Genomic DNA, 71,508 nt, shown 5'->3' with positions numbered 1-71,508 from the left:
TCAGATAGAAACCACTCTCGCCTCCTATACGCTCCCATTCGTGTCATGGATGGGTAGGAAAAACCTACTCAAAGCTTTCATGATGCCCAAGATTTTGTACCTGCTGCAAATGATTCCGATGGCACTTCCCAGTGCGTTTTCCACAAAACTAAGATCAATCCTTAGCAAATTCCTGTTGGGAGATTGGAAAGAGCAAATAGCACACGATAGACCGATCCTCAAAAAAAAGAAGGAGGATTCGGCTTACCAAACGCAAGAACATATCAGAAAGCCACACATCCTAAGAGGTGGACACAACTAAACAATGACAACTTCTCCAACTTAGCTATAGAACTAGAAAAAATTATAATGTGACCCAAACAAGCAGCTAAAGTGTGGAATATAAAGACGAATGGGCAGAGCACAAACCCAATCACTATAAAGCAGTTTCATACTAAGTCATACGAGGAGCTGGGGGAAAACTTAAAAGTCAAAAGGAGGCAATAACTTTCCTGCAATTAGCGGAACTTAAAATTACTCCGGAAGCACTTCATAAAAATTTCTCTCCTGGTCCTGGAATCCTGGCTAAAAAAGATGTAATACCTGAAGGCGCAATCTCGATCTTTTACAACTTCATCATCAAACACTAAACCAGGAAAAAGATCTTAACACTAACTATTGCCCAAAACTATTCATAAAAGCTCACACGGCTTCTCAAGATGAGAGAGGATTCAAGAGGATTCTAAGACGGTACCGAGATGGTACAACACGCCGGCAGGGCCTACACAGCTCGGAGACACCCCGGAGATGTAGCACAGAGAGAGGGACACGGGGACACATAATGTGGGGCTGTCCACTTATCCAGCAGTTCTGGAAGGAGATTGAGAAAAACATCACACAAGTCACAGGAGTAACCATGACCCTCACACCAGACTCAGTCCTCTTATGGCTACCACATAAAACCTGGACACCTAGTAAGAAAACCTAACTACCCCACTAATCCAAGCAGCTAGATTAGTAATACCACCAAAATCGCTGCAAAGGACCCCCCGACAGTGGAAGAGTGGGTCGCGAGGGTGCATACTACATGCAGAATGGAGGAAATGGTCAGCTGGGACAGGACACACCATAAATTCTCACTCTTATGGGAACCGTGGAGGAAGTTCAAGCATAAGAAAGTGACACTCCCTTAGATAACAAGATGGTAGAGGGTACTATGCATGGGAGGTGATACCTAAAGAGGAGAACAGGCCAAACCTTATCATATAATAACTCCTACAATCCAACTAGAGATGACTAAACTCTGTGGTTGGACCTCAGGCTCACGGCAGGACACTCAAGGTTTTATCTTCTTAAGTTTATTTGTTCATAGGAATATAAAGTTCCTGAAGAAGGTCATTAACTGTAGAAGTCTCCAAGATATATAACTGAAGGCTAGTAATTGTCGGTTTCCCAAATTTTCCTGTTTTGCGCCAAATTCAGCTGGGATTTTGGTGCACACGATCAGATTTTGGCACCGGCTTTCACGCGACAGAAATGGGGGGGGGGGGGGATTCAGAAAAAACTTGGAATTTAAAAGACGAAATGTGTCGCAAGGATATCGGGCCCACAACCTTAGTGAATCCTGACAGACCCGAATCCTCGTCGGACAAAGCACTGCGGGATCGCGACTGGACCGGGTAAGTAAATGTGCCCCATTGCCCCTGCGAGGGATGTAGCAAGTTGTAAGCATACTCCTTCTGTCAGACTGATACTGGCGATGACTTGTATCTTACTGTCTAGAAAAAAAAAATATAAAGATTAAAACAAAAAATGACGGGTTGTCCTGATCAACCAATATGATAAACAACGAAAGTCTAGAAAGGCGACTTACCACACTCCGTACAATAACCCAGCAGACTGATGGCGGCTAAAGTCAGACAAAAACGAGTAAAAACCGACATCCCCTCCTATATAAGACGAGCGACCACGTAGCTGAGGAATCTCACTCTGGAAAAATTGCTAATTTATTTAAAAACTTTTATTGGGAACTTTATAACTTGAGAGACATTGGGGCTCATTTACTTACCCGGTCCATTCGTGATCCCGCGGCGCGTTGTCCGACGAGGATTCGGGTTCTGCCGGGAGTCACTAGGGTCGTGCGTCCAACTTCCATGTGTCACTGCTGCGCTGAGGTCCGCCGGAGTTCACCTTCTTCTTCCCGGTGCATGTGAGTGCTGATCTTGTGACACAAATTCTTTTTTAAATTCCGCATTTGTTCCGAATCCGTCAGGTTTTCCGAAGGCCACGCCCCCCGATTTCTGTCACGTGAAAGCCGGCGCCGATGTGCCAAAATCCGATCACGTGCGCCAAAATCTTGGGGCAATTCAGCGCAAATCGAAAATTGTCGGGAAACCCAACGAAAGTGCGCAATTTGGATCCTTAGTAAATGAGCCCCAACATCTCTACTACCCAACCCTACCCATCTCTACTGCCGCAGCTAATGGCATTTGGAGGGGAAGAAGGAGGATGGTCCGGTGTGACCCGGCAGGATCCTTCCAGATGCTTCTGTTTTATGGATATCGTGCGGCGGCTCTGTGTCTGTGTGATGAGTCAGTGACCGGTGACACGATGTGAAGCCGCACAGATCAGTCACAAGGAGCAGCAGACCAGAACACAAACATCACAGGGCACCCAGACACCCGGCTGTGTACTCAGCTGCCCGGCCCACAGAGCTCACAATCTAATCCTCTCACCACAAGAGATAGCAGAGCAGTCCTAGTGCAAGTATCACTCCCATCATCCCTGCTACCCGATCTCAACTGTACACCATGTATCACTCCCATCATCCCGAAACCAGATCTCACCTGTACACTGTGTATCACTCCCATCATCCCTGTAAAGGAGGGCTCTGCTGGAGGACATTTCTGTACAGGGGGCTCTGCTGGAGGACATTTCTGTACAGGGGGACTCTGCTGGAGGACATTTCTGTACAGGGGGGCTCTGCTGTGGACATTTCTGTAGAGGGGGGCTCTGCTGTGGACATTTCTGTACAGGGGGCTCTGCTGTGGACATTTCTGTACAGGGGGGCTCTGCTGTAGGACATTTCTGTACAGGGGGACTCTGCTGGAGGACATTTCTGTACAGGGGGGCTCTGCTGTGGACATTTCTGTAGAGGGGGGCTCTGCTGTGGACATTTCTGTACAGGGGGGATCTACTGTGGACATTTCTGTAGAGGGGGGGGCTCTGCTGGAGGACATTTCTGTACAGGGGGCTCTGCTGTGGACATTTCTGTACAGGGGGCTCTGCTGGAGGACATTCCTGTACAGGGGGACTCTGCTGGAGGACATTTCTGTACAGGGGGACTCTGCTGGAGGACATTTCTGTACAGGGGGGCTCTGCTGTGGACATTTCTGTACAGGGGGGATCTGCTGTGGACATTTCTGTAGAGGGGGGCTCTGCTGTGGACATTTCTGTACAGGGGGGATCTGCTGTGGACATTTCTGTAGAGGGGGGGCTCTGCTGGAGGACATTTCTGTACAGGGGGGCTCTGCTGTGGACATTTCTGTACAGGGGGCTCTGCTGGAGGACATTTCTGTACAGGGGGCTCTGCTGTGGACATTTCTGTACAGGGGGCTCTGCTGGGGACATTTCTGTACAGGGGGCTCTGCTGGGGACATTTCTGTACAGAGGGCTCTGCTGTGGACATTTCTGTACAGGGGGCTCTGCTGGAGGACATTTCTGTACAGGGGGGCTCTGCTGTGGACATTTCTGTACAGGGGGCTCTGCTGTGGACATTTCTGTACAGGGGGACTCTGCTGGGGACATTTCTGTACAGAGGGCTCTGCTGTGGACATTTCTGTACAGGGGGCTCTGCTGGAGGACATTTCTGTACAGGGGGGCTCTGCTGTGGACATTTCTGTACAGGGGGGCTCTGCTGTGGACATTTCTGTACAGGGGGCTCTTCTGTGGACATTCCTGTACAGGGGGCTCTGCTGGAGAACATTTCTGTACAGGGGGGCTCTGCTGTGGACATTTCTGTACAGGGGGGCTCTGCTGTGGACATTTCTGTACAGGGGGGATCTGCTGTGGACATTTTTGTACAGGGGGGCTCTGCTGTGGACATTTCTGTACAGGGGGGATCTGCTGGGGACATTTCTGTACAGGGGGGGTCTGCTGGGGACATTTCTGTACAGGGGGGATCTGCTGGGGACATTTCTGTACAGGGGGATCTGCTGGAGGACATTTCTGTACAGGGGGGCTCTGCTGTGGACATTTCTGTACAGGGGGCTCTGCTGGAGGACATTTCTGTACAGGGGGGATCTGCTGTGGACATTTCTGTACAGGGGCTCTGCTGGAGGACATTTCTGTACAGGGGGCTCTGCTGTGGACATTTCTGTACAGGGGGGGGCTCTGCTGTGGACATTTCTGTACAGGGGGGCTCTGCTGTGGACACTTCTGTACAGGGGGGATCTGCTGGGGACATTTCTGTACAGGGGGGATCTGCTGGGGACATTTCTGTACAGGGGGGCTCTGCTGTGGACATTTCTGTACAGGGGGGGGCTCTGCTGTGGACATTTCTGTACAGGGGGCTCTGCTGTGGACATTTCTGTACAGGGGGCTCTGCTGTGGACATTTCTGTACAGGGGGCTCTGCTGTGGACATTTCTGTACAGGGGGCTCTGCTGTGGACATTTCTGTACAGGGGGCTCTGCTGTGGACATTTCTGTACAGGGGGGCTCTGCTGGAGGACATTTCTGTACAGGGGGGGCTCTGCTGTGGACATTTCTGTACAGGGGGGGCTCTGCTGTGGACATTTCTGTACAGGGGGCTCTGCTGTGGACATTTCTGTACAGGGGGCTCTGCTGTGGACATTTCTGTACAGGGGGCTCTGCTGTGGACATTTCTGTACAGGGGGGGCTCTACTGTGGACATTTCTGTACAGGGGGGGGCTCTGCTGTGGACATTTCTGTACAGGGGGCTCTGCTGTGGACATTTCTGTACAGGGGGCTCTGCTGTGGACATTTCTGTACAGGGGGCTCTGCTGTGGACATTTCTGTACAGGGGGCTCTGCTGTGGACATTTCTGTACAGGGGGCTCTGCTGTGGACATTTCTGTACAGGGGGCTCTGCTGTGGACATTTCTGTACAGGGGGGCTCTGCTGGAGGACATTTCTGTACAGGGGGGGCTCTGCTGTGGACATTTCTGTACAGGGGGGGCTCTGCTGTGGACATTTCTGTACAGGGGGCTCTGCTGTGGACATTTCTGTACAGGGGGCTCTGCTGTGGACATTTCTGTACAGGGGGCTCTGCTGTGGACATTTCTGTACAGGGGGGGCTCTACTGTGGACATTTCTGTACAGGGGGGGGGCTCTGCTGTGGACATTTCTGTACAGGGGGCTCTGCTGTGGACATTTCTGTACAGGGGGCTCTGCTGTGGACATTTCTGTACAGGGGGCTCTGCTGTGGACATTTCTGTACAGGGGGGCTCTGCTGTGGACATTTCTGTACAGGGGGGCTCTGCTGTGGACATTTCTGTACAGGGGGCTCTGCTGTGGACATTTCTGTACAGGGGGGGCTCTGCTGTGGAAATTTCTGTACAGGGGGGGCTCTGCTGTGGACATTTCTGTACAGGGGGCTTTGCTGTGGACATTTCTGTACAGGGGGCTCTGCTGGAGGACATTTCTGTAAAGGGGGCTCTGCTGGAGGACATTTCTGTACAGGGGGCTCTGCTGGAGGACATTTCTGTACAGGGGGCTCTGCTGGAGGACATTTCTGTACAGGGGGCTCTGCTGTGGACATTTCTGTACAGGGGGCTCTGCTGGAGGACATTTCTGTAAAGGGGGCTCTGCTGGAGGATATTTCTGTACAGGGGGCTCTGCTGGAGGACATTTCTGTACAGGGGGGCTCTGCTGTGGACATTTCTGTAAAGGGGGCTCTGCTGGAGGACATTTCTGTACAGGGGGCTCTGCTGTGGACATTTCTGTACAGGGGACTCTGCTGTGGACATTTCTGTACAGGGGGGCTCTGCTGTGGACATTTCTGTACAGGGGGCTCTGCTGTGGACATTTCTGTAAAGGGGGGGGGCTGCTGCTGTGGACATTTCTGTACAGGGGGATCTGCTGTGGACATTTCTGTACAGGGGGGGCTCTGCTGTGGACATTTCTGTACAGGGGGGCACTGCTGTGGTCATTTCTGTAGAGGGGGCTCTGCTGTGGTCATTTCTGTACAGGGGGATCTGCTGTGGACATTTCTGTACAGGGGGCTCTGCTGGAGGACATTTCTGTACAGGGGGCTCTGCTGGAGGACATTTCTGTACAGGGGGGGTGCTGCTGTGGACATTTCTGTACAGGGGGCTCTGCTGTGGACATTTCTGTACAGGGGGCTCTGCTGTGGACATTTCAGTACAGGGGGGGCTCTGCTGTGGACATTTCTGTATAGGGGGCTCTGCTGTGGACATTTCTGTAGAGGGGGGGGGGGCTCTGCTGTGGACATTTCTGTAGAGGGGGGGGGCTCTGCTGTGGACATTTCTGTACAGGGGGCTCTGCTGTGGACATTTCTGTACAGGGGGCTCTGCTGTGGACATTTCTGTACAGGGGGCTCTGCTGTGGACATTTCTGTACAGGGGGGGCTCTGCTGTGGACATTTCTGTACAGGGGGGGCTCTGCTGTGGACATTTCTGTACAGGGGGCTCTGCTGTGGACATTTCTGTACAGGGGGCTCTGCTGTGGACATTTCTGTACAGGGGGGCTCTGCTGTGGACATTTCTGTACAGGGGGGCTCTGCTGTGGACATTTCTGTACAGGGGGCTCTGCTGTGGACATTTCTGTACAGGGGGGCTCTGCTGTGGACATTTCTGTACAGGGGGCTCCGCTGTGGACATTTCTGTACAGGGGGCTCTGCTGTGGACATTTCTGTACAGGGGGCTCTGCTGGGGACATTTCTGTACAGGGGGGGCTCTGCTGTGGACATTTCTGTACAGGGGGGGCTTTGCTGTGGACATTTCTGTACAGGGGGACTCTGCTGTGGACATTTCTGTACAGGGGGCTCTGCTGGAGGACATTTCTGTACAGGGGGCTCTGCTGTGGACATTTCTGTACAGGGAGCTCTGCTGGAGGACATTTCTGTACAGGGGGCTCTGCTGGAGGACATTTCTGTAAAGGGGGGCCCTGCTGTTGACATTTCTGTACATGGGACTCTGCTGGAGGACATTTCTGTACAGGGGGCTCTGCTGTGGACATTTCTGTACAGGGGGGGCTCTGCTGTGGACATTTCTGTACAGGGGGGGGCTCTGCTGTGGACATTTCTGTACAGGGGGCTCTGCTGGAGGACATTTCTGTAAAGGGGGCTCTGCTGGAGGACATTTCTGTACAGGGGGGGCTCTGCTGTGGACATTTCTGTACAGGGGGCTCTGCTGGAGGACATTTCTGTACAGGGGGCTCTGCTGGAGGACATTTCTGTACAGGGGGCTCTGCTGGAGGACATTTCTGTACAGGGGGCTCTGCTGGAGGACATTTCTGTACAGGGGGGCTCTGCTGTGGACATTTCTGTACAGGGGGCTCTGCTGTGGATATTTCTGTAGAGGGGGGGCTCTGCTGTGGTCATTTCTGTAGAGGGGGGATCTGCTGTGGACATTTCTGTACAGGGGGCTCTGCTGTGGACATTTCTGTACAGGGGGCTCTGCTGTGGACATTTCTGTACAGGGGGGATCTGCTGTGGATATTTCTGTAAAGGGGGCTCTGCTGTGGACATTTCTGTGCAGGGGGCTCTGCTGTGGACATTTCTGTACAGGGGGCTCTGCTGTGGACATTTCTGTACAGGGGGGCTCTGCTGTGGTCATTTCTGTACAGGGGGGATCTGCTGTGGACATTTCTGTACAGGGGCTCTGCTGGAGGACATTTCTGTACAGGGGGCTCTGCTGTGGTCATTTCTGTAGAGGGGGGATCTGCTGTGGACATTTCTGTACAGGGGGCTCTGCTGTGGACATTTCTGTACAGGGGCTCTGCTGTGGTCATTTCTGTACAGGGGGGATCTGCTGTGGACATTTCTGTACAGGGGCTCTGCTGGAGGACATTTCTGTACAGGGGGCTCTGCTGGAGGACATTTCTGTACAGGGGGGGGCTGCTGCTGTGGACATTACTGTACAAGGGGGATCTGCTGTTGACATTTCTGTACAGGGGGGATCTGCTGGGGACATTTCTGTACAGGGGGGCTCTGCTGTGGACATTTCTGTACAGGGGGCTCTGCTGTGGACATTTCTGTACAGGGGGCTCTGCTGTGGACATTTCTGTACAGGGGGGCTCTGCTGTGGACATTTCTGTACAGAGGACTCTGCTGTGGACATTTCTGTACAGGGGGCTCTGCTGTGGACATTTCTGTACAGGGGGCTCTGCTGTGGACATTTCTGTACAGGGGGCTCTACTGTGGACATTTCTGTACAGGGGGCTCTGCTGTGGACATTTCTGTACAGGGGGCTCTGCTGTGGACATTTCTGTACAGGGGGGCTCTGCTGTGGACATTTCTGTACAGAGGACTCTGCTGTGGACATTTCTGTACAGAGGACTCTGCTGTGGACATTTCTGTACAGGGGGCTCTGCTGTGGACATTTCTGTACAGGGGGCTCTGCTGTGGACATTTCTGTACAGGGGGCTCTGCTGTGGACATTTCTGTACAGAGGACTCTGCTGTGGACATTTCTGTACAGGGGGACTCTGCTGGAGGACATTTCTGTACAGGGGGCTCTGCTGTGGACATTTCTGTACAGGGGGCTCTGCTGGAGGACATTTCTGTACAGGGGGCTCTGCTGGGACATTTCTGTACAGGGGGCTCTGCTGGAGGACATTTCTGTACAGGGGGCTCTGCTGGAGGACATTTCTGTACAGGGGGCTCTGCTGGGACATTTCTGTACAGGGGGCTCTGCTGGGACATTTCAGTACAGGGGGGCTCTGCTGTGGACATTTCTGTACAGCTGGGCTCTGCTGTGGACATTTCTGTACAGGGGGCTCTGCTGTGGACATTTCTGTACAGGGGGCTCTGCTGTGGACATTTCTGTACAGGGGGCTCTGCTGTGGACATTTCTGTACAGGGGGCTGTGCTGTGGACATTTCTGTACAGGGGGCTGTGCTGTGGACATTTTAGTAAAGGGGGCTCTGCTGTGGACCGATGACTGCCCCCCATGACCCAGGCCGCATGTACAGAAGACTGCGCCCCATGACCCCGGCTGCATGTACAGATGACTGCGCCCCATGACCCAGGCCGCATGTCCTGATGGTTGCGCCCCATGACCCATGCCGCATGTACAGATGACTGCGCCCCATGACCCAGGCCACATGTACAGATGACTGCGCCCCATGACCCAGGCCACATGTACAGATGACTGCGCCCCATGACCCAGACCGCATGTACAGATGACTGCGCCCCATGACCGAGGCCGCATGTCCCGATGACTGTGCACCATGACCCAGGCCACATGTACTGATGACTGCACCACATGACCAAGGCTGCATGTACAGATGACTGCGCCCGATTGTCCCGATGACTGTGCCCAATGACCCCGGCTGCATGTACAGATGACTGCGCCCCATGACCCCGGCTGCATGTACAGATGACTGCGCCCCATGACCGAGGCCGCATGTCTCGTTGACTGCACCCCTTTATCTAGGCCGCATGTACAGATGACTGCGCCCCATGACCGAGGCCGCATGTCCCGATGACTGTGCACCATGACCCAGGCCACATGTACTGATGACTGCACCACATGACCCAGGCCGCATGTACAGATGACTGCGCCCGCATGTCCCGATGACTGCGCCCAATGACCCCGGCTGCACGTACAGATGACTGCGCCCCATGACCCCGGCTGCATGTACAGATGACTGCGCCCCATGACCGAGGCCGCATGTACAGATGACTGCGCCCCATGACCCAGGCCACATGTAGAGATGACTGCGCCCCATGACCCAGGCCACATGTACAGATGACTGCGCCCCATGACCCAGGCCACATGTACAGATGACAGCGCCCCATGACCCCGGCCGCATGTACAAATGACTGCGCCCCATGACCCAGGCCGCATGTACAGAAGACTGCGCCCCATGACCCCGGCTGCATGTACAGATGACTGCGCCCCGTGACCCAGGCCGCATGTCCTGATGGCTGCGCCCCATGACCCATGCCGCATGTACAGATGACTGCGCCCCATGACCCAGGCCACATGTCCAGATGACTGCGCCCCATGACCCAGGCCACATGTACAGATGACTGCGCCCCATGACCCAGGCCACATGTACAGATGACTGCGCCCCATGACCCAGACCGCATGTACAGATGACTGCGCCCCATGACCGAGGCCGCATGTCCCGATGACTGTGCACCATGACCCAGGCCACATGTACTGATGACTGCACCCCATGACCAAGGCTGCATGTACAGATGACTGCGCCCGTTTGTCCCGATGACTGCGCCCAATTACCCCGGCTGCATGTCCTGATGGCTGCGCCCCATGACCCATGCCGCATGTACAGATGACTGCGCCCCATGACCCAGGCCACATGTCCAGATGACTGCGCCCCATGACCCAGGCCGCATGTACAGATGACTGCACCCCATGACCCAGGCCACATGTACAGATGACTGCGCCCCATGACCCAGGCCACATGTACAGATGACTGCACCACATGACCCAGGCCGCATGTACAGATGACTGCGCCCAATGACCCCGGCTGCATGTACAGATGAATGCGCCCCATGACCGACGCCGCATGTCCCGATGACTGCGCCCCATGACCCCGGCTGCATGTACAGATGACTGCCCCCCATGACCCAGGCCACATGTACAGATGACTGCCCCCCATGACCCAGGCCGCATGTACAGAAGACTGCGCCCCATGACCCAGACCGCATGTACAGATGACTGCGCCCCATGACCCCGGCTGCATGTACAGATGACTGCGCCCCATGACCCAGGCCGCATGTCCTGATGGTTGCGCCCCATGACCCAGGCCACATGTACAGATGACTGCGCCCCATGACCCAGGCCACATGTACAGATGACTGCGCCCCATGACCCAGACCGCATGTACAGATGACTGCGCCCCATGACCCAGGCCACATGTACAGATGACTGCGCCCCATGACCGAGGCCGCATGTACAGATGACTGCGCCCCATGACCGAGGCCGCATGTCCCGATGACTGTGCACCATGACCCAGGCCACATGTACTGATGACTGCACCACATGACCAAGGCTGCATGTACAGATGACTGCGCCCGATTGTCCCGATGACTGCGCCCAATGACCCAGGCCACATGTACTGATGACTGCACCACATGACCAAGGCTGCATGTACAGATGACTGCGCCCGATTGTCCCGATGACTGCGCCCAATGACCCCGGCTGCATGTACAGATGACTGCGCCCCATGACCCCGGCTGCATGTACAGATGACTGCGCCCCATGACCGAGGCCGCATGTCTCGTTGACTGCACCCCTTTATCTAGGCCGCATGTACAGATGACTGCGCCCCATGACCGAGGCCGCATGTCCCGATGACTGTGCACCATGACCCAGGCCACATGTACTGATGACTGCACCACATGACCCAGGCCGCATGTACAGATGACTGCGCCCGCATGTCCCGATGACTGCGCCCAATGACCCCGGCTGCACGTACAGATGACTGCGCCCCATGACCCCGGCTGCATGTACAGATGACTGCGCCCCATGACCGAGGCCGCATGTACAGATGACTGCGCCCCATGACCCAGGCCACATGTAGAGATGACTGCGCCCCATGACCCAGGCCACATGTACAGATGACTGCGCCCCATGACCCAGGCCACATGTACAGATGACAGCGCCCCATGACCCCGGCCGCATGTACAAATGACTGCGCCCCATGACCCAGGCCGCATGTACAGAAGACTGCGCCCCATGACCCCGGCTGCATGTACAGATGACTGCGCCCCGTGACCCAGGCCGCATGTCCTGATGGCTGCGCCCCATGACCCATGCCGCATGTACAGATGACTGCGCCCCATGACCCAGGCCACATGTCCAGATGACTGCGCCCCATGACCCAGGCCACATGTACAGATGACTGCGCCCCATGACCCAGGCCACATGTACAGATGACTGCGCCCCATGACCCAGACCGCATGTACAGATGACTGCGCCCCATGACCTAGGCCACATGTACAGATGACTGCGCCCCATGACCCAGACCGCATGTACAGATGACTGCGCCCCATGACCGAGGCCGCATGTCCCGATGACTGTGCACCATGACCCAGGCCACATGTACTGATGACTGCACCCCATGACCAAGGCTGCATGTACAGATGACTGCGCCCGTTTGTCCCGATGACTGCGCCCAATTACCCCGGCTGCATGTACAGATGACTGCGCCCCATGACCCCGGCTGCATGTACAGATGACTGCGCCCCATGACCGAGGCCGCATGTCTCGTTGACTGCACCCCATTATCTAGGCCGCATGTACAGATGACTGCACCCCATGACCCAGGCCACATGTACAGATGACTGCACCCCATGACCCAGGCCACATGTACAGATGACTGCGCCCCATGACCCAGGCCACATGTACAGATGACTGCACCACATGACCCAGGCCGCATGTACAGATGACTGCGCCCAATGACCCCGGCTGCATGTACAGATGAATGCGCCCCATGACCGACGCCGCATGTCCCGATGACTGCGCCCCATGACCCCGGCTGCATGTACAGATGACTGCCCCCCATGACCCAGGCCACATGTACAGATGACTGCGCCCCATGACCCAGTCCGCATGTACAGAAGACTGCGCCCCATGACCCCGGCTGCATGTACAGATGACTGCGCCCCATGACCCAGGCCGCATGTCCTGATGGTTGCGCCCCATGACCCAGGCCAGATGTACAGATGACTGCGCCCCATGACCCAGGCCACATGTACAGATGACTGCGCCCCATGACCCAGACCGCATGTACAGATGACTGCGCCCCATGACCCAGGCCACATGTACAGATGACTGCGCCCCATGACCGAGGCCGCATGTCCCGATGACTGTGCACCATGACCCAGGCCACATGTACTGATGACTGCACCACATGACCAAGGCTGCATGTACAGATGACTGCGCCCGATTGTCCCGATGACTGCGCCCAATGACCCAGGCCACATGTACTGATGACTGCACCACATGACCAAGGCTGCATGTACAGATGACTGCGCCCGATTGTCCCGATGACTGCGCCCAATGACCCCGGCTGCATGTACAGATGACTGCGCCCCATGACCCCGGCTGCATGTACAGATGACTGCGCCCCATGACCGAGGCCGCATGTCTCGTTGACTGCACCCCTTTATCTAGGCCGCATGTACAGATGACTGCGCCCCATGACCGAGGCCGCATGTCCCGATGACTGTGCACCATGACCCAGGCCACATGTACTGATGACTGCACCACATGACCCAGGCCGCATGTACAGATGACTGCGCCCGCATGTCCCGATGACTGCGCCCAATGACCCCGGCTGCACGTACAGATGACTGCGCCCCATGACCCCGGCTGCATGTACAGATGACTGCGCCCCATGACCGAGGCCGCATGTACAGATGACTGCGCCCCATGACCCAGGCCACATGTAGAGATGACTGCGCCCCATGACCCAGGCCACATGTACAGATGACTGCGCCCCATGACCCAGGCCACATGTACAGATGACAGCGCCCCATGACCCCGGCCGCATGTACAAATGACTGCGCCCCATGACCCAGGCCGCATGTACAGAAGACTGCGCCCCATGACCCCGGCTGCATGTACAGATGACTGCGCCCCGTGACCCAGGCCGCATGTCCTGATGGCTGCGCCCCATGACCCATGCCGCATGTACAGATGACTGCGCCCCATGACCCAGGCCACATGTCCAGATGACTGCGCCCCATGACCCAGGCCACATGTACAGATGACTGCGCCCCATGACCCAGGCCACATGTACAGATGACTGCGCCCCATGACCCAGACCGCATGTACAGATGACTGCGCCCCATGACCCAGACCGCATGTACAGATGACTGTGCACCATGACCCAGGCCACATGTACTGATGACTGCACCACATGACCAAGGCTGCATGTACAGATGACTGCGCCCGTTTGTCCCGATGACTGCGCCCAATTACCCCGGCTGCATGTACAGATGACTGCGCCCCATGACCCCGGCTGCATGTACAGATGACTGCGCCCCATGACCTAGGCCACATGTACAGATGACTGCGCCCCATGACCCAGGCCACATGTACAGATGACTGCGCCCCATGACCCAGGCCACATGTACAGATGACTGCACCACATGACCCAGGCCGCATGTACAGATGACTGCGCCCAATGACCCCGGCTGCATGTACAGATGAATGCGCCCCATGACCGACGCCGCATGTCCCGATGACTGCGCCCCATGACCCCGGCTGCATGTACAGATGACTGCCCCCCATGACCCAGGCCACATGTACAGATGACTGCCCCCCATGACCCAGGCCGCATGTACAGAAGACTGCGCCCCATGACCCCGGCTGCATGTACAGATGACTGCGCCCCATGACCCAGGCCGCATGTCCTGATGGTTGCGCCCCATGACCCAGGCCACATGTACAGATGACTGCGCCCCATGACCCAGGCCACATGTACAGATGACTGCGCCCCATGACCCAGACCGCATGTACAGATGACTGCGCCCCATGACCCAGGCCACATGTACAGATGACTGCGCCCCATGACCGAGGCCGCATGTCCCGATGACTGTGCACCATGACCCAGGCCACATGTACTGATGACTGCACCACATGACCAAGGCTGCATGTACAGATGACTGCGCCCGATTGTCCCGATGACTGCGCCCAATGACCCCGGCTGCATGTACAGATGACTGCGCCCCATGACCCCGGCTGCATGTACAGATGACTGCGCCCCATGACCGAGGCCGCATGTCTCGTTGACTGCACCCCATTATCTAGGCCGCATGTACAGATGACTGCGCCCCATGACCGAGGCCGCATGTCCCGATGACTGTGCCCCATGACCCAGGCCACATGTACTGATGACTGCACCACATGACCCAGGCCGCATGTACAGATGACTGCGCCCGCATGTCCCGATGACTGCGCCCAATGACCCCGGCCGCACGTACAGATGACTGCGCCCAATGACCCCGGCTGCATGTACAGATGACTGCGCCCCATGACCGAGGCCGCATGTACAGATGACTGCGCCCCATGACCCAGGCCACATGTAGAGATGACTGCGCCCCATGACCCAGGCCACATGTACAGATGACTGCGCCCCATGACCCAGGCCACATGTACAGATGACAGCGCCCCATGACCCTGGCCGCATGTACAAATGACTTCGCCCCATGACCCAGGCCGCATGTACAGAAGACTGCGCCCCATGACCCCGGCTGCATGTACAGATGACTGCGCCCCGTGACCCAGGCCGCATGTCCTGATGGCTGCGCCCCATGACCCATGCCGCATGTACAGATGACTGCGCCCCATGACCCAGGCCACATGTACAGATGACTGCGCCCCATGACCCAGGCCACATGTACAGATGACTGCGCCCCATGACCTAGGCCACATGTACAGATGACTGCTCCCCATGACCCAGACCGCATGTACAGATGACTGCGCCCCATGACCGAGGCCGCATGTCCCGATGACTGTGCACCATGACCCAGGCCACATGTACTGATGACTGCACCACATGACCAAGGCTGCATGTACAGATGACTGCGCCCGTTTGTCCCGATGACTGCGCCCAATTACCCCTGCTGCATGTACAGATGACTGCGCCCCATGACCCCGGCTGCATGTACAGATGACTGCGCCCCATGACCGAGGCCGCATGTCTCGTTGACTGCACCCCATTATCTAGGCCGCATGTACAGATGACTGCGCCCCATGACCCAGGCCACATGTACAGATGACTGCGCCCCATGACCCAGGCCACATGTACAGATGACTGCGCCCCATGACCCAGGCCGCATGTACAGATGACTGCGCCCCATGACCCAGGCCACATGTACAGATGACTGTACCGGATGAGGGAGCAAGGTGTGAACAATTGAATCATTTTACAGAGGGCTGTATAGAGCTATTACAGAGGGACTGTTTATAGTTATTATAGGGGGCTGTATATAGTTATTATAAGGGGATGTATATGGTTATTATAGGGGGGCTGTATATAGTTATTATAGGGGGCTGTATATAGTTATTATAAGGGAATGTATATGGTTATTATAGGGGGACTGTATATAGTTATATGGGCTGTATATAGTTATTATAGGGGGCTGTATATAGTTAATATAGGGAGGATGTATATAGTTATTATAGGGGAGCGGTATATAGTTATTATATGTGGTCTGTTTATGGTTATTATAGGGGGCTGTATATAGTTATAAGGGGATGTATATGGTTATTATATGGGGCTGTATATAGTTATTATAGGTGCTGTATATAGTTATTATAGGGGCTGTATATAGTTGTTATAAAGGGACTGTATAAAGTTGATAAAGGGAGGATGTATATAGTTATTATAGGGGGACGGTATATAGTTATTATAGGGGTTGTATATAGTTATTATAGGGGGGCTGTATATAGTTATTATAGGGGTCTGTATATAGTTATTATAGGAGGGTGTATATAGTTATTATAGAGGGGCTGTATATAGTTATTATAGGGAGGCTGTATATAGTTATTATAGAGGGGCTGTATATAGTTATTATAGGGGGGCTGTATATAGTTATTATAGAGGGTGTATATAGTTATTATAGAGGGGCTGTATATAGTTATTATAGGGGGGCTGTATATAGTTATTATAGAGGGGCTGTATATAGTTATTATAGGGGGGCTGTATATAGTTATTATAGGGGGCTGTATATAGTTATTTCAGAAGGCTGTATATAGTTATTATAGGGGTAATGTTTATGGAGGCATTATATAGTAGAGAGTAAGGGGATGAGTAGAGGCTGCAGGGATGAGTAGAGGATGCAGGGATGAGTGCAGGGTGCAGGTTGGGGTAGAGGGTGCAGGAAGGGGTGGAGGTTGCAGGGAGGGGTGGAGGGTGGAGGGAGGGGTGGAGGGTGCAGGAAGGGGTGGAGGGTGGAGGGAGGGGTGGAGGGAGGGGTGGAGGGTGGAGGGAGGGGTGGAGGGTGCAGGCATGAGTAGTGGGTGCAGGGAGGGGTGGAGGGTGCAGGGATGAGTAGAGGGTGGAGGGAGGGGTAGACGGTGCAGGGAGGGGTAGAGGGATGAGTAGAGGGTGCAGGGAGGGGTAGAGGGTGCAGGGATGAGTAGAGGGTGCAGGGATGAGTAGAGGGTGCAGGGATGAGTAGAGGGTGCAGGGATGAGTAGAGGGTGCAGGGAGGGGTAGAGGGTGCAGGGATGAGTAGAGGGGGCAGGGATGAGTAGAGGGTGCAGGGAGGGGTAGAGGGTGCAGGGATGAGTAGAGGGTGCAGGGATGAGTAGAGGGTGCAGGGATGAGTAGAGGGTGCAGGGATGAGTAGATGGTGCAGGGATGAGTAGAGGGTGCAGGGAGGGGTAGAGGGTGCAGGGATGAGTAGAGGGTGCAGGGATGAGTAGAGGGTGCAGGGAGGGGTAGAGGGTGCAGGGATGAGTAGAGGGTGCAGGGATGAGTAGAGGGTGCAGGGAGGGGTAGAGGGTGCAGGGATGAGTAGAGGGTGCAGGGATGAGTAGAGGGGGCAGGGATGAGTAGAGGGTGCAGGGATGAGTAGAGGGTGCAGGGAGGGGTAGAGGGTGCAGGGATGAGTAGAGGGTGCAGGGAGGGGTAGAGGGTGCAGGGATGAGTAGAGGGTGGAGGGAGGGGTAGACGGTGCAGGGAGGGGTAGAGGGATGAGTAGAGGGTGCAGGGAGGGGTAGAGGGTGCAGGCATGAGTAGTGGGTGCAGGGAGGGGTAGAGGGTGCAGGGATGAGTAGAGGGTGGAGGGAGGGGTGGAGGGTGCAGGCATGAGTAGTGGGTGCAGGGAGGGGTAGAGGGTGCAGGGATGAGTAGAGGGTGGAGGGAGGGGTAGAGGTTGCAGGGAGGGGTAGAGGGTGCAGGGAGGGGTAGAGGGTGCAGGGATGAGTAGAGGGTGCAGGGATGAGTAGAGGATGCAGGGAGGGGTAGAGGGTGCAGGGAGGGGTAGAGGGTGCAGGGATGAGTAGATGGTGCAGGGATGAGTAGAGGGGGCAGGGATGAGTAGAGGGTGCAGGGAGGGGTAGAGGGTGCAGGGATGAGTAGAGGGTGCAGGGATGAGTAGAGGGTGCAGGGATGAGTAGAGGGTGCAGGGAGGGGTAGAGGGTGCAGGGAGGGGTAGAGGGTGCAGGGATGAGTAGATGGTGCAGGGATGAGTAGAGGGGGCAGGGATGAGTAGAAGGGGCAGGGATGAGTAGAGGGTGCAGGGATGAGTAGATGGTGCAGGGATGAGTAGAGGGTGGAGGGAGGGGTAGAGGGTGCAGGGATGAGTAGAGGGGACAGGGATGAGTAGAGGGTGCAGGGATGAGTAGAGGGGACAGGGATGAGTAGAGGGGGCAGGGGGGTAGTAGGGTGCAGTGTTGAGTAGAGGGTGCAGGGATGAGTAGAGGGTGCAGGGATGAGTAGAGGGGGCAGGGATGAGTAGAGGGGGCAGGGATGAGTAGAGGGGGCAGGGATGAGTAGAGGGGGCAGGGATGAGTAGAGGGGGCAGGGATGAGTAGAGGGGGCAGGGATGAGTAGAGGGGGCAGGGATGAGTAGAGGGTGCAGGGATGAGTAGAGGGTGCAGGGAGGGGTAGAGGGTGCAGTGTTGAGTAGAGGGTGCAGGGATGAGTAGAGGGTGCAGGGATGAGTAGAGGGTGCAGGGATGAGTAGAGGGTGCAGGGATGAGTAGAGGGGGCAGGGATGAGTAGAGGGGGCAGGGGGGTAGTAGGGTGCAGTGTTGAGTAGAGGGTGCAGGGATGAGTAGAGGGTGCAGGGATGAGTAGAGGGTGCAGGGATGAGTAGAGGGTGCAGGGATGAGTAGAGGGGGCAGGGATGAGTAGAGGGTGCAGGGAGGGGTAGAGGGTGCAGGGAGGGGTAGAGGGTGCAGGGATGAGTGGAGGGTGCAGGGATGAGTAGAGGGGGCAGGGCGGTTGTAGGGTGCAGGTTGAGTAGAGGGTGCAGGGAGGGGTAGAGGGTGCAGGTAGGGGTAGAGGGGGCAGGGATGAGTGGAGGGTGCAGGGATGAGTGGAGGGTGCAGGGCGGGTGTAGGGTGCAGGTTGAGTAGAGGGTGCAGGGAGGGGTAGAGGGTGCAGGGAGGGGTAGAGGGGGCAGGGATGAGTGGAGGGTGCAGGGATGAATGGAGGGTGCAGGGGGGGGGTAGTAGGGTGCAGTGATGAGTAGAGGGTGCAGGGGGGGTGTAGGGTGCAGGGGGGGGTAGAGGGGGCAGGGATGAGTGGAGGGTGCAGGGATGAGTAGAGGGCACTGGGAGGGGTAGAGGGTGCAGGTTGAGTAGAGGGTGCAGGGATGAGTAGAGGGTGCAGGGATGAGTAGAGGGTGCAGGGATGAGTAGAGGGTGCAGGGATGGGTAGATGGTGCAGGGAGGGGTAGAGGGTGCAGGGAGGTGTAGAGGGTGCAGGGATGAGTAGAGGGTGCAGGGATGAGTAGAGGGTGCAGGGATGAGTAGAGGGTGCAGGGATGGGTAGATGGTGCAGGGAGGGGTAGAGGGTGCAGGGAGGTGTAGAGGGTGCAGGGATGAGTAGAGGGTGCAGGGATAAGTAGAGGGTACAGGGATGAGTGCAGGGTGCAGGTTGGGGTAGAGGGTGCAGGAAGGGGTGGAGGGTGCAGGGAGGGGTAGAGGGTGCAGGGAGGGCTGGAGGGTGCAGGCATGAGTAGTGGGTGCAGGGAGGGGTGGAGGGTGCAGGGATGAGTAGAGGGTGCTGGGAGGGGTAGAGGGTGCAGGGATGAGTAGAGGGTGCAGGGAGGGGTAGAGGGTGCAGGGAGGGGTAGAGGGTGCAGGGAGGGGTAGAGGGTGCAGGGAGGGGTGGAGGGTGCAGGCATGAGTAGTGGGTGCAGGGAGGGGTGGAGGGTGCAGGGATGAGTAGAGGGTGCTGGGAGGGGTAGAGGGTGCAGGGATGAGTAGAGGGTGCTGGGAGGGGTAGAGGGTGCAGGGATGAGTAGAGGGTGCTGGGAGGGGTAGAGGGGGCAGGGATGAGTAGAGGGTGCAGGGAGGGGTAGAGGGTGCAGGGAGGGGTAGAGGGTGCAGGGATGAGTGGAGGGTGCAGGGATGAGTAGAGGGGGCAGGGCGGGTGTAGGGTGCAGGTTGAGTAGAGGGTGCAGGGAGGGGTAGAGGGTGCAGGTAGGGGTAGAGGGGGCAGGGATGATTGGAGGGTGCAGGGATGAGTGGAGGGTGCAGGGCGGGTGTAGGGTGCAGGTTGAGTAGAGGGTGCAGGGAGGGGTAGAGGGTGCAGGGAGGGGTAGAGGGGGCAGGGATGAGTGGAGGGTGCAGGGATGAGTAGAGGGCACTGGGAGGGGTAGAGGGTGCAGGGATGAGTGGAGGGTGCAGGGGGGGTGTAGGGTGCAGGTTGAGTAGAGGGTGCAGGGAGGGGTAGAGGGGGCAGGGATGAATAGAGGGCGCAGGGATGAATAGAGGGCGCAGGGATGAATAGAGGGCGCAGGGATGAGTGGAGGGTGCAGGGATGGGTAGAGGGTGCAGGGAGGGGTAGAGGGTGCAGGGATGAGTAGAGGGTGCAGGGATGAGTAGAGGGGGCAGGGATGAGTAGAGGGGGCAGGGATGAGTAGAGGGTGCAGGGATGAGTAGAGGGTGCAGGGATGAGTAGAGGGGGCAGGGATGAGTAGAGGGTGCAGGGATGAGTAGAGGGTGCAGGGATGAGTAGAGGGTGCAGGGATGAGTAGAGGGCGCAGGGATGAGTGGAGGGTGCAGGGATGGGTAGAGGGTGCAGGGATGAGTGGAGGGTGCAGGGAGGGGTAGAGGGTGCAGGGATGAGTAGAGGGTGCAGGGATGAGTAGAGGGTGCAGGGATGAGTAGAGGGGGCAGGGATGAGTAGAGGGTGCAGGGATGAGTAGAGGGGGCAGGGATGAGTAGAGGGGGCAGGGATGAGTAGAGGGGGCAGGGATGAGTAGAGGGTGCAGGGATGAGTAGAGGGGGCAGGGATGAGTAGAGGGTGCAGGGATGAATAGAGGGCGCAGGGATGAATAGAGGGCGCAGGGATGAGTAGAGGGGGCAGGGATGAGTAGAGGGTGCAGGGATGAGTAGTGGGTGCAGGGAGGGGTGGAGGGTGCAGGGATGAGTGGAGGGTGCAGGGATGGGTAGAGGGTGCAGGGATGGGTAGAGGGTGCAGGGATGAGTGGAGGGTGCAGCATCTGCCTAGGGGCTGTTAATGGTTAATGTTGCCCCTGTGAGGAGGTGGGGAGGGGGAGGGATGAGTAGAGGGTGCAGGGGGGGTTGGGGTGTAGGGTGCAGGGATGAGTGGAGAGTGCAGGGGGGGGTGTAGGGGTCAGGGTGGGGGTGTAGGGTGCAGGGATGAGTGGAGGGTGCAGTAATGAATAGAGGGTACAGGGAGGGGAGAGGGTGCAGGGGGGCAGTAGGGTGCAGGGATGAGTAGAGGGTGCAGGGAGGGGTAGTAGGGTGCAGGGAGGGGTAGTAGGGTGCAAGGTGGTAGTAGGGTGCAGTGTTGAGTAGAGGGTGCAGGGATGAGTAGAGGGTGCAGGGATGAGTAGAGGGTGCAGTCATGAGTAGAGGGTGCAGGGATGAGTAGAGGGTGCAGGGATGAATGGTGGGTGCAGTGTTGAGTAGAGGGTGCAGGGATGAGTAGAGGGTGCAGGGATGAGTAGAGGGTGCAGGGATGAGTAGAGGGTGCAGTGTTGAGTAGAGGGTGCAGGGATGAGTAGAGGGTGCAGGGGGGGTTGGGGTGTAGGGTGCAGGGATGAGTAGAGGGTGCAGGGGGGGTTGGGGTGTAGGGTGCAGGGATGAGTAGAGGGTGCAGGGGGGGTTGGGGTGTAGGGTGCAGGGATGAGTGGAGGGTGGAGCATGTGCCTAGGGACTGTTAATGGTTAATGTTGCCCCTGTGAGGAGGTGGGGGGGGGTGCAGTGATGAGTAGAGGGTGCAGGGATGAGTAGAGGGTGCAGTGATGAGTAGAGGGTGCAGTGATGAGTAGAGTGTGCAGGGGGGGTGTAGGGTGCAGGGGGGGTGTAGGGTGCAGGTGTGGGTAGTAGGGTGCAGTGATGAGTAGAGGGTGCAGGGGAGGTGTAGGGTGCAGGTGGGGTGTAGGGTGCAGGGGGGGGTAGTAGGGTGCAGTGATGAGTAGAGGGTGCAGGGGAGGTGTAGGGTGCAGGGGGGGGGGTAGTAGGGTGCAGTGATGAGTAGAGGGTGCAGGGGGGGTGTAGGGTGCAGGGGGGGGGTAGTAGGGTGCAGTGATGAGTAGAGGGTGCAGGGGGGGTGTAGGGTGCAGTGATGAGTAGAGGGTGCAGGGGGGAGTGTAGAGTGCAGGGGGGGTGTAGGGTGCAGTGATGAGTAGAGGGTGCAGGGGGGGGGGTGTAGGGTGCAGGGATGAGTGTAGGGTGCAGGGGGGGGTGTAGGGTGCAGGGGGGGTGTTGGGTGCAGGGGGGGTAGTAGGGTGCAGTGATGAGTAGAGGGTGCAGGGGGGGTGTAGGGTGCAGGGGGGTGTAGGGTGCAGGGGGGGTAGTAGGGTGCAGTGATGAGTAGAGGGTGCAGGGGGGGTGTAGGGTGCAGGGGGGGTAGTAGTGTGCAGTGATGAGTGGAGGGTGCAGGGGGGGTGTAGGGTGCAGGGGGGGTAGTAGGGTGCAGTGATGAGTGGAGGGTGCAGGGGGGGTGTAGGGTGCAGGGGGGGTAGTAGGGTGCAGTGATGAGTGGAGGGTGCAGGGGGGGTGTAGGGTGCAGGGGGGGTAGTAGTGTGCAGTGATGAGTGGAGGGTGCAGGGGGGGTGTAGGGTGCAGGGGGGTGTAGGGTGCAGGGGGGGGGTAGTAGGGTGCAGTGATGAGTAGAGGGTGCAGGGGGGAGTGTGTAGGGTGCAGTGATGAGTAGAGGGTGCAGGGGGGAGTGTGTAGGGTGTAGGGATGAGTGGAGGGTGCAGGGGGGGGAGGGTTGTGTAGGGTGCAGGGATGAGTAGAGGGTGCAGCATGTTCCAATGGACTGTTAAGGGTTAATGTTGCTCCTGTCAGGAGGTGTTGCTGCCTCCTCCCTGTATAAAGCGCACCTGGTGCAGCAGTGATCACAGGTACAGATGGTGCGAGTGCTGCTGCTGGCCACCTACCTGCTGCTGAGTGTGAGTACTGACCCCGGTGAGGGGCACTTATCTCCTTTCCTCCTCTGTGCTCTTATATTTGTCCTCTGGTTTTTACATTTTTGGGCAGAATTTTGGACACTTTTCCTGCGCCCCCTGCCCCCCTGCCTCCTGCCCTCCTGCCCCCCTGCCTCCTGCCCCCCCTGCATTTGGCGCAGACTTGGAGCAGAATAAATCGGGTCCAGGTGATGCATTTCATTTGCTCCAATGTGGAGCCGCTTAACCCTTTCCTGTCATTAACCCCTTGCACCACAATCTAACTGATCCCAGGAATCGTGCGCCCACAAGGTTTCCCCCATCTGGCTCAGGGGTGACCCCAGTAATCCTGTGTGACCCTGGACCCCTCCATCCATGTACCGGAGATTACACTGGACCATCCGGTAATTACCCCGAGGATACTGCACTTATTACCCCCGACACATGGGAATCCCTGGACCTCCTGGTGTCCTGTGTGGACAGAGATTCCGCTATTCCCCGGATTGTGACTCTCCAGTAACACTAAAGATTCTAGTAATTCCCCGGATGAAAGGCGTGTGTAACGCTGATAATATCCCGGATCTGTGGGAATTATCTCCGGACGCTCCGGTCATTTCTCCTGCTCCAGGTCAGTGACCTCAGAAACTCTGGGAATTTTCCTGGATCTACGGAAATCTGCCTCCGACATTCCAGTGTTTTCTCTGGATGAATTTGCATTTACCTGAGACATCAGCCTCTCGTCTTGGGGGGGCGCATCAGCCTCTCGCCTTGGGGGGGCGCATCAGCCTCTCGCCTTGGGGGGGCGCATCAGCCTCTCGCCTTGGGGGGGCGCATCAGCCTCTCGCCTTGGGGGGGCGCATCAGCCTCTCGCCTTGGGGGGGCGCATCAGCCTCTCGCCTTGGGGGGGGCGCGTCAGCCTCTCGCCTTGGGGGGGCGCGTCAGCCTCTCGCCTTGGGGGGGCGCGTCAGCCTCTCGCCTTGGGGGGGCGCATCAGCCTCTCGCCTTGGGGGGGCGCATCAGCCTCTCGCCTTGGGGGGGCGCATCAGCCTCTCGTCTTGGGGGGGCGCATCAGCCTCTCGTCTTGGGGGGGCGCATCAGCCTCTCGTCTTGTACTTTTTGGGGGGCAGCATCAGCCTCTCGTCTTGTACTTTTTGGGGGGCAGCATCAGCCTCTCGTCTTGGGGGGGGCGCATCAGCCTCTCGCCTTGTACTTTTTGGGGGGCGCATCCGCCTCTCGTCTTGTACTTTTTGGGGGGCAGCATCAGCCTCTCGTCTTGTACTTTTTGGGGGGCAGCATCAGCCTCTCGTCTTGGGGGGGGCGCATCAGCCTCTCGCCTTGTACTTTTTGGGGGGCGCATCAGCCTCTCGTCTTGTACTTTTTGGGGGGCAGCATCTTGCCGCTGCTTGTGATTCCACCATTTTTCTGACGCTTCTATTTTTTTATTTTCATGACACATTTTTTGGCGCAAGTTGTGGTGCAAAAGTGTCCCCACTAAAAGCGAGGTGTAAACCGCACAGTCCATGCGCCAAGTCATGAATCCCCCCCCCCCCCCCCCGCACCACAGACCCACCGCCCAATGAGGAACACAGCGGCTCCAGAGCCAGAAATCATAAATGACCCTCCGTCCCGGGATCTATCAGAAGCCCCCCAGGCGCTCGTAACTCCTGGAGGAAGGAACATTCACCCAAATCTTCTCCTCATTTCCCTAAATAAATGTCATTTCCCAGAATCCATGAGAATTTAGGAATCACACTGGAAATACAACAACGGATCCATGAGAAGTAGAATCAGTATTAGTGGGGGGGTCACAGCTATGGACATAGTATTAGTGGGGGGGGTCACAGCTATGGGCGTAGTATTAGTGGGGGGGTCACAGCTATGGGCATAGTATTAGTGTTGGGGGGTCACAGCTATGGACATAGTATTAGTGTTGGGGGGTCACAGCTATGGACATAGTATTAGTGTTGGGGGGTCACAGCTATGGACATAGTATTAGTGTTGGGGGGTCACAGCTATGGGCATAGTATTAGTGTTGGGGGGTCACAGCTATGGACATAGTATTAGTGTTGGGGGGTCACAGCTATGGACATAGTATTAGTGTTGGGGGGTCACAGCTATGGACATAGTATTAGTGTTGGGGGGTCACAGCTATGGGCATAGTATTAGTGTTGGGGGGTCACAGCTATGGACATAGTATTAGTGTTGGGGGGTCACAGCTATGGGCATAGTATTAGTGTTGGGGGGTCACAGCTATGGGCATAGTATTAGTGTTGGGGGGTCACAGCTATAGACATAGTATTAGTGTTGGGGGGTCACAGCTATGGGCATAGTATTAGTGTTGGGGGGTCACAGCTATGGGCATAGTATTAGTGTTGGGGGGTCACAGCTATAGACATAGTATTAGTGTTGGGGGGTCACAGCTATGGGCATAGTATTAGTGTTGGGGGGTCACAGCTATGGACATAGTATTAGTGTTGGGGGGTCACAGCTATGGGCATAGTATTAGTGTTGGGGTCACAGCTATGGACATAGTATTAGTGTTGGGGGGTCACAGCTATGGACATAGTATTAGTGTTGGGGGGTCACAGCTATGGGCATAGTATTAGTGTTGGGGGGTCACAGCTATGGACATAGTATTAGTGTTGGGGGGTCACAGCTATGGACATAGTATTAGTGTTGGGGGGTCACAGCTATGGACATAGTATTAGTGTTGGGGGGTCACAGCTATGGACATAGTATTAGTGTTGGGGGGTCACAGCTATGGACATAGTATTAGTGTTGGGGGGTCACAGCTATGGGCATAGTATTAGTGTTGGGGGGTCACAGCTATGGGCATAGTATTAGTGTTGGGGGGTCACAGCTATGGGCATAGTATTAGTGTTGGGGGGGTCACAGCTATGGACATAGTATTAGTGTTGGGGGGTCACAGCTATGGACATAGTATTAGTGTTGGGGGGGTCACAGCTATGGACATAGTATTAGTGTTGGGGGGGTCACAGCTATGGGCATAGTATTAGTGTTGGGGGGGTCACAGCTATGGGCATAGTATTAGTGTTGGGGGGTCACAGCTATGGACATAGTATTAGTGTTGGGGGGTCACAGCTATGGACATAGTATTAGTGTTGGGGGGTCACAGCTATGGTAGATATTGGGGCAGATTTACTTACCCGGTCCATTCGCGATCCAGCGGCGCCTTCTCTGCGGTGGATTCGGGTCTTCCGGCGATTCACTAAGGTAGTTCCTCCGCCGTCCACCAGATGTCGCTGCTGCGCTGAAGTCCACCGGAGTTCACGATCCTATCCCTGGTGAAGGTAAGCGCGGGTCCCGGAACACTTTAAAAAAAAAATGTGACGTTTTTTCCGAATACGTCGGGTCTTCGTTTGGCCACGCCCCCCGATTTCCGTCACGCGCATGCCAGCGTCGATGCGCCACAATCCGATCGTGTGCGCCAAAATCCCGGGGCAATTCAGGGGAAATCGGCGCAAATCGGAAATATTCGGGTAACACGTCGGGAAAACGCGAACCGGGCCCTTAGTAAATGACCCCCCATTGTGTAGAATGACCCCCATCTGGATCAGATCTTTGCTCCCGTTGTGCGGGATTGTCCAGGGTGTCCGGTGTTTGTCCGGAGCTCCTCGCATTTCCTGACGTCTCGCCCTCAGGTAGGTTTTTTTGGGTGTCACTGAGGAGGTGATTCTGGTCACTATGACTATATTTTTTAGATTTTTCTCGCCTGTACACGTTTTTAGTAATGTCGTGTAAGGACCCTGAGCCCCCCCAGTGCAGCGAGGGCCACAGTCACTTCTATAAATCCTTCAGGAAAGTTGGAAATTTCCCAATAAGTTTGGGAAAGTTGGTCGAGGTGGTTGTAGATGTGAGAGCGCCGGGGATTGGGGGCAGTGGAGGAGGAGCTGCAGCGGCAGTGTTTGTATGTTTTTGTGTCCGGTTTATGTTGGTCATGGTGGTATACGCCCCCTCTCCCCATGGCGGTGTAGGCGGCCTCTCCCCATGGCGGTGTAGGCGGCCTCTCCCCATGGCGGTGTAGGCGGCCTCTCCCCATGGCGGTGTAGGCGGCCTCTCCCCATGGCGGTGTAGGCGGCCTCTCCCCATGGCGGTGTAGGCGGCCTCTCCCCATGGCGGTGTAGGCGGCCTCTCCCCATGGCGGTGTAGGCGGCCTCTCCCCATGGCGGTGTAGGCGGCCTCTCCCCATGGCGGTGTAGGCGGCCTCTCCCCATGGCGGTGTAGGCGGCCTCTCCCCATGGCGGTGTAGGCGGCCTCTCCCCATGGCGGTGTAGGCGGCCTCTCCCCATGGCGGTGTAGGCGGCCTCTCCCCATGGCGGTGTAGGCGGCCTCTCCCCAAGGCGGTGTAGGCGGCCTCTCCCCAAGGCGGTGTAGGCGGCCTCTCCCCATGGCGGTGTAGGCGGCCTCTCCCCATGGCGGTGTAGGCGGCCTCTCCCCATGGCGGTGTAGGCGGCCTCTCCCCATGGCGGTGTAGGCGGCCTCTCCCCATGGCGGTGTAGGCGGCCTCTCCCCATGGCGGTGTAGGCGGCCTCTCCCCATGGCGGTGTAGGCGGCCTCTCCCCATGGCGGTGTAGGCGGCCTCTCCCCATGGCGGTGTAGGCGGCCTCTCCCCATGGCGGTGTAGGCGGCCTCTCCCCATGGCGGTGTAGGCGGCCTCTCCCCATGGCGGTGTAGGCGGCCTCTCCCCATGGCGGTGTAGGCGGCCTCTCCCCATGGCGGTGTAGGCGGCCTCTCCCCATGGCGGTGTACGCGGCCTCTCCTCACAGGCTCACAATCTCATCACCTGGCAGTATGCTTGGGAGGAAACCAGAGGACCGGAGGAAACCAGCGCAAACACAACTCTTTGCAGATGTTGATCCTGGGGCATGAATCCAGGTCCCCAGCGCTGCAAGGCTGTAATGCTCACCACTGAGCCACCGTGCTGCAAGGCTGTAATGCTCACCACTGAGCCACCGTGCTGCAAGGCTGTAATGCTCACCACTGAGCCACCGTGCTGCAAGGCTGTAATGCTCACCACTGAGCCACCGTGCTGCAAGGCTGTAATGCTAACCACTGAGCCACCGTGCTGCAAGGCTGTAATGCTAACCACTGAGCCACCGTGCTGCAAGGCTGTAATGCTCACCACTGAGCCACTGTGCTGCAAGGCTGTAATGCTCACCACTGAGCCACTGTGCTGCAAGGCTGTAATGCTCACCACTGAGCCACTGTGCTGCAAGGCTGTAATGCTCACCACTGAGCCACTGTGCTGCAAGGCTGTAATGCTCACCACTGAGCCACTGTGCTGCAAGGCTGTAATGCTCACCACTGAGCCACCGTGCTGTACTAACAAAAACCGAATGGCAAGGACCTCAAACGCCTGTCTGAATGAGCACTTATAGGGTCTGGTTTTGGGGGTCCTCACAGCTCCAGGGATGTGTTGGGGCCCTCACACCTATAGGGACCGCAGGGATCTGCTTATAGTTCTCAGTGAGAGCCACATGGACACGTGGTGACAGTAAGTGGTCACCAATACATCTGGTCATCACTAGGGGTAGGTCCATGGTGAGAGTGACCTGACACTGCTCTCCATCCCCCAGTGCTGTCCCGGGTCACACACCTTCCCTGGCGCGGTCCATAGAAGCTGTAGAACCGTGGCCCCACCAGCAGACGTCACATCCTGGAGACAGCACCAGGTGAGGCCACCATGAGGTCTGGGATCACTGATGGGGACTGGTCCTGGTCCTCGGCTTCTCCTACTCATTACCCCCCCATTCTTCTTTCAGAAACATGCTGGTGGTGATCCTGACCCTACAGCTCAGCCTCGTCCTGGCCTGCCCCCCCGAGAGCCCCTCAGGTAGGTCACATGGACCCCAATAACATACAAGTATATGGGGAGCAGCCAAAGCCAAGGACCGTGATATGTGATCCCCCTGGTCAGTGATGTGGAGGCAGTGTGTAGGATTGGTGTGATGCGGAGGCAGTGTGTAGGATTGGTGTGATGCGCAGGCAGTGTGTAGGATTGGTGCGATGCGCAGGCAGTGTGTAGGATTGGTGTGATGCGGAGGCAGTGTGTAGGATTGGTGCGATGCGCAGGCAGTGTGTAGGATTGGTGTGATGCGCAGGCAGTGTGTAGGATTGGTGCGATGCGCAGGCAGTGTGTAGGATTGGTGCGATGCGCAGGCAGTGTGTAGGATTGGTGCGATGCGCAGGCAGTGTGTAGGATTGGTGCGATGCGCAGGCAGTGTGTAGGATTGGTGCGATGCGCAGGCAGTGTGTAGGATTGGTGCGATGCGCAGGCAGTGTGTAGGATTGGTGCGATGCGCAGGCAGTGTGTAGGATTGGTGCGATGCGCAGGCAGTGTGTAGGATTGGTGCGATGCGCAGGCAGTGTGTAGGATTGGTGCGATGCGCAGGCAGTGTGTAGGATTGGTGCGATGCGCAGGCAGTGTGTAGGATTGGTGCGATGCGCAGGCAGTGTGTAGGATTGGTGCGATGCGCAGGCAGTGTGTAGGATTGGTGCGATGCGCAGGCAGTGTGTAGGATTGGTGCGATGCGCAGGCAGTGTGTAGGATTGGTGCGATGCGCAGGCAGTGTGTAGGATTGGTGCGATGCGCAGGCAGTGTGTAGGATTGGTGCGATGCGCAGGCAGTGCGTAGGATTGGTGCGATGCGCAGGCAGTGCGTAGGATTGGTGCGATGCGCAGGCAGTGCGTAGGATTGGTGCGATGCGCAGGCAGTGTGTAGGATTGGTGCGATGCGGAGTCTGAGGTTTCTGATAATCTTGTAGGTGGAGATCCTCCTCTTCAGCCGTCCGTGGACTTTCCTGGTGGAGACCTCCTGGTTACTCCTTCTCCTGATGAAGCCTCCTGCCAGATACTGTGCACCAATCACCCGGACTGTGACTTCTTCTCTTATCACTCTGTGGACCCCGGCACAGGGCAGAGGAGGTAAGTTGTCATCTACATGATGGTGGTCATGTCCTTCTACTGCCTCTAGGTGACCCTGGTTCTACACAACGGGTGGAGAATTGGAGAGATTAATCTTCTGTACTTTTCAGGTTTGATTGCCACCTGAAGACCTCAGAGCCGGGGGTCCCGGAGACTCGGAAGCCCAATTCTGGGGTGACATCTGGGTTTTCTCTGCCCAAGACCCCGGAATACCTGACCCGTAAGAAGCTCATAGACCTTTAGATGGAGGTGGGGACCCTGCCGGAAGCGCGGGCTCATCTTAGTAGGACACAGAATACATGGCTGTCCTGCAGCTGGAGATTTGTTACTGTGTGATGATGTGTGAGGTCACCAGGGTCATGTGTGGTGACCCTCGGGGCTGGATGATGTCACACATCACATTGTGGATAACGCCTCCCTCCCTCTCTCATCAGGGTGTCTCGCCCCGTCCTATGATGGGGTGGAGTTTGTGGGCAATGTCCTCTCTTTCGGCTTTGTGACAAGTCGTGAAGAATGTGAAGCGTCTTGTACAAGGAACCCAGGATGTCAGTTCTACACATATTACCCAGCGGGCAGCACGGGGTGAGCACCAGCATGATCATGACCCTCCCGTGTGTGACCCCTCCCACGTGTGACCCCTCATGACCCTCCCGTGTGTGACCCCTCCCACGTGTGACCCCTCATGACCCTCCCGTGTGTGACCCCTCCCGTGTGTGACCCCTCCCGCGTGTGACCCTGTATGACCCTCCCGCGTGTGACCCCTCCCACGTGTGACCCCTCATGACCCTCCCGCGTGTGACCCCTCATGACCCTCCCGCGTGTGACCCCTCCCACGTGTGACCCCTCATGACCCTCCCGTGTGTGACCCCTCCCACGTGTGACCCCTCATGACCCTCCCGTGTGTGACCCCTCCCATGTGTGACCCCTCATGACCCTCCCGTGTGTGACCCCTCCCACGTGTGACCCCTCATGACCCTCCCGTGTGTGACCCCTCCCGTGTGTGACCCCTCCCGCGTGTGACCCTGTATGACCCTCCCGCGTGTGACCCCTCCCACGTGTGACCCCTCATGACCCTCCCGCGTGTGACCCCTCCCACGTGTGACCCCTCATGACCCTCCCGTGTGTGACCCCTCCCACGTGTGACCCTGTATGACCCTCCCGCGTGTGACCCCTCCCACGTGTGACCCCTCATGACCCTCCCGTGTGTGACCCCTCCCACGTGTGACCCCTCATGACCCTCCCGTGTGTGACCCCTCCCACGTGTGACCCCTCATGACCCTCCCGTGTGTGACGCTCGCATGGTTTTAGATCTGGCTATGTTCTGGTTTTGGTTTTGGTTCTGGCAAAGGTTTTGGTTCTGCCTGTGTTCTAGTACTGGTTCTGGCTGTGTTCTGGTTTTGGTTCTGCCGGTGTTCTGGTACTGGTATTGGTTCTGGTACTGGTTTTGGTTGCGGTCTTGGTTTGGTTCTGGATGAGTTTTGGTGCTGGTTCTTGCTGTGTTCTGGTACTGAATTGGGTTGTGGTCTGGTATTGCTTCTGGCTGTGTTCTGGTACTGGTTTTGGTTGTGGTTCTGGTACTGGTTTTGGTTGCTGTCTGGCATGGGTACTGGTTTTGGTTGCGGTCTTGGTTTGGTTATGGTACTGGTGCTGGCTGTGTTCCGGTACTGGTTTTGGTTCTGGCTGTGTTCTGGTACTGGTTTTGGTTCTGGTACTGGTTTTGGTACTGGTTTTGGTTGGGGTCTGGTATTGGTTCTGGTACTGGTTTTGGTTCTTGTTGTGTTCTGGTACTGATTTTGGTTGCGGTCTTGGTTTGGTTCTGGTACTGGTTTTGGTTGCGGTCTTGGTTTGGTACTGGTTTTGGTTGCGGTCTTGGTTTGGTTCTGGCTGTGTTCTGGTACTGGTTTTGGTTGTGGTCTGGTATTGGTTCTGGCTGTGTTCTGGTACTGGTTTTGGTTGCGGTCTTGGTTTGGTTCTGGCTGTGTTCTGGTACTGGTTTTGGTTGTGGTCTGGTATTGGTTCTGGCTGTGTTCTGGTACTGGTTTTGGTTGCGGTCTTGGTTTGGTTTTGGTTGTGGTCTGGTATTGGTTCTGGTACTGGTTTTGGTTGCGGTTTGGTTCTGGCTGTGTTCTGGTACTGGTTTTGGTTGTGGTCTGGTATTGGTTCTGGTACTGGTTTTGGTTGCGGTCTTGGTTTGGTTCTGGCTGTGTTCTGGTACTGGTTTTGGTTACGGTCTTGGTTTGGTTCTGGCTGTGTTCTGGTACTGGTTTTGGTTGCGGTCTTGGTTTGGTTCTGGCTGTGTTCTGGTACTGGTTTTGGTTGCGGTCTTGGTTTGGTTCTGGCTGTGTTCTGGTACTGGTTGTGGTCTGGTATTGGTTCTGGCTGTGTTCTGGTACTGGTTTTGGTTGCGGTCTTGGTTTGGTTCTGGCTGTGTTCTGGTACTGATTGTGGTCTGGTATTGGTTCTGGCTGTGTTCTGGTACTGGTTTTGGTTGCGGTCTTGGTTTGGTTCTGGCTTTGTAGTCTTATCCTTGTGTCTCCCCCTACAGGCAGCGATGCTACTTGCAGTTCTCCACCAACTTCCCCTCTCCCCCAAATATCACGGTCACCCCCGGGGCACAGTCCGGCTTCAGTCAGAGAGGATGTTGTACAGGAGACCAATGTAAGTAGAAGTCTCTAGTCTGGTCACATCCAGAGCTGCATCATACCCTCTGCTCTGGTCACCCCCAGAGCTGCATCATACCCTGTACTCTGGTCACCTCCAGAGCTGCATCATACCCTGTACTCTGGTCACCTCCAGAGCTGCACCATACCCTCTGCTCTGGTCACCTCCAGAGCTGCATCATACCCTCTGCTCTGGTCACCTCCAGAGCTGCATCATACCCTCTGCTCTGGTCACCTCCAGAGCTGCATCATACCCTCTGCTCTGGTCACCTCCAGAGCTGCATCATACCCTCTGCTCTGGTCACCTCCAGAGCTGCATCATACCCTCTGCTCTGGTCACCTCCAGAGCTGCATCATACCCTCTGCTCTGGTCACCTCCAGAGCTGCATCATACCCTCTGCTCTGGTCACCTCCAGAGCTGCATCATACCCTCTGCTCTGGTCACCTCCAGAGCTGCATCATACCCTCTGCTCTGGTCACCTCCAGAGCTGCATCATACCCTCTGCTCTGGTCACCTCCAGAGCTGCATCATACCCTCTGCTCTGGTCACCTCCAGAGCTGCATCATACCCTCTGCTCTGGTCACCTCCAGAGCTGTATCATACCCTCTGCTCTGGTCACCTCCAGAGCTGCATCATACCCTCTGCTCTGGTCACCTCCAGAGCTGCATCATACCCTGTACTCTGGTCACCCCCAGAGCTGCATCATACCCTCTGCTCTGGTCACCTCCAGAGCTGCACCATACCCTCTGCTCTGGTCACCTCCAGAGCTGCATCGTCACCTCCAGAGCTGCATCATACCCTCTGCTCTGGTCACCCCCAGAGCTGCATCATACCCTCTGCTCTGGTCACCTCCAGAGCTGCATCATACCCTGTACTCTGGTCACCCCCAGAGCTGCATCATACCCTCTGCTCTGGTCACCTCCAGAGCTGCACCATACCCTCTGCTCTGGTCACCTCCAGAGCTGCATCGTCACCTCCAGAGCTGCATCATACCCTCTGCTCTGGTCACCCCCAGAGCTGCATCATACCCTCTGCTCTGGTCACCCCCAGAGCTGCATCATACCCTCTGCTTTGGTCACCTCCAGAGCTGCATCATACCCTCTGCTCTGGTCACCCCCAGAGCTGCATCATACCCTCTGCTTTGGTCACCCCCAGAGCTGCACCATACCCTCTGCTTTGGTCACCCCCAGAGCTGCATCATACCCTGTACTCTGGTCACCCCCAGAGCTGCATCATACCCTCTGCTCTGGTCACCCCCAGAGCTGCACCATACCCTGTACTCTGGTCACCCCCAGAGCTGCATCATACCCTGTACTCTGGTCACCCCCAGAGCTGCATCATACCCTCTGCTCTGGTCACCCCCAGAGCTGCATCATACCCTCTGCTTTGGTCACCCCCAGAGCTGCATCATACCCTCTGCTTTGGTCACCCCCAGAGCTGCATCATACCCTGTACTCTGGTCACCCCCAGAGCTGCATCATACCCTCTGCTCTGGTCACATCCAGAGCTGCATCATACCCTCTGCTCTGGTCACCCCCAGAGCTGCATCATACCCTGTACTCTGGTCACCCCCAGAGCTGCATCATACCCTGTACTCTGGTCACCCCCAGAGCTGCATCATACCCTGTACTCTGGTCACCCCCAGAGCTGCATCATACCCTGTACTCTGGTCACCCCCAGAGCTGCATCATACCCTGTACTCTGGTCACCCCCAGAGCTGCATCATACCCTGTACTCTGGTCACCCCCAGAGCTGCACCATACCCTCTGCTCTGGTCACCTCCAGAGCTGCATCATACCCTCTGCTCTGGTCACCTCCAGAGCTGCATCATACCCTCTGCTCTGGTCACCCCCAGAGCTGCATCATACCCTCTGCTCTGGTCCCCCCCAGAGCTGCATCATACCCTCTGCTTTGGTCACCCCCAGAGCTGCATCATACCCTCTGCTCTGGTCACCTCCAGAGCTGCACCATACCCTCTGCTCTGGTCACCTCCAGAGCTGCATCGTCACCTCCAGAGCTGCATCATACCCTCTGCTCTGGTCACCCCCAGAGCTGCATCATACCCTCTGCTCTGGTCACCCCCAGAGCTGCATCATACCCTCTGCTTTGGTCACCTCCAGAGCTGCATCATACCCTCTGCTCTGGTCACCCCCAGAGCTGCATCATACCCTGTACTCTGGTCACCTCCAGAGCTGCATCATACCCTCTGCTCTGGTCACCCCCAGAGCTGCATCATACCCTCTGCTCTGGTCCCCCCCAGAGCTGCATCATACCCTCTGCTCTGGTCCCCCCCAGAGCTGCATCATACCCTCTGCTCTGGTCACCCCCAGAGCTGCATCCTGCCCTCTGGTCACATGACTGAGGTCCATCCTGTCTGCCCCAGGTGTGAGCGGCTGCGCTGACCTCCTCTTCCCGCACACTCTCTTCTCCGGGCGACTCATCAGCACCTGCAGGACCCCGGACACCCAGTCCTGCCAGCAGCGCTGCACCCAGCACCCGCTCTGCCACTTCTTTACCTTCTCCCTGCACCAAAGTCTCTGGTAAGGCCAAGGGGGGGGGGCAGCCGGGAGAACCCACCGGGGGGGGGGGAGCCGGGAGAACCCACCGGGGGGGGGGGAGCCGGGAGAACCCACCGGGGGGTGACTAGCTCTACGGTCAGTGATGTGGAAGGGCATCTGTGACTTTCTTTCTCCTCCGTTCCTTTTGCCTCCCACACAGGTGCGAGTGTTACCTGAAGAGCTCGGAGTCCGGACTCCCGGAAAATGTCACCTCCGAGGAGAACATGTATTCCGGATTCACAAAGACGCCCACACAACCAGGTATCCATCAATAAGACCGCAGAGGAGGAGGAATGTGTGAGGACTCGTTGTGCGGGACCCCCTCGTTGTGCGGGACCCCCTCGTTGTGCGGGACCCCTTCGTTGTGCGGGACCCCTTCGTTGTGCGGGACCCCTTCGTTGTGCGGGACCCCTTCGTTGTGCGGGAGCCCTTCGTTGTGCGGGACCCCCTCGTTGTGCGGGACCCCCTCGTTGTGCGGGACCCCCTCGTTGTGCGGGACCCCTTCGTTGTGCGGGACCTCTTTGTTGTGCGGGACCTCTTTGTTGTGCGGGACCCCTTCGTTGTGCGGGACCCCTTCGTTGTGCGGGACCCCTTCGTTGTGCGGGAGCCCTTCGTTGTGCGGGACCCCTTCGTTGTGCGGGACCCCCTCTTCGTTGTGCGGGACCCCCTCTTCGTTGTGCGGGACCCCCTCTTCGTTGTGCGGGACCCCGTCGTCGTTGTGCGGGACCCCGTCGTCGTTGTGCGGGACCCCGTCGTCGTTGTGCGGGACCCCGTCGTCGTTGTGCGGGACCCCGTCGTCGTTGTGCGGGACCCCGTCGTCGTTGTGCGGGACCCCGTCGTCGTTGTACGGGACCCCGTCGTCGTTGTACGGGACCTCTTTGTACGGGACCTCGTCGTCGTTGTACGGGACCTCGTCGTCGTTGTACGGGACCTCGTCGTCGTTGTGCGGGACCCCGTCGTCGTTGTGCGGGACCCCGTCGTCGTTGTACGGGACCCCGTCGTCGTTGTACGGGACCCCGTCGTCGTTGTACGGGACCCCGTCGTCGTTGTACGGGACCCCGTCGTCGTTGTACGGGACCCCGTCGTCGTTGTACGGGACCCCGTCGTCGTTGTGCGGGACCCCGTCGTCGTTGTACGGGACCTCGTCGTCGTTGTACGTGACCTTGCTATTATGTGTCCTGCAGGGTTCCTTGGCTGTGCGGACCTGCTGGTGCCTGGTCTGGATTACTCTGGTCTGCTGGTGGTGGACGTTGAGGTGGACGATGTTGAGCAGTGCCGGCAGCTCTGCACCAGTTATGACCGCTGCCAGTTCTTCACCCTGCGGCCCGGAGACTCCCATACGGCCAGCGGCATGTAAGTCTCTCTATGGGGAGGATGGTATTACACGTCCGGGTGGTCCCCGGAGACCCCATTCTCCTGCCACCTCCTCCATAATTCCATGGTGGTCTCCACCCAAGTAATCAGACTGTCTTCATAGGAGCATCTGTTCTCTGAGACGCTCTCCAGGAAACATTCCCACCGCAGTGAGACCTCTGGAGGCCGCCGTATCGGGGTTCTCCCTACAATATAACACCCTCCAGAAAGGTAGGTGACACCTGAGAAGGTAGGTGACACAGACCTCTAAGCAGAGGACTGTGGACAGCTGCTTGGTGACCCCTACTGCTCCCCCCTGCACTGCTCGGGAGGTGTGCCGCTTTATTACCAGAAAGGCTTTAACGCTCATGCAAATTAGCCTGAGGGGCTCCAGGCTCCGTTAACATCTAAGACGCTTGGAGCCCCCGAGACTCATTTGCCCAATTTTCTTGCCTTATTTTGAAAAATCAAGAACAAGAGTGGAGCCTGGCCGAGGGGGCGCAGGTAAGTGCCGGTGTGGGTGGGCTTTCCCTACAATCCTTCATCCTGATGGTAGAAGTCCTTTACCAAACATCATGTGACGCAATACTGTCGCTCTATTAAAGGGGTCGCACACTCAGAAGTAACAGCCGCAAAACTAAACTGCCGCAGACACTTTATAACTACAAGTACAAGAGCGACAGTTCTAGAGCGAAACCGGGCAGAGAACTGGCGCAGCCACAATAATGGACCTGGGCCAAAGAATGAAATGGAAGTGTATTCACCCCCTGAGACTGCGCTTAGTCGGACCTCCTTTATCTGCAGTCACAGGTCTACTTGCGGACTACCTCCATTCCTCTTTGTACATCTAGAGGCTTTGTATGGCTGTGTACTGTGGCTGTAGCTCCATGTATGGCTGTGTACTGTGGCTGTAGCTCCATGTATGGCTGTGTACTGCGGCTGTAGCTTCATGTATGGCTCTGTACTGTGGCTGTAGCTCCATGTATGGCTGTGTACTGTGGCTGTAGCTCCATGTATGGCTGTGTACTGTGGCTGTAGCTCCATGTATGGCTGTGTACTGCGGCTGTAGCTCCATGTATGGCTGTGTACTGTGGCTGTAGCTCCATGTATGGCTGTGTACTGTGGCTGTAGCTCCATGTATGGCTGTGTACTGCGGCTGTAGCTCCATGTATGGCTGTGTACTGTGGCTGTAGCTCCATGTATGGCTGTGTACTGCGGCTGTAGCTCCATGTATGGCTGTGTACTGCGGCTGTAGCTCCATGTATGGCTGTGTAGTGTGGCTGTAGCTCCATGTATGGCTGTGTACTGCGGCTGTAGCTCCATGTATGGCTGTGTACTGCGTCTGTAGCTCCATGTATGGCTGTGTACTGCGGCAGTAGCTCCATGTATGGCTGTATGCTGTAGCTGTAGCTCCATGTATGGCTGTGTACTGTGGCTGTAGCTCCATGTATGGCTGTGTACTGTGGCTGTAGCTCCATGTATGGCTGTGTACTGTGGCTGTAGCCCCATGTATGGCTGTGTACTGGTGCTGTAGCTCCATGTATGGCTGTGTACTGGTGCTGTAGCTCCATGTATGGCTGTGTACTGCGGCTATAGCTCCATGTATGGCTGTGTACTGTGGCTGTAGCTCCATGTATGGCTGTGTACTGTGGCTGTAGCCCCATGTATGGCTGTGTACTGTGGCTGTAGCCCCATGTATGGCTGTGTACTGTGGCTGTAGCTCCATGTATGGCTGTGTACTGGGGCTGTAGCTCCATGTATGGCTGTGTACTGTGGCTGTAGCTCCATGTATGGCTGTGTACTGTGGCTGTAGCCCCATGTATGGCTGTGTACTGTGGCTGTAGCCCCATGTATGGCTGTGTACTGTGGCTGTAGCCCCATGTATGGCTGTGTACTGTGGCTGTAGCTCCATGTATGGCTGTGTACTGGGGCTGTAGCTCCATGTATGGCTGTGTACTGTGGCTGTAGCTCCATGTATGGCTGTGTACTGTGGCTGTAGCTCCATGTATGGCTGTGTACTGCGGCTGTAGCTCCATGTATGGCTGTGTACTGTGTCTGTAGCTCCATGTATGGCTGTGTACTGGGGCTGTAGCTCCATGTATGGCTGTGTACTGGGGCTGTAGCTCCATGTATGGCTGTGTACTGGGGCTGTAGCTCCATGTATGGCTGTGTACTGGGGCTGTAGCTCCATGTATGGCTGTGTACTGTGGCTGTAGCTCCATGTATGGCTGTGTACTGTGGCTGTAGCTCCATGTATGGCTGTGTACTGTGGCTGTAGCTCCATGTATGGCTGTGTACTGCGGCTATAGCTCCATGTATGGCTGTGTACTGCGGCTGTAGCTCCATGTATGGCTGTGTACTGTGGCTGTAGCTCCATGTATGGCTGTGTACTCCGGCTATAGCTCCATGTATGGCTGTGTACTGCGGCTATAGCTCCATGTATGGCTGTGTACTGCGGCTGTAGCTCCATGTATGGCTGTGTACTGCGGCTGTAGCTCCATGTATGGCTGTGTACTGTGGCTGTAGCTCCATGTATGGCTGTGTACTGTGGCTGTAGCTCCATGTATGGCTGTGTACTGTGGCTGTAGCTCCATGTATGGCTGTGTACTGTGGCTGTAGCTCCATGTATGGCTGTGTACTGTGGCTGTAGCTCCATGTATGGCTGTGTACTGTGGCTGTAGCTCCATGTATGGCTGTGTACTGCGGCTGTAGCTCCATGTATGGCTGTGTACTGCGGCTGTAGCTCCATGTATGGCTGTGTACTGTGGCTGTAGCTCCATGTATGGCTGTGCACTGTGGCTGTAGCTCCATGTATGGCTGTGTACTGTGGCTGTAGCTCCATGTATGGCTGTGTACTGTGGCTGTAGCTCCATGTATGGCTGTGTACTGTGGCTGTAGCTCCATGTATGGCTGTGTACTGTGGCTGTAGCTCCTTGTATGGCTGTGTACTGTGGCTGTAGCTCCATGTATGGCTGTGTACTGCGGCTGTAGCTTCATGTATGGCTGTGTACTGCTCCTGTAGCTTCATGTATGGCTTTGTACTGCGGCTGTAGCTCCATGTATGGCTGTGTACTGCTCCTGTAGCTTCATGTATGGCTTTGTACTGCGGCTGTAGCTCCAAGTATGGCTGTGTACTGTGGCTGTGTACTGCGGCTGTAGCTCCATGTATGGCTGTGTACTGTGGCTGTAGTCCCATGTATGTCTGTGTACTGCGGCTGTAGCTCCATGTATGGCTGTGTGCTGCGGCTGTAGCTCCATGTATGGCTGTGTACTGTGGCTGTAGCTCCATGTATGGCTGTGTACTGTGGCTGTGTACTGCGGCTGTAGCTTCATGTATGGCTGTGTACTGTGGCTGTAGTCCCATGTATGTCTGTGTACTGCGGCTGTAGCTCCATGTATGGCTGTGTACTGCGGCTGTAGCTCCATGTATGGCTGTGTACTGTGGCTGTAGCTCCATGTATGGCTGTGTACTGGTGCTGTAGCTCCATGTATGGCTGTGTACTGGTGCTGTAGCTCCATGTATGGCTGTGTACTGTGGCTGTAGTTCCATGTATGGCTGTGTACTGCGGCTGTAGCTCCATGTATGGCTGTGTACTGCGGCTGTAGCTCCATGTATGGCTGTGTACTGCGGCTGTAGCTCCATGTATGGCTGTGTACTGTGGCTGTAGCTCCATGTATGGCTGTGTACTGTGGCTGTGTACTGCGGCTGTAGCTTCATGTATGGCTGTGTACTGTGGCTGTAGTCCCATGTATGTCTGTGTACTGCGGCTGTAGCTCCATGTATGGCTGTGTACTGCGGCTGTAGCTCCATGTATGGCTGTGTACTGTGGCTGTAGCTCCATGTATGGCTGTGTACTGGTGCTGTAGCTCCATGTATGGCTGTGTACTGGTGCTGTAGCTCCATGTATGGCTGTGTACTGTGGCTGTAGTTCCATGTATGGCTGTGTACTGCGGCTGTAGCTCCATGTATGGCTGTGTACTGCGGCTGTAGCTCCATGTATGGCTGTGTACTGTGGCTGTAGCTCCATGTATGGCTGTGTACTGCGGCTGTAGCTCCATGTATGGCTGTGTACTGTGGCTGTAGCTCCATGTATGGCTGTGTACTGTGGCTGTAGCTCCATGTATGGCTGTGTACTGTGGCTGTGTACTGCGGCTGTAGTTCCATGTATGGCTGTGTACTGTGGCTGTGTACTGCGGCTGTAGCTTCATGTATGGCTGTGTACTGTGGCTGTAGTCCCATGTATGTCTGTGTACTGCGGCTGTAGCTCCATGTATGGCTGTGTACTGCGGCTGTAGCTCCATGTATGGCTGTGTACTGTGGCTGTAGCTCCATGTATGGCTGTGTACTGTGGCTGTGTACTGCGGCTGTAGCTCCATGTATGGCTGTGTACTGGGGCTGTAGCTCCATGTATGGCTGTGTACTGGGGCTGTAGCTCCATGTATGGCTGTGTACTGGGGCTGTAGCTCCATGTATGGCTGTGTACTGGGGCTGTAGCTCCATGTATGGCTGTGTACTGGGGCTGTAGCTCCATGTATGGCTGTGTACTGGGGCTGTAGCTCCATGTATGGCTGTGTACTGTGGCTGTAGCTCCATGTATGGCTGTGTACTGTGGCTGTAGCTCCATGTATGGCTGTGTACTGTGGCTGTAGCTCCATGTATGGCTGTGTACTGTGGCTGTAGCTCCATGTATGGCTGTGTACTGTGGCTGTAGCTCCATGTATGGCTGTGTACTGTGGCTGTAGCTCCATGTATGGCTGTGTACTGTGGCTGTAGCTCCATGTATGGCTGTGTACTGTGGCTGTAGCTCCATGTATGGCTGTGTACTGTGGCTGTAGCTCCATGTATGGCTGTGTACTGCGGCTGTAGCTCCATGTATGGCTGTGTACTGCGGCTGTAGCTCCATGTATGGCTGTGTACTGCGGCTGTAGCTCCATGTATGGCTGTGTACTGTGGCTGTAGTTCCTTGTATGGCTGTGTACTGCGGCTGTAGCTCCATGTATGGCTGTGTACTGCGGCTGTAGCTCCATGTATGGCTGTGTACTGTGGCTGTAGCTCCATGTATGGCTGTGTACTGTGGCTGTAGTTCCTTGTATGGCTGTGTACTGTGGCTGTAGTTCCTTGTATGGCTGTGTACTGCGGCTGTAGCTCCATGTATGGCTGTGTACTGTGGCTGTAGCTCCATGTATGGCTGTGTACTGTGGCTGTAGCTCCATGTATGGCTGTGTACTGGGGCTGTAGCTCCATGTAAGGCTGTGTACTGGGGCTGTAGCTCCATGTATGGCTGTGTACTGGGGCTGTAGCTCCATGTATGGCTGTGTACTGGGGCTGTAGCTCCATGTATGGCTGTGTACTGGGGCTGTAGCTCCATGTATGGCTGTGTACTGGGGCTGTAGCTCCATGTATGGCTGTGTACTGGGGCTGTAGCTCCATGTATGGCTGTGTACTGGGGCTGTAGCTCCATGTATGGCTGTGTACTGGGGCTGTAGCTCCATGTATGGCTGTGTACTGGGGCTGTAGCTCCATGTATGGCTGTGTACTGGGGCTGTAGCTCCATGTATGGCTGTGTACTGGGGCTGTAGCTCCATGTATGGCTGTGTACTGGGGCTGTAGCTCCATGTATGGCTGTGTACTGGGGCTGTAGCTCCATGTATGGCTGTGTACTGGGGCTGTAGCTCCATGTATGGCTGTGTACTGGGGCTGTAGCTCCATGTATGGCTGTGTACTGGGGCTGTAGCTCCATGTATGGCTGTGTACTGTGGCTGTAGCTCCATGTATGGCTGTGTACTGTGGCTGTAGCTCCATGTATGGCTGTGTACTGTGGCTGTAGCTCCATGTATGGCTGTGTACTGTGGCTGTAGCTCCATGTATGGCTGTGTACTGGGGCTGTAGCTCCATGTATGGCTGTGTACTGGGGCTGTAGCTCCATGTATGGCTGTGTACTGGGGCTGTAGCTCCATGTAAGGCTGTGTAGTGGTTATGACAAGTCATATATTGTTGTACAGTGTTAGGCGGTGATCGTACTTGGTCAGAAATGGTTAATCATGGTCCGATATGTTCCGAGTTGATGGCGGTTTCCTGTGGCCGGTCAGACATGGTCACGTGTGATGGTCTTGTCTGTATTCCCCCCGGTCGGTAGATGACCCTCTTGTCCTGCCTCCTTCAGGTTCACAGAACTGCTCCTCTGTCTTGTACCCGGAGCTGGAGTTTCTTGGTCTGGATGTAATGGACACGTCTTCTCCGGATGTGGAGAACTGTAGATCCTCCTGCACCGAACATCCCGACTGCAAATTCTTCACATTTTACTGGGATCCGGATATTGAGAGGTAAGTATGTGAACCCTGTGGATGGGGGGGCAGAGCCTCCACCTGTATGACCAGAGCTCCTGTCCACAGCTATAGGTGCCGCATGAGAACCAGCGCCATGGGAGGCCCGGAGGACATCTTCCAGGCAACGAATGCCACCTCAGGGTTCAGTCTGAAGACCACAGGTAAGTGCGGACTAGTATATGGCAGATGTATGATCGACCCTCGTACTTCCCGTAACCTTGATGTAACCTAATCCTGAAAATCTGGTCACTTCTAGAGCTGCGGCCATGGCTCTACTATCATTACTCCAGTAACATCTAGAGCTGCGGCCATGCCTCTACTGTCATTACTCCAGTAACATCTAGAGCTGCGGCCACGCCTCTACTATCATTACTCCAGTAACATCTAGAGCTGCGGCCACGCCTCTACTATCATTACTCCAGTAACATCTAGAGCTGCGGCCACGCCTCTACTATCATTACTCCAGTAACATCTAGAGCTGCGGCCACGCCTCTACTATCATTACTCCAGTAACATCTAGAGCTGCAGCCAGGGCTCTACTATCATTACTCCAGTAACATCTAGAGCTGCGGCCATGCCTCTACTATCATTACTCCAGTTACATCTAGAGCTGCGGCCAGGGCTCTACTATCATTACTCCAGTAACATCTAGAGCTGCGGCCACGCCTCTACTATCATTACTCCAGTAACATCTAGAGCTGCGGCCACGGCTCTACTATCATTACTCCAGTAACATCTAGAGCTGCGGCCATGGCTCTACTATCATTACTCCAGTAACATCTAGAGCTGCGGCCATGCCTCTACTATCATTACTCCAGTTACATCTAGAGCTGCGGCCAGGGCTCTACTATCATTACTCCAGTAACATCTAGAGCTGCGGCCACGCCTCTACTATCATTACTCCAGTAACATCTAGAGCTGCGGCCACGCCTCTACTATCATTACTCCAGTAACATCTAGAGCTGCGGCCATGGCTCTACTATCATTACTCCAGTAACATCTAGAGCTGCGGCCATGGCTCTACTATCATTACTCCAGTAACATCTAGAGCTGCGGCCATGCCTCTACTATCATTACTCCAGTTACATCTAGAGCTGCGGCCATGCCTCTACTATCATTACTCCAGTTACATCTAGAGCTGCGGCCTGTATTTGGGGATGATCTAGTCCATGCTCAGCTCAGGACATGATGAATGGAGAAGACCTAGCAGGAAAGGTTTAGATGTGACTAGAGTGTCTCAGGATTAGTGTAGTAGAGGGGCTTCCTGTCTCCTGAGGGTGGTCCCTGTCTTCCCTCTGTAGGTCCCCTGGACTGCTCGTCTCTGCTCTTCCCTAACACCTCGTTCACGGGAGATCTGATCGGATACATCATGGCACCCGATGTCTCCCACTGCCAACGTCTCTGCACCCAGAATCCTCCCTGCCAGTTCTTTACTCATCTGAGTGTAGACTGGACCCTGGATGAGCGGAGGTGAGTGTGGAATATAACCCCCAATATCTGCAGGTCTAGTCCTACTAACCAGTTCTCCCATCTACCAGTCCTCCTCTCCTACTAACCAGTTCTCCCATCTACCAGTCCTCCTCTCCTACTAACCAGTTCTCTCATCTACCAGTCCTCTCCTACTAACCAGTTCTCCCATCTACCAGTCCTCTCCTACTAACCAGTTCTCTCATCTACCAGTCCTCCTCCTACTAACCAGTTCTCTCATCTACCAGTCCTCCTCCTACTAACCAGTTCTCTCATCTACCAGTCCTCCTCTCCTACTAACCAGTTCTCCCATCTACCAGTCCTCTCCTACTAACCAGTTCTCCCATCTACCAGTCCTCTCCTACTAACCAGTTCTCTCATCTACCAGTCCTCTCCTACTAACCAGTTCTCCCATCTACCAGTCCTCCTCTCCTACTAACCAGTTCTCTCATCTACCAGTCCTCCTCTCCTACTAACCAGTTCTCCCATCTACCAGTCCTCTCCTACTAACCAGTTCTCCCATCTACCAGTCCTCCTCTCCTACTAACCAGTTCTCCCATCTACCAGTCCTCCTCTCCTACTAACCAGTTCTCTCATCTACCAGTCCTCCTCTCCTACTAACCAGTTCTCTCATCTACCAGTCCTCCTCTCCTACTAACCAGTTCTCCCATCTACCAGTCCTCTCCTACTAACCAGTTCTCTCATCTACCAGTCCTCCTCTCCTACTAACCAGTCCTCCCATCTACCAGTCCTCTCCTACTAACCAGTTCTCTCATCTACCAGTCCTCTCCTACTAACCAGTTCTCTCATCTACCAGTCCTCCTCTCCTACTAACCAGTCCTCCCATCTACCAGTCCTCTCCTACTAACCAGTTCTCTCATCTACCAGTCCTCCTCTCCTACTAACCAGTTCTCCCATCTACCAGTCCTCTCCTACTAACCAGTTCTCCCATCTACCAGTCCTCCTCTCCTACTAACCAGTTCTCCCATCTACCAGTCCTCTCCTACTAACCAGTTCTCCCATCTACCAGTCCTCCTCTCCTACTAACCAGTTCTCCCATCTACCAGTCCTCCTCTCCTACTAACCAGTTCTCTTATCTACCAGTCCTCTCCTACTAACCAGTTCTCTCATCTACCAGTCCTCTCCTACTAACCAGTTCTCCCATCTACCAGTCCTCTCCTACTAACCAGTTCTCCCATCTACCAGTCCTCTCCTACTAACCAGTTCTCCCATCTACCAGTCCTCTCCTACTAACCAGTTCTCCCATCTACCAGTCCTCTCCTACTAACCAGTTCTCCCATCTACCAGTCCTCCTCTCCTACTAACCAGTTCTCTTATCTACCAGTCCTCTCCTACTAACCAGTTCTCCCATCTACCAGTCCTCCTCTCCTACTAACCAGTTCTCTCATCTACCAGTCCTCCTCTCCTACTAACCAGTTCTCTCATCTACCAGTCCTCCTCTCCTACTAACCAGTTCTCTCATCTACCAGTCCTCTCCTACTAACCAGTTCTCCTATGTACCAGTCCTCCTCTCCTACTAACCAGTTCTCTCATCTACCAGTCCTCTCCTACTAACCAGTTCTCTCATCTACCAGTCCTCCTCTCCTACTAACCAGTTCTCTCATCTACCAGTCCTCTCCTACTAACCAGTTCTCCCATCTACCAGTCCTCTCCTACTAACCAGTTCTCCCATCTACCAGTCCTCCTCTCCTACTAACCAGTTCTCTCATCTACCAGTCCTCCTCTCCTACTAACCAGTTCTCTCATCTACCAGTCCTCCTCTCCTACTAACCAGTTCTCTCATCTACCAGTCCTCTCCTACTAACCAGTTCTCCTATGTACCAGTCCTCCTCTCCTACTAACCAGTTCTCTCATCTACCAGTCCTCTCCTACTAACCAGTTCTCTCATCTACCAGTCCTCCTCTCCTACTAACCAGTTCTCTCATCTACCAGTCCTCTCCTACTAACCAGTTCTCTCATCTACCAGTCCTCTCCTACTAACCAGTTCTCTCCTCTTTCAGTCCTCCTCTCCTACTAACCAGTTCTCTCATCTACCAGTCCTCTCCTACTAACCAGTTCTCTCATCTACCAGTCCTCTCCTACTAACCAGTTCTCTCATCTACCAGTCCTCTCCTACTAACCAGTTCTCTCATCTACCAGTCCTCTCCTACTAACCAGTTCTCCCATCTACCAGTCCTCTCCTACTAACCAGTTCTCCCATCTACCAGTCCTCCTCTCCTACTAACCAGTTCTCTCATCTACCAGTCCTCTCCTACTAACCAGTTCTCTCATCTACCAGTCCTCTCCTACTAACCAGTTCTCCCATCTACCAGTCCTCCTCTCCTACTAACCAGTTCTCCCATCTACCAGTCCTCCTCTCCTACTAACCAGTTCTCTCATCTACCAGTCCTCCTCCTACTAACCAGTTCTCTCATCTACCAGTCCTCCTCTCCTACTAACCAGTTCTCCCATCTACCAGTCCTCCTCTCCTACTAACCAGTTCTCTCATCTACCAGTCCTCTCCTACTAACCAGTTCTCTCATCTACCAGTCCTCCTCCTACTAACCAGTTCTCCCATCTACCAGTCCTCCTCTCCTACTAACCAGTTCTCCCATCTACCAGTCCTCTCCTACTAACCAGTTCTCTCATCTACCAGTCCTCTCCTACTAACCAGTTCTCCCATCTACCAGTCCTCTCCTACTAACCAGTTCTCCCATCTACCAGTCCTCCTCTCCTACTAACCAGTTCTCTCATCTACCAGTCCTCCTCTCCTACTAACCAGTTCTCCCATCTACCAGTCCTCCTCTCCTACTAACCAGTTCTCCCATCTACCAGTCCTCTCCTACTAACCAGTTCTCCCATCTACCAGTCCTCCTCTCCTACTAACCAGTTCTCTCATCTACCAGTCCTCCTCTCCTACTAACCAGTTCTCCCATCTACCAGTCCTCTCCTACTAACCAGTTCTCCCATCTACCAGTCCTCTCCTACTAACCAGTTCTCCCATCTACCAGTCCTCTCCTACTAACCAGTTCTCCCATCTACCAGTCCTCCTCTCCTACTAACCAGTTCTCCCATCTACCAGTCCTCTCCTACTAACCAGTTCTCCCATCTACCAGTCCTCATCTCCTACTAACCAGTTCTCTCATCTACCAGTCCTCCTCTCCTACTAACCAGTTCTCTCATCTACCAGTCCTCTCCTACTAACCAGTTCTCTCATCTACCAGTCCTCCTCCTACTAACCAGTTCTCCCATCTACCAGTCCTCTCCTACTAACCAGTTCTCCCATCTACCAGTCCTCTCCTACTAACCAGTTCTCCCATCTACCAGTCCTCTCCTACTAACCAGTTCTCCCATCTACCAGTCCTCTCCTACTAACCAGTTCTCTCATCTACCAGTCCTCCTCCTACTAACCAGTTCTCTCATCTACCAGTCCTCCTCCTACTAACCAGTTCTCTCATCTACCAGTCCTTTCCTACTAACCAGTTCTCCCATCTACCAGTCCTCCTCTCCTACTAACCAGTTCTCCCATCTACCAGTCCTCCTCTCCTACTAACCAGTTCTCTCATCTACCAGTCCTCTCCTACTAACCAGTTCTCCCATCTACCAGTCCTCCTCTCCTACTAACCAGTTCTCTCATCTACCAGTCCTCCTCTCCTACTAACCAGTTCTCCCATCTACCAGTCCTCTCCTACTAACCAGTTCTCTCATCTACCAGTCCTCCTCTCCTACTAACCAGTTCTCCCATCTACCAGTCCTCTCCTACTAACCAGTTCTCCCATCTACCAGTCCTCCTCTCCTACTAACCAGTTCTCTCATCTACCAGTCCTCTCCTACTAACCAGTTCTCCCATCTACCAGTCCTCCTCTCCTACTAACCAGTTCTCCCATCTACCAGTCCTCCTCTCCTACTAACCAGTTCTCTCATCTACCAGTCCTCCTCTCCTACTAACCAGTTCTCCCATCTACCAGTCCTCCTCTCCTACTAACCAGTTCTCTCATCTACCAGTCCTCCTCTCCTACTAACCAGTTATCCCATCTACCAGTCCTCCTATCCTGCTAACCAGTTCTCTCATCTACCAGTCCTCCTCTCCTGCTAACCAGTTCTCCCATCTACCAGTCCTCCTCTCCTACTAACCAGTTCTCCCATCTACCAGTCCTCCTCTCCTACTAACCAGTTCTCCCATCTACCAGTCCTCTCCTACTAACCAGTTCTCTCATCTACCAGTCCTCTCCTACTAACCAGTTCTCCCATCTACCAGTCCTCTCCTACTAACCAGTTCTCCCATCTACCAGTCCTCCTCCTACTAACCAGTTCTCTCATCTACCAGTCCTCCTCTCCTACTAACCAGTTCTCCCATCTACCAGTCCTCCTCTCCTACTAACCAGTTCTCTCATCTACCAGTCCTCCTCTCCTACTAACCAGTTCTCCCATCTACCAGTCCTCCTCTCCTACTAACCAGTTCTCTCATCTACCAGTCCTCCTCTCCTACTAACCAGTTCTCCCATCTACCAGTCCTCTCCTACTAACCAGTTCTCCCATCTACCAGTCCTCCTCTCCTACTAACCAGTTCTCTCATCTACCAGTCCTCCTCTCCTACTAACCAGTTCTCCCATCTACTAGTCCTCCTCTCCTACTAACCAGTTCTCCCATCTACCAGTCCTCTCCTACTAACCAGTTCTCCCATCTACCAGTCCTCCTCTCCTACTAACCAGTTCTCTCATCTACCAGTCCTCTCCTACTAACCAGTTCTCCCATCTACCAGTCCTCTCCTACTAACCAGTTCTCCCATCTACCAGTCCTCCTCTCCTACTAACCAGTTCTCTCATCTACCAGTCCTCCTCTCCTACTAACCAGTTCTCTCATCTACCAGTCCTCCTCTCCTACTAACCAGTTCTCCCATCTACCAGTCCTCTCCTACTAACCAGTTCTCTCATCTACCAGTCCTCCTCTCCTACTAACCAGTTCTCCCATCTACCAGTCCTCCTCTCCTACTAACCAGTTCTCCCATCTACCAGTCCTCCTCTCCTACTAACCAGTTCTCCCATCTACCAGTCCTCCTCTCCTACTAACCAGTTCTCCCGTCTACCAGTCCTCTCCTACTAACCAGTTCTCTCATCTACCAGTCCTCCTCTCCTACTAACCAGTTCTCCCATCTACCAGTCCTCCTCTCCTACTAACCAGTTCTCTCATCTACCAGTCCTCCTCTCCTACTAACCAGTTCTCCCATCTACCAGTCCTCCTCTCCTACTAACCAGTTCTCTCATCTACCAGTCCTCCTCTCCTACTAACCAGTTCTCTCATCTACCAGTCCTTTCCTACTAACCAGTTCTCCCATCTACCAGTCCTCCTCTCCTACTAACCAGTTCTCTCATCTACCAGTCCTCCTCTCCTACTAACCAGTTCTCTCATCTACCAGTCCTCCTCTCCTACTAACCAGTTCTCCCATCTACCAGTCCTCCTCTCCTACTAACCAGTTCTCTCATCTACCAGTCCTCCTCTCCTACTAACCAGTTCTCTCATCTACCAGTCCTCTCCTACTAACCAGTTCTCTCATCTACCAGTCCTCCTCTCCTACTAACCAGTTCTCTCATCTACCAGTCCTCCTCTCCTACTAACCAGTTCTCCCATCTACCAGTCCTCCTCTCCTACTAACCAGTTCTCCCATCTACCAGTCCTCCACTCCTACTAACCAGTTCTCCCATCTACCAGTCCTCCTCTCCTACTAACCAGTTCTCTCATCTACCAGTCCTCCTCTCCTACTAACCAGTTCTCCCATCTACCAGTCCTCTCCTACTAACCAGTTCTCTCATCTACCAGTCCTCCTCTCCTACTAACCAGTTCTCTCATCTACCAGTCCTCCTCCTACTAACCAGTTCTCTCATCTACCAGTCCTCCTCCTACTAACCAGTTCTCCCATCTACCAGTCCTCCTCTCCTACTAACCAGTTCTCTCATCTACCAGTCCTCTCCTACTAACCAGTTCTCTCATCTACCAGTCCTCTCCTACTAACCAGTTCTCCCATCTACCAGTCCTCCTCTCCTACTAACCAGTTCTCCCATCTACCAGTCCTCCTCTCCTACTAACCAGTTCTCTCATCTACCAGTCCTCCTCTCCTACTAACCAGTTCTCCCATCTACCAGTCCTCTCCTACTAACCAGTTCTCCCATCTACCAGTCCTCTCCTACTAACCAGTTCTCCCATCTACCAGTCCTCCTCTCCTACTAACCAGTTCTCTCATCTACCAGTCCTCCTCTCCTACTAACCAGTTCTCTCATCTACCAGTCCTCTCCTACTAACCAGTTCTCTCATCTACCAGTCCTCCTCTCCTACTAACCAGTTCTCTCATCTACCAGTCCTCCTCTCCTACTAACCAGTTCTCCCATCTACCAGTCCTCCTCTCCTACTAACCAGTTCTCCCATCTACCAGTCCTCCTCTCCTACTAACCAGTTCTCCCATCTACCAGTCCTCCTCTCCTACTAACCAGTTCTCCCATCTACCAGTCCTCTCCTACTAACCAGTTCTCTCATCTACCAGTCCTCTCCTACTAACCAGTTCTCCCATCTACCAGTCCTCCTCTCCTACTAACCAGTTCTCTCCTCTTTCAGTCCTCCTCTCCTACTAACCAGTCCTCCCATCTACCAGTCCTCCTCTCCTACTAACCAGTTCTCCCATCTACCAGTCCTCTCCTACTAACCAGTTCTCTCATCTACCAGTCCTCTCCTACTAACCAGTCCTCCCATCTACCAGTCCTCCTCTCCTACTAACCAGTTCTCTCATCTACCAGTCCTCCTCTCCTACTAACCAGTTCTCTCCTCTTTCAGTCCTCCTCTCCTACTAACCAGTTCTCTCATCTACCAGTCCTCTCCTACTAACCAGTTCTTCCATCTACCAGTCCTCTCCTACTAACCAGTTCTCTCATCTACCAGTCCTCTCCTACTAACCAGTTCTCTCATCTACCAGTCCTCCTCTCCTACTAACCAGTTCTCTCATCTACCAGTCCTCCTCTCCTACTAACCAGTCCTCCCATCTACCAGTCCTCTCCTACTAACCAGTTCTCTCATCTACCAGTCCTCTCCTACTAACCAGTTCTCCCATCTACCAGTCCTCCTCTCCTACTAACCAGTTCTCTCATTAACCAGTCCTCCCATCTACCAGTCCTCTCCTACTAACCAGTTCTCTCATCTACCAGTCCTCCTCTCCTACTAACCAGTTCTCTCATCTACCAGTCCTCCTCTCCTACTAACCAGTTCTCTCATCTACCAGTCCTCCTCTCCTACTAACCAGTTCTCTCATCTACCAGTCCTCCTCTCCTACTAACCAGTTCTCCCATCTACCAGTCCTCCTCTCCTACTAACCAGTTCTCTCATCTACCAGTCCTGTCACCTCTATTATATGAACCTACATGTGCAGATGATTGAAGATCTGATCATCTAACGAGGACTTTTTCTTGTGTAGGTTCTTCTGCTTCCTGCAGAGCGGTGTCCGCGGAGCTCCTGACAATGTCAGCTACTTACCACATGCGATATCTGGCTTTAGCAAACCTCTGTCAGGCGTCCACCATGGTGAGTGATGCCCCGGGGTCTATCTTATCAGACCACCCAGCAACGTGGACCCTGGACACGTCACCCACTCCTGACTGATTAGATAGACACTATACAGATCACTAACCATTGCATTAACTGGAACATGACCCATTATGATGACACCTTGACCTGTCACTACTGTGTGTACAGGCGTAGGGTAAAAAATCAGGACCAGTAACCGCGCTTCTCAGTGTTGACAAGGCTTTTATTTAGATGCATACAAGGACGACGCGTTTCGGGAGCGTACCGCTCCCTTCCTCAGGTCCGGATAGTTTTTTTACACAGCTCTATTATACAAAAAATCTAAATAAATATATATAGATAAAAGAGACAAATGGATATACAGAAGAGTCAATAAAAAAACTTTTTTCAATTCATATATAAAAATCATATATAAAACACACAATTAGATATAAATAATTAATGTATAAAGCGTTTTGAGATACATGGAAACGGTAATGAGCCACTAGTCTAATTGGGTAAGTATATAAATATATAACATATAGAGACGTGATGGTAGGTGGTTCATCAACTATCGCTAACACCGCTAGGGTAAGCCCCAACTCTATCTCTCCCTATTTACAACCCACTGCAATATGAGCTATAAGATGTCATGTATATAGAACTAACACCATCCTAGGGAAGAATCGGTGTCCCCTACCACCAGCACAGGAGAGACTGAGGCTATACGGGTCAGTTAATATCTTCTTCCTATATCACTCCAGACTTCTTTTCAGCTTCACCTTTATATTGGGTATCATGTGCTATACATCACTAGAACCTCTTCAATAATGAACCACCTACCATCACGTCTCTATATGTTATATACTTACCCAATTAGACTAGTGGCTCATTACCGTTTCCATGTATCTCAAAACGCTTTATACATTAATTATTTATATCTAATTGTGTGTTTTATATATGATTTTTATATATGAATTGAAAAAAGTTTTTTTATTGACTCTTCTGTATATCCATTTGTCTCTTTTATCTATATATATTTATTTAGATTTTTTGTATAATAGAGCTGTGTAAAAAAACTATCCGGACCTGAGGAAGGGAGCGGTACGCTCCCGAAACGCGTCGTCCTTGTATGCATCTAAATAAAAGCCTTGTCAACACTGAGAAGCGCGGTTACTGGTCCTGATTTTTTACCCTACGCCTGTACACACAGTAGTGACAGGTCAAGGTGTCATCATAACGGGTCACGTTCCAGTTAATGACATAGGTGAGTGATCTGTATAGTGTCTATCTAATCAGTCAGGAGTGGGTGACGTGTCCAGGCGTCCACGTTGGTGGGTGACGTGTCCAGGGGTCCACGTTGGTGGGTGACGTGTCCAGGGGTCCACATTGGTGGGTGACGTGTCCAGGGGTCCACGTTGGTGGGTGACGTGTCCAGGGGTCCACGTTGGTGGGTGACGTGTCCAGGGGTCCACGTTGGTGGGTGACGTGTCCAGGCGTCCACGTTGGTGGGGGACTGTTCCAGTGTCGATCTAGTCTGGTCATTGATGTCTCTCCTTTAGAGTGTGTGGCGGTGGAGTACGAGGATCTGAACTTCCCTGGGTCTGAGGAGCGAAGCCTGAAAACCACATCTTACAGAGAATGCCAAGACATCTGCACCCAGGACTCCCTGTGTCAGTTCTTCACCTTCTTTAACCGGTTGGGCCTTCTCCCAGATCAGCTGTGAGTACAAGCTGTGGTTCTGTGGCCATCAGGTGGTGGTGTAAGTCCAGTGTGACCTGTGGACCTGACAAGCTGTGGTCGGCATCTAATCATGGAAAGGGCCACTGAGGGCATGGGGTTGTGTCCTATTGTCATGGCCTCGGGTGCCCCTGCGACCCCTATCCCTGGTCATAGCCGCACCCGTGTGTCTTACTGTGCCCCAGGAGCACGCTAACTCACCTCTCCGGGCTCCCCGCGATCCTTACAGAGCCGGCGAGCGCCCAAGGAGAGGGGAATGTGTGCGCCGGCTCTGTAAGATTTAAATAGCGCTGGCCGCCTACCAAGATAAATTCCTGCCCCTTCTTGTGTCCCCTGTCGGATCTCTGTGCTCTACGCCTGAGAGAAAGCTTGTTCCATGCCCTTTGCGATTATCCTGATTTACTGTTGTGAACTTGGTTCTGTTCCTGACTCTGATCCTGTGCTGACTGTCCTGACCTACTGCTTCGTCCCCGACTCTGATCCTGTGCTGCCTGTCCTGACCTACTGCTTCGTCCCCGACTCTGATCCTGTGCTGCCTGTCCTGACCTACCGCTACATCCCCGACTCTGACCCTGTGCTGCCTGTCCTGACCTACCGCTACGTCCCCGACTCCGATCCTGTGCTGCCTGTCCTGACCTATCGCTACGTCCCCGACTCCGATCCTGTGCTGCCTGTCTCGACCTCCTGCCTGTCCCCGACCACGAGTTTGCTTGACGATTCTGTACTTCGCCTTGGCTGCCACCGCGGTGGTACCTGGTGGTACCTTGCTGGTGGTTCCATGCCACAGCAAGTCCATCCCCCTTCCGGCCAGCTCTGGTGATACCACTTAGACTCCTATCCCCGGTGTCATTGTTTGCGGTGGTCCAGAGGATCCACTACCTCCGATAATCCGCACAATCCGGCATCTACTGCTCATTATTCACACCCAACGTCTTTCCATCTTAGTGGAACATCATCAGGGATTATCGTTGAGTAAGTGCATTATGTTTGTGCTGCTGATGGTGTTTATTATGTGCAACATCCTCCACCGGGGCCCAGCCTTTGTTGGGGGCCCAGAATACTGGCGGGGCTGGCAAGTGCGGCCTTGGGCACACTGTGGTCCCAATGCTTGGTATGGAGTCCAAAGTGCAGGTCTCCAGCAGGTGGTGTGTGCAAGAAATATGGAGGGAGAGGCTGATGTACTGGATCTCCCTGGGGCAACCCCTGAGTGTCTGTAATATATGTCCCTGGGTAATGGATGGGGAGCCCGTGGTGGTAACAGCCATATCCAGGGATCAGATGGAGGCAACGTTGTGCAAATCAACTTACAGTTCTTTACTGAACAACAGGCAACGGCCAAACGATGAACAGAAGATTTCAGTAAAGCTGGTGAGCCGGTGGCAGATAGGTGGTCCGCAGGAAGGTTATTCTCAGCCTGGTAGGGATAGAGACCAGATGGGGACCTCTGCTCTGGGGCTTAGGTCTCCTGAGTCGCCCTCAGGTATCAGGCAGCGGACTATGGTACCTCTTCTTCCTGGTACTGGGTCTGGAGGAGACGCACACTGGACCTGCTCCTCTACCTACGGACTGGAATCCAAGCCCATGTGCTCCCCCCCAGCAGGGGTTAATATACTCCCTGGTCAGGTGGTAGCACTCCTCCAATCACCTTCCAGCTTACTTTAAAAGAAATCATTGGTCAGTCACATTGACCAGTCACAGTGTTAACTCTTGCTTAGCAGGTAGTAGCTACAGTACTAAAGGGTTCATGACTCCCCGTAACAGCTCCTGACCTGGAGAGGACACTATTGGAAAATACCAGCCTGCCTATGCATTGGCAGGGGTGTTGCATACCCCCTTGGTAATTGAATGAACCACTATGGACGGGATGGGAATGTAGGCTAAAGCCGGCCAGCAGCATATGGCTTCCACATGGCTCATGCACGCTACAGCCTGAAGAGGCTCAAGGCCCTGGCTACAGGCACCGGGGTTGGTGTTGGACTGAGCACATAAGTGTAGAACATACAGTTGGTAGGTAACACTCTTAAACCAACTGTTTTCTTAGGAAATGTGTGGTGCTATATGCTGTAATCAGCTAGGTGTCATAATCATAAATATATATAGTGCATATATAATATACTTTACACCGTATACCTGCTGTCTGATAGTCTTACCCTAGTGTGGGACATCTAAGTGTCACTACTTAGACCCCTGGTTTACAGAGGCCACACAAATATGAAGCTTTGGTTTGAGGTGTAAGCCTGCGATCAGGATTTGACAGAAATACAATGAATGTCCCACACAGTCTTATCCTCCTGGCTGCAGAGCCTATAAAAAGGTTAATGGAAAACTAACATCAGCAATTGTGACTAACAATAGTTGTGCAAATGTCAGATTGGCTTAAACAGCCCGATGGGTACAATGCTTAGAAACGCTACATAACGTTCCAATAAACATGATGGCTGCTTATAGTAGCAATTGAAATGTCCTTTTCCTGAAAAGAAAGGAATAATATACATAGTAACAATATAGACAGTTCTGACCTGAAAGAGAAGGCAAAGATAGGGACATAGAAAAATATCAGTGTCCTACAAGGGAAGGCATAAAGTGCAAATAAATAGATTTTATTTCCCTCAAAATGTATGGACGATCAGTCTCTCAGAGAGATCACAGAGATCGTCCATCCTCTGGGCACAGTCCTTGATGAAGGAAAAAGCAAAACAATAATATACAAAGGGTCTCCTCTTGATATGAAGAAGCAGTTGTTGCTCTGCAGTCAGCAGAGAGGGGAGCTTTCGGATCACAACTGGGGAAAAGTTCAAGGAGAGTCTGTTGAGTTTTGTAATAAATAAAGGAGCAAAGGAAAGTCTCTGGCTCTGGGTCAAAATAATGTATTTGCTTAAAGGGAACCTACCACCACAAAACTACCTATAAAGGTAGATCGGGTGGTAGGTGGATCAATGGGACGTGAGGATAGCCCTTTTAAGGGCTATCCTCACGTCCCACACTTTTTTAGTAAGTTTTATGAGCCTTGTATGAAAATTTTTTTATGCGGCTACTGGGGCGTGGAGTAGCCGCATCTGAGGTTACATGGCGCGGCTACTCCACGCCCCGGTAGCCTCTTTTCCCCTCCTACTCGCCAAGATTCGTCCGACGAATGTGTGCAGCCCCGGCTTCGGAGCAGTGACCGCACAGGCGCGGGCCTGCTGTTCTGCGCATGCTCAGACGGCAGATTCGTCAGGTGAGGGCGCGCAGCTCCTTGTAGATGGTGAGTAGGAGGGGAAAAGAGGCTACCGGGGCGTGGAGTAGCTGCGCCATGTAACCTCAGATGTGGCTACTCCACAGAGGTCCTTCTCTGAAGGCGGCGCAGACTCTTGCGGGGCAGGTGCTACTTCAGAGTGCAAGGAGTAAACTCTCTGGGCATCTTAACATACAAAACGGGCATAGAACACCGGCATCTCAACGGGTACCGCTGGGTACTCACTCAGGATCAGCCTCGGTGATGGGTCAGCTCGGGTGCACAATCTCTTTTCCCGATGTCAGGCAGGCAAAAGGTGCTCAACGATGATCAGCAATGCTCCTTTCCGGTGGCTGGACACGTGCGTCAGCACTCTAGCTGGTGTGCACGTGGTCGGCAGGTTCAGGTGCCAGAATCCAAGCTGGCTGATTAACCCTCTTCCTTGCTGGGCCACAACCACTCCGGCTCCTCCTCCAAGGTACTTCACCCCAACCACGCAGGGGGTGGAGCTTAGCGAGCCAGTGAGGATTTTGGCGGGCTGGAATTCTTTGCTGCACCACACAGTCTTCCAGAGGTTAATGCTTTGGGCGCTGCAGCGCCGGATATAACCGAGCTGACACAGTTCTTTTGCAGGGATTAACCCCATGAGTGCTTGAGCAGTGCTCTACAGCTCGTGGCGAGCAGTCTTTCCTGTACACTCTTGCACAATCACTTGTCTTACCCCGGATGGTAGCACAGTCTTTTAGTAAAAGGACAGTCTATAGTGCCAGTATAAGGCACAGAAATAGATATCCTGTTCGTAACGCCACTTGCAACATCCCCCACCGACGCCTAGCCATTTCTTGGGGCCTGGAGGCAGCCGGGGCCCAGAATACCGGAGTGGCTGGCGGTTGCGGCCTAGGCACGCTGTGATCACGGTGCTTGGTATGGGGGACTGGAGGGCTGTCCTACAGCCAGGCAGGTCTCCAGCAGGTGGTGTGTGCAAGAAATATGGAGGGAGAGGCTGATGTACTGGTTCTCCCTTGGGCAACCCATGAGTGTAAGATAAGCCCTGGTTAATGGATGGGAAGCCCTTGGTGGTAACAGCCGTATCCAGGGATCAGAAAGAGGCAACGTTGTGCAAATCAACTAACGTTTCTTTATTGAACAACAGGTAGCAGGCAAAGGGCCTAAATGGTCTCACAGCAGATTCTGGTACTGGAGGGCTCATGGAGATGGTCCTCGGGAATAGCGCACCAGCCTGGTAGTAGATGCAGGGATAATGGAGATGGAGCTGTGTCCAGACAGTGGAAGCTGCAGCTCTGGATTAGAGTCTCCGGACTCAGTTCCTGGCATTGGGTTCTGTGTCAGCACTAAAGGCGTCCTGTGCACTGACTTCTCTAACAGACAAAGACCATGAGGCCAGATAGACCAGCTAAGACTGGACTAAGACCAGGTGCTCCCCATGTGCTGCACAGGGGTTTTATCCTCCCCCTGGTCAGTTGGTAGCACCTCTCCAATTACACTCCAGTCTACAATACAGTCACATCATTGGTCTATAGCTTACACCCACTTAACTATTGCCCGTTCAGGCAGAGGCTACAGCTGCTATTACATAATCTCTCAGTGCTAGAAACTTTCTACAGGGAAATGACTCCCTCTGAAAGCTCCTTACCTGGAGAGGGCGCTATTCGCACCTACTGGCAGGGGTGTTGCACTAGCTAAAGTATTGGCTGCCCGATTCTCTAATGTAATTACAGTAATTATCCTTCGCCCACATCGGGATGAACACTTTGGGTGGATGGGCACAGGAGCGTCTGGCAGCAGTGCGGGAGGCGTCACAGCCGCTGCACAGAAGGTGGTGCAGCTAAACCTCCTTTAGCAGCAGCACGAACCAGGGACTGGCTTCACCGGCCCCAGTATGACCGCGAGTGGTAGCAGCTGTATGACACGGCCGCCGGCACTGATGGGAACAAGCGCTGAGGCTACGACTACCTACCAGAGCAACCTACCCCAGAGCCGGAGGGGGTGGACACTTCTGTGTGCCTCTGCAAGCAGGGAGGACAGCAGAGCTGAGGCTACGACTACCTACCAGAGCAACCCACCCCAGAGCCGGAGGGGGTGGACACTTCTGTGTGCCTCTGCAAGCAGGGAGGACAGCAGAGCTGAGGCTACGACTACCTACCAGAGCAACCCACCCCAGAGCCGGAGGGGGTGGACACTTCTGTGTGCCTCTGCAAGCAGGGAGGACAGCAGCCCTGAGGGTGAAGACACACATGACGTTTTTGGGCCGTTTTTACTAAGTGCGTTTTCAGATCGTTAAAAACGCATGCGTTAAAAAACGCATCCGGTTTTTAAAAACGCATGCGTTTTTTTAAAACGCATGCGTTTTTGTCCGTTTTTCATTGCGCCATTTCGGAAAAACGGACAAAAACGCATGCGTTTTCAAAAAACGAGTGCGTTTTTAAAAAACGGATGCGTTTTTTTACGCATGCGTTTTTAACGATCTGAAAACGCACTTAGTAAAAACGGCCCAAAAATGGCCCAAAAACGTGTGTGTCTTCACCCTGAGGCTACGACTACCTACCAGAGCAACCTACCCCAGAGCCGGAGGGGGTGAACACTTCTGTGTGCCTCTGCAAGCAGGGAGGACAGCAGGCAGATCCTTTGTCGTGGAGATGTCGTCGCACAGCGTTGTCTGGGGCCATGGCAGGAACAGCTCTCTGCAAGTTTTTTTTTTTTTTGATTTCCAGAAAAAGAGGGTAAGTTCCCCCACCAGGGCACTTTTATGCATGTTACTCCACCCAGGGCCACCTACTCCCTCAGCCAGGGCCACCGTCACGTAGCCCTCGTATTACTACCGCACGAGAGGCCAGACTCTAGCGGACCACAGGATCCTCCCTGGCGCCTGCACACAGTCATTAGCCCGATGGCTCCGCACCCATCACAATGTGCCGTTACCTACTATATATAATCAGTTATATAAAATATATAATTCAGTGCTGGAGACTAGTGAAGAGGGAACACAGGTCCCGAAACACGAATGATGGAGGCTGCCCTGCGATGACTGCCCATACTGCCTGCTGAGGAGTCACACAAGTCTGAAGACAAAAAGAACCTGAGCAAAACTATTACATTGTCTATACACTCACCGGCCACTTTATTAGGTACACCTGTCCAACTGCTCGTTAACACTTAATTTCTAATCAGCCAATCACATGGTGGCAGTGCATTTAGGCATGTAGACATGGTCAAGACAATCTCCTGCAGTTCTCCCGAGCATCAGTATGGGGAAGAAAGGTGATTTGTGGCCTGTGAACGTGGCATGGTTGTTGGTGCCAGAAGGGCTGGTCTGAGTATTTCAGAAACTGCTGATCGACTGGGATTTTCACGCACAACCATCTCTAGGGTTTACAGAGAATGGTCCGAAAAAGAAAAAACATCCAGTGAGCGGCAGTTCTGTGGGCGGAAATGCCTTGTTGATGCCAGAGGTAGGCAGAAGAGCATCTCTGAACGCACAGTACGTCCAACTCTGAGGCAGATGGGCTACAGCAGCAGAAGACCACACTGGGTGCCACTCCTTTCAGCTAAGAACAGGAAACTGAGGCTACAATTTGCACAAGCTCATTGAAATTGGACAGTAGAAGATTGGAAAAACGTTGCCTGGTCTGATGAGTCTCGATTTCTGCTGCTACATTCGGATGGTAGGGTCAGAATTTGGTACAACAACATGAAAGCATGGATCCATCCTGCCTTGTATCAGCGGCTCAGGCTGGTGCTGGTGGTGTCATGGATCCATCCTGCCTTGTATCAGCGGGTCAGGCTGGTGGTGGTGGTGTCATGGATCCATCCTGCCTTGTATCAGCAAGTCAGGCTGGTGGTGGTGGTGTCATGGATCCATCCTGCCTTGTATCAGCGGGTCAGGCTGGTGGTGGTGGTGTCATGGATCCATCCTGCCTTGTATCAGCGGCTCAGGCTGGTGGTGGTGGTGTCATGGATCCATCCTGCCTTGTATCAGCGGCTCAGGCTGGTGGTGGTGGTGTCATGGATCCATCCTGCCTTGTATCAGCGGCTCAGGCTGGTGGTGCTGGTGTCATGGATCCATCCTGCCTTGTATCAGCGGGTCAGGCTGGTGCTGGTGGTGTCATGGATCCATCCTGCCTTGTATCAGCGGCTCAGGCTGGTGGTGCTGGTGTCATGGATCCATCCTGCCTTGTATCAGCGGGTCAGGCTGGTGGTGGTGGTGTCATGGATCCATCCTGCCTTGTATCAGCGGGTCAGGCTGGTGCTGGTGGTGGTGTCATGGATCCATCCTGCCTTGTATCAGCGGGTCAGGCTGGTGGTGGTGGTGTCATGGATCCATCCTGCCTTGTATCAGCGGGTCAGGCTGGTGGTGGTGGTGTCATGGATCCATCCTGCCTTGTATCAGCGGGTCAGGCTGGTGCTGGTGGTGTCATGGATCCATCCTGCCTTGTATCAGCGGGTCAGGCTGGTGGTGGTGGTGTCATGGATCCATCCTGCCTTGTATCAGCGGCTCAGGCTGGTGGTGGTGGTGTCATGGATCCATCCTGCCTTGTATCAGCGGGTCAGGCTGGTGGTGGTGGTGTCATGGATCCATCCTGCCTTGTATCAGCGGCTCAGGCTGGTGGTGGTGGTGTCATGGATCCATCCTGCCTTGTATCAGCGGGTCAGGCTGGAGGTGGTGGTGTCATGGATCCATCCTGCCTTGTATCAGCGGCTCAGGCTGGTGCTGGTGGTGTCATGGATCCATCCTGCCTTGTATCAGCGGCTCAGGCTGGTGGTGGTGGTGTCATGGATCCATCCTGCCTTGTATCAGCGGGTCAGGCTGGTGGTGGTGGTGTCATGGATCCATCCTGCCTTGTATCAGCGGGTCAGGCTGGTGGTGGTGGTGTCATGGATCCATCCTGCCTTGTATCAGCGGCTCAGGCTGGTGGTGGTGGTGTCATGGATCCATCCTGCCTTGTATCAGCGGCTCAGGCTGGTGGTGGTGGTGTCATGGATCCATCCTGCCTTGTATCAGCGGGTCAGGCTGGTGGTGGTGGTGTCATGGATCCATCCTGCCTTGTATCAGCGGCTCAGGCTGGTGGTGGTGGTGTCATGGATCCATCCTGCCTTGTATCAGCGGCTCAGGCTGGTGGTGGTGGTGTCATGGATCCATCCTGCCTTGTATCAGCGGGTCAGGCTGGTGGTGGTGGTGTCATGGATCCATCCTGCCTTGTATCAGCGGCTCAGGCTGGTGGTGGTGGTGTCATGGATCCATCCTGCCTTGTATCAGCGGGTCAGGCTGGAGGTGGTGGTGTCATGGATCCATCCTGCCTTGTATCAGCGGCTCAGGCTGGTGCTGGTGGTGTCATGGATCCATCCTGCCTTGTATCAGCGGCTCAGGCTGGTGGTGGTGGTGTCATGGATCCATCCTGCCTTGTATCAGCGGGTCAGGCTGGTGGTGGTGGTGTCATGGATCCATCCTGCCTTGTATCAGCGGGTCAGGCTGGTGGTGGTGGTGTCATGGATCCATCCTGCCTTGTATCAGCGGCTCAGGCTGGTGGTGGTGGTGTCATGGATCCATCCTGCCTTGTATCAGCGGCTCAGGCTGGTGGTGGTGGTGTCATGGATCCATCCTGCCTTGTATCAGCGGGTCAGGCTGGTGGTGGTGGTGTCATGGATCCATCCTGCCTTGTATCAGCGGCTCAGGCTGGTGGTGGTGGTGTCATGGATCCATCCTGCCTTGTATCAGCGGGTCAGGCTGGTGCTGGTGTCATGGATCCATCCTGCCTTGTATCAGCGGCTCAGGCTGGTGCTGGTGGTGTCATGGATCCATCCTGCCTTGTATCAGCGGCTCAGGCTGGTGGTGGTGGTGTCATGGATCCATCCTGCCTTGTATCAGCGGGTCAGGCTGGTGGTGCTGGTGTCATGGATCCATCCTGCCTTGTATCAGCGGCTCAGGCTGGTGGTGGTGGTGTCATGGATCCATCCTGCCTTGTATCAGCGGGTCAGGCTGGTGGTGGTGGTGTCATGGATCCATCCTGCCTTGTATCAGCGGGTCAGGCTGGTGGTGTCATGGATCCATCCTGCCTTGTATCAGCGGGTCAGGCTGGTGGTGGTGGTGTCATGGATCCATCCTGTCTTGTATCAGCGGGTCAGGCTGGTGGTGGTGGTGTCATGGATCCATCCTGCCTTGTATCAGCGGGTCAGGCTGGTGGTGGTGGTGTCATGGATCCATCCTGCCTTGTATCAGCGGCTCAGGCTGGTGGTGGTGGTGTCATGGATCCATCCTGCCTTGTATCAGCGGCTCAGGCTGGTGGTGGTGGTGTCATGGATCCATCCTGCCTTGTATCAGCGGGTCAGGCTGGTGGTGGTGGTGTCATGGATCCATCCTGCCTTGTATCAGCGGGTCAGGCTGGTGGTGGTGTCATGGATCCATCCTGCCTTGTATCAGCGGGTCAGGCTGGTGGTGGTGGTGTCATGGATCCATCCTGCCTTGTATCAGCAGGTCAGGCTGGTGGTGTCATGGATCCATCCTGCCTTGTATCAGCGGCTCAGGCTGGTGGTGGTGGTGTCATGGATCCATCCTGCCTTGTATCAGCGGCTCAGGCTGGTGGTGCTGGTGTCATGGATCCATCCTGCCTTGTATCAGCGGGTCAGGCTGGTGGTGGTGGTGTCATGGATCCATCCTGCCTTGTATCAGCGGCTCAGGCTGGTGGTGGTGGTGTCATGGATCCATCCTGCCTTGTATCAGCGGCTCAGGCTGGTGGTGGTGGTGTCATGGATCCATCCTGCCTTGTATCAGCGGCTCAGGCTGGTGGTGGTGGTGTCATGGATCCATCCTGCCTTGTATCAGCGGCTCAGGCTGGTGGTGGTGGTGTCATGGATCCATCCTGCCTTGTATCAGCGGCTCAGGCTGGTGGTGGTGGTGTCATGGATCCATCCTGCCTTGTATCAGCGGGTCAGGCTGGTGGTGGTGGTGTCATGGATCCATCCTGCCTTGTATCAGCGGGTCAGGCTGGTGGTGGTGGTGTCATGGATCCATCCTGCCTTGTATCAGCGGCTCAGGCTGGTGGTGCTGGTGTCATGGTATTGTTGCTGCCCATGTCCATCCCTTTATGAGCACAATGTACCCTGTAACATCTGATGGCTACTTTCAGCAGGATAATGCGCCATGTCATAAAGCTGGAATCATCTCAGACTGGTTTCTTGAACATGACAATGAGGTCACTGGACACAAATGGCCTCCACAGTCACCAGATCTCAATCCAATAGAGCATCTTTGGGATGTGGTGGAACGGGAGATTCGCATCATGGATGTGCAGCCGACAAATCTGCGGCAACTGTGTGATGCCATCATGTCACTATGGAGCAAAATCTCTGAGGAGAGGGAAGCGAGGGAAGCCGAGCCTCACGTGTTATACACAGCCACACGAAGCGATGGAAGCCGAGCCTCACGTGTTATACACAGCCACACGAAGCGATGGAAGCCGAGCCTCACGTGTTATACACAGCCACACGAAGCGAGGGAAGCCGAGCCTCACGTGTTATACACAGCCACACGAAGCGAGGGAAGCCGAGCCTCACGTGTTATACACAGCCACACGAAGCGAGGGAAGCCGAGCCTCACGTGTTATACACAGCCACACGAAGCGAGGGAAGCCGAGCCTCACGTGTTATACACAGCGACAGGAAGCGAGGGAAGCCGAGCCTCACGTGTTATACACAGCCACACGAAGCGAGGGAAGCCGAGCCTCACGTGTTATACACAGCCACACGAAGCGAGGGAAGCCGAGCCTCACGTGTTATACACAGCCACACGAAGCGAGGGAAGCCGAGCCTCACGTGTTATACACAGCCACACGAAGCGAGGGAAGCCGAGCCTCACGTGTTATACACAGCCACACGAAGCGAGGGAAGCCGAGCCTCACGTGTTATACACAGCCACACGAAGCGAGGGAAGCCGAGCCTCACGTGTTATACACAGCCACACGAAGCGAGGGAAGCCGAGCCTCACGTGTTATACACAGCCACACGAAGCGAGGGAAGCCGAGCCTCACGTGTTATACACAGCCACACGAAGCGAGGGAAGCCGAGCCTCACGTGTTATACACAGCCACACGAAGCGAGGGAAGCCGAGCCTCACGTGTTATACACAGCGACAGGAAACGAGGGAAGCCGAGCCTCACGTGTTATACACAGCGACAGGAAACGAGGGAAGCCGAGCCTCACGTGTTATACACAGCCACACGAAGCGAGGGAAGCCGAGCCTCACGTGTTATACACAGCCACACGAAGCGAGGGAAGCCGAGCCTCACGTGTTATACACAGCCACACGAAGCGAGGGAAGCCGAGCCTCACGTGTTATACACAGCCACACGAAGCGAGGGAAGCCGAGCCTCACGTGTTATACACAGCCACACGAAGCGAGGGAAGCCGAGCCTCACGTGTTATACACAGCCACACGAAGCGAGGGAAGCCGAGCCTCACGTGTTATACACAGCGACAGGAAGCGAGGGAAGCCGAGCCTCACGTGTTATACACAGCGACAGGAAACGAGGGAAGCCGAGCCTCACGTGTTATACACAGCGACAGGAAACGAGGGAAGCCGAGCCTCACGTGTTATACACAGCGACAGGAAACGAGGGAAGCCGAGCCTCACGTGTTATACACAGCCACACGAAGCGAGGGAAGCCGAGCCTCACGTGTTATACACAGCAACACGAAGCGAGGGAAGCTATTACCGGGTTGGTTCCTCACCCTATATGATCCCGTTACGGCCCGGGCTTATATTACAGGAGAACTGGTGGCAGCTCCTTGGGGTTGTGATTAATTGTTGTGTCACATCCGGAGGTCGTGCCGGTGACTCTAATCACTTCCTGCGTTCTGGGAGTGTCTATAAAAAGATGACCTAATTGACCTTGTGTCCCCTTCAGGGGTCCTAAACGTCACGTTTTCCTTCCCAGGGATAATCCATTATAATTGGCGCTGTATTATGTTTTGCAGTAGATGATGGTCTCTTCTTCTCTGCTGATCACGTCCCATTTATGTTTATTTCCTCTACAGAAACACCTGTTATCTGAAAAGTCTATTGTCCATCCCACTGCCGCAGATCATCAAATATTCCCCCGGCGTCACGTCTGGCTTCCCACAAAGAAGCTGCAAGGGTCCGGCATCAGGTGAGGGTCCGGCATTAGGTGAGGGTCCAGCATCAGGTGAGGGTCCACGAGGGTCTGGCATCAGGTGAGGGTCTGGCTTCAGGTGAGGGTCCAGCATCAGGCGAGGGTCCAGCATCAGGTGAGGGTCCGGCATCAGGTGAGGGTCCGGCATCAGGTGAGGGTCCACGAGGGTCCGGCATCAGGTGAGGGTCTGGCTTCAGGTGAGGGTCCAGCATCAGGTGAGGGTCCGGCATCAGGTGAGGGTCCACGAGGGTCCGGCATCAGGTGAGGGTCCGGCATCAGGTGAGGGTCCACGAGGGTCCAGCATCAGGTGAGGGTCCGGCATCAGGTGAGGGTCCACGAGGGTCCAGCATCAGGTGAGGGTCCGGCATCAGGTGAGGGTCCACGAGGGTCCAGCATCAGGTGAGGGTCCGGCATCAGGTGAGGGTCCACGAGGGTCCAGCATCAGGTGAGGGTCCGGCATCAGGTGAGGGTCCGGCATCAGGTGAGGGTCCACGAGGGTCCAGCATCAGGTGAGGGTCCGGCATCAGGTGAGGTTCCACGAGGGTCCAGCATCAGGTGAGGGTCCGGCATCAGGTGAGGGTCCACGAGGGTCCAGCATCAGGTGAGGGTCCGGCTTCAGGTGAGGGTCCGGCATCAGGTGAGGGTCCACGAGGGTCCAGCATCAGGTGAGGGTCCACGAGGGTCCAGCATCAGGTGAGGGTCCGGCTTCAGGTGAGGGTCCACGAGGGTCCAGCATCAGGTGAGGGCTTCCAGCATCAGGTGAGGGTCCGGCATCAGGTGAGGGTCCACGAGGGTCCAGCATCAGGTGAGGGTCCGGCATCAGGTGAGGGTCCACGAGGGTCCAGCATCAGGTGAGGGCTTCCAGCATCAGGTGAGGGTCCGGCATCAGGTTAGGGTCCACGAGGGTCCAGCATCAGGTGAGGGTCCGGCTTCAGGTGAGTGCTTCCAGTGTCGACTGAGGGTCCAGCATCAGGCGAGGGTCCAGCGTAGGGATAACATCAGGGTAAGTATCAGGGAATGTCCATTAGCAGTGAGTTTCCTGCATCCCTGATGGTCAAGTGGTTAACAAGGTTTTCCAGGATCAGTGTCCGGGGCTCCGAATCACCAGGTGAGGGACTCGCTCTAATGTAAGAGGCTGCCCAGGGCTAAGGGTGATTTTTTTTTAAGCAATCCGTTAAAAAACGCAGCCGTCTTTGACAGGTTTTCCGAATTTGCGCAATAAAAAATGGACAAAAACGAATGCGTTTTCGAAAAACACATGCCTTTTTAAAAAACATGTTTTTTTTAACACATGCGTTTTTTTAACGGACTGCTTAAAAAAGGGACCAAAAACGGTTTCAAACCGCCACGTGTGGCCTCACCCTTAGGGTGGTGACACATGTGGCGTTTTTAGGCTGTTTTTTAACGCATGTGTCTTTTCCCGATCTGAAAACGCACTACTAAAAACGACCTAAAAACGCCACGTGTGTCACCACCCTAAGGGTGTAACCTATGACATCACAATAAAACCAATGACATCACATGTTTTCATTTGTTTTCCCAGATTCTCCCCCGGATGTGCTGCCTTCCTGTGAGTATTAACTCCTAACTCATCAATGAGGACACATTTATTAAAGGGGTTGTCCCGCGCTGCCCCCTCTTCGCTCCTCGTTCAGCTTTCTGTGGGACTTTGCAGGTTCTTTTCAGTGTAAACTGCTTGTACAGGTATTTATAAAGTGTACAACAGAATTCTGTCTCACGCCTCATGTTAAAGGTGCACCAAAAAAAAAGTTGGTGCCCTCTGTCGGAGCAGTGAGGGGAGATTCATTCAAGTGCTCAGAAATCCTGAACCCGGGGCCCCCTGCACAATACAATGTGCCCCAGTGTCTATAGGGCGATGAGAAACGGACACTATGAGGTCCTCGGGGGTGGAGTCTGTATTGTGATCAGAGTGTGAGGTAGAAGGAGTCAGTTTCCTAGATGATGATCAGTCTATGAGGCTTTAGAATTGTACCCAAAATATAAATCCTTCGATCAAAGAGCAACTTTATGAGGTCTTCAGGGGAAGAGACTGTGATTATCAGACACAGGAGTCTGCAATGTTCCTAGAGCCCCAGGTGTAAAGCCTGTACTATTAAGCACAGGATGTATAGTGATCAGAGCCTGCCTCTATAAGATCCTCAGGGGCTGAGTCTGTACTGTTATTATACACAGGATGTATACAGTGATCAGAGCCTGCCTCTATAAGATCCTCAGGGGAGGAGTCTGTACTATTATACACAGGATGTATAGTGATCAGAACCTGCCTTTATAAGATCCTCAGGGGAAGAGTCTGTACTGTTATTATACACAGGATGTATAGTGATCAGAACCTGCCTCTATAAGATCCTCAGGGGAGGAGTCTGTACTATTATACACAGGATGTATAGTGATCAGAACCTGCCTTTATAAGATCCTCAGGGGAGGAGTCTGTACTATTATACACAGGATGTACAGTGATCAGAGCCTGCCTCTATAAGATCCTCAAGGGAGGAGGCTGTACTGTTAGTAGACACAGGATGTATAGTGATCAGAACCTGCCTCTATAAGATCCTCAGGGGAGGAGTCTGTACTGTTATTAGACACAGGATGTATAGTGATCAGAATCTGCCTCTATAAGAACCTCAGGGGAAGAGTCTGTACTGTTATTATACACAGGATGTATACAGTGATCAGAGCCGGCCTCTATAAGATCCTCAGGGGAGGAGTCTGTACTATTATACACAGGATGTACAGTGATCAGAGCCTGCCTCTATAAGAACCTCAAGGGAGGAGGCTGTACTGTTAGTAGACACAGGACGTATACAGTGATCAGACCCTGCCTCTATAAGTTCCTCAGGGGTGGAGTCTGTACTGTTATTAGACACAGGATTTATATAGTGATCAGAGCCTGCCTCTATAAGAACCTCAGGGGAGAAGTCTGTATTTTAATTAGATACAGGATGTATAGTAATCAGACCCTGCCTCTATAAGATCCTCAGGGGAGGAGTCTGTATTATACACAGGATGTATATTGATCAGAACCTGCCTCTATAAGATCCTCAGGGGAGGAGTCTGTACTGTTATTATACACAGGATGTATACAGTGATCAGACCCTGCCTCTAAGATCCTCAGGGGAGGAGTCTGTACTGTTATTATACACAGGATGTATACAGTGATCAGACCCTGCCTCTATAAGATCCTCAGGGGAGGAGTCTGTACTGTTATTATACACAGGATGTATACAGTGATCAGACCCTGCCTCTATAAGATCCTCAGGGGAGGAGTCTGTACTGTTATTATACACAGGATGTATACAGTGATCAGACCCTGCCTCTATAAGATCCTCAGGGGAGGAGTCTGTACTGTTATTATACACAGGATGTATACAGTGATCAGACCCTGCCTCTATAAGATCCTCAGGGGAGGAGTCTGTACTGTTATTATACACAGGATGTATACAGTGATCAGACCCTGCCTCTAAGATCCTCAGGGGAGGAGTCTGTACTGTTATTATACACAGGATGTATACAGTGATCAGACCCTGCCTCTATAAGATCCTCAGGGGAGGAGTCTGTACTGTTATTATACACAGGATGTATACAGTGATCAGACCCTGCCTCAATAAGATCCTCAGGGGAGGAGTCTGTACTGTTATTATACACAGGATGTATACAGTGATCAGACCCTGCCTCTATAAGATCCTCAGGGGAGGAGTCTGTACTGTTATTATACACAGGATGTATACAGTGATCAGACCCTGCCTCTATAAGATCCTCAGGAGAGGAGTCTGTACTGTTATTAGACACAGGATGTACAGTGGTCAGAGCCTGCCTCTATAAGATCCTCAGGGGCGGAGTCTGTACTGTTATTATACACAGGATGTATAGTAATCAGACCCTGCCTCTATAAGATCCTCAGGGGAGGAGTCTGCACTGTTAGTAGACAAAGGACATATAGAGGCAGGCTCTGATCACTGTATAAGTTCCTCAGGGGAGGAGTCTGTATTATACACAGGATGTATACAGTGATCAGAGCCTGCCTCTATAGGATCCTCAGGGGCTGAGTCTGTACTGTTATTATACACAGGATGTATAGTGATCAGAACCTGCCTCTACAAGATCCTCAGGGGAGGAGGCTGTACTGTTAGTAGACAAAGGACGTATACAGTGATCAGAGCCTGCCTCTATAAGTTCCTCAGGGGAGGAGTCTGTATTATACACAGGATGTACAGTGATCAGAGCCTGCCTCTATAAGTTCCTCAGGGGCGGAGTCTGTACTGTTATTAGACACAGGATGTATAGCGATCAGAACCTGCCTCTATAAGTTCCTCAGGGGAGGAGTCTGCACTGTAATTCCTCAGGAGCGGAATCTGTACTGTTATTAGACACAGGATGTATACAGAGATCAGAGCCTGCCTCTATAGGTTCCTCAGGGGAGGAGTCTGTACTGTTATTAGACACAGGATGTATACAGAGATCAGAGCCTGCCTCTATAGGTTCCTCAGGGGAGGAGTCTGTACTGTTATTAGACACAGGATGTATAGTAATCAGACCCTGCCTCTATAGGTTCCTCAGGGGTGGAGTCTGTACTGTATACAGCGACTAGAGTCTATGTGGGGGATTTATCAGAAATGTCTGGGAGCAGAACTTTTCAGGTTTTTCATGGTAACCAATCAGAGCTCAGCTTTAATTTTATATACAGCTGAGAGAAGATGAAAGCCGAGCTGTGATTGGTTGCCATGGGTAATTAGAATAATTCTGCTGTCAGACACTTGCATGTCCCCCTATGTGTATATATATGTGTGTGTGTGTGTGTGTGTGTGTGTGTACAGGGTCTGTATTCTCCACATCAGATGCCTGTGTATACGGTGACCTGTGTCTCCTAGTAATGTCCTGTATACTGTGTCCTCCACAGGTTAACGCAGAGCAGTGACCTCAGATAACCTCTGCCCCCCTGATGTATGGACCCCCAGTACATGAGCCGCGCACCCCAAAACCTGGAGAAACAATAACAATAAGCGCTAAACGTGTGATTAGTAATTATAATAAAATGCATCCTGATGACTCCGCCTCTTACTTCCTGCGCACAACACTCTGGGCCCAGCGGTACCAGACATGGCAGAACCAGGTCCAGTCACCTCCTCCCAGCACCTGAGTCCATCCTGAGCCTGAGGGGAAGAGCACCGGCCGCTCCGGCATGTCCTCCTCCTCCTCCACAATGATGGATTGTCTGCAGATTGTCGTCTCCCCCAGACATTGTGGTCACACTCGT

General features: G+C 54.2%; 1 protein-coding gene across 1 annotated transcript; it reads left to right on the top strand.

The window, feature by feature from the left end:
- Positions 1-23,190: 23,190 nt before the first annotated feature.
- On the top strand, positions 23,191-71,300 carry LOC140084717 (plasma kallikrein-like). Its single transcript, XM_072126475.1, has 19 exons — positions 23,191-23,268; positions 28,860-28,955; positions 29,046-29,116; positions 30,048-30,207; positions 30,318-30,427; positions 30,642-30,789; positions 32,753-32,865; positions 35,252-35,408; positions 35,587-35,687; positions 36,611-36,779; positions 36,904-37,010; positions 42,944-43,103; positions 43,173-43,267; positions 44,408-44,576; positions 52,030-52,136; positions 53,681-53,840; positions 66,121-66,233; positions 67,780-67,806; positions 71,152-71,300. Exons 3-19 carry the CDS (start codon positions 29,050-29,052, stop codon positions 71,154-71,156), a joined length of 1,968 nt encoding a protein of 655 aa, XP_071982576.1. The 5' UTR covers positions 23,191-23,268; positions 28,860-28,955; positions 29,046-29,049; the 3' UTR covers positions 71,157-71,300.
- Positions 71,301-71,508: the final 208 nt, after the last annotated feature.

This window comes from Engystomops pustulosus, chromosome 1 (genome assembly GCF_040894005.1).
Source record: "Engystomops pustulosus chromosome 1, aEngPut4.maternal, whole genome shotgun sequence".
NCBI classification, from domain to species: Eukaryota; Metazoa; Chordata; class Amphibia; order Anura; family Leptodactylidae; genus Engystomops; species Engystomops pustulosus.
This window is presented reverse-complemented; position numbering and strand designations above follow the sequence as displayed.

Excerpts from the sequence above, each read along its gene's own strand:
- LOC140084717 (XM_072126475.1), top strand. The coding sequence starts at position 29,050 with ATGCTGGTGGTGATCCTGACCCTACAGCTCAGCCTCGTCCTGGCCTGC. Across the intron at positions 30,428-30,641 it reads GACCCCGGAATACCTGACCC|GGTGTCTCGCCCCGTCCTAT; the intron begins GTAAGAAGCTCA and ends CTCTCTCATCAG. Across the intron at positions 66,234-67,779 it reads CTGCAAGGGTCCGGCATCAG|ATTCTCCCCCGGATGTGCTG; the intron begins GTGAGGGTCCGG and ends TTGTTTTCCCAG.